Here is a 72,089-nt window from a genome sequence, read left to right as displayed (position 1 = left end):
TTTTTTCAGCAATTGCAGTAAAATGTTTTTTTCTTAGATTTCAATCAGTCATCATTTCTGCTTGGAAATAAAGAAGTTTCCTAATTGGGTAAGCTACTATAAGGGAGGAGATAGAAGAGCCTGGAGATGCACATTCAGTATTTTAGGAGCAGCTCTTTCCCTCTGCCATCAGATTTCTGAATGGTCCATAAACTCATGAACATTACCTCACTAATCCTTTTATCTGTCTGTTTATCTATCCGTCTGTCCATCTTCCTTTCTCTCTATCTATCTCTCTACCTTTCTCTCGATCTCTATCTTTCTCTCTATCTTTCTCTTTATCTCTCTATCTATCTCAATCTGTTTCTATCTATCTACCTTTTCATTTAGTTAGTAACTTGTAGCAGTTTATTTATGTGTAACAGTGCACAGCTGCCACAAAACAACAAATTTAATGACATATGTCAGTAATAATAACCCGGTTCTGATTCTGATTCTGAAGATTCTAGAACTAAATAAAGAGATTTCAAAACAACAATGAAAAATAAACCCAATACTTCTCGAACAAGATTAACAAATAACACAGTGTCCTAAAAGCAAAGGTCAGTGCAAAGCTTCAAGAAACACACAAATATATCTATCACCGCAAGGATGAATCTTGTAAGTCTGGTGCCGTGCTTACATAGAAGAACATCACTTTCCATCTTCTTGTGCATTCACCAGGCTTTTTGTCATTGGTGATAAGGATCCGGCATTGATCTAGCATATATCTGTCACCAGGGGTGCAGCTTCACAGTTAGCAAACAGGGAATCATAAAATTAAGGATCTTTTCCATGTTGGGGGTGAGATGAGCTGACAGCTCTTTAAGCTCTTCCTACCAGTAGGAGGTTTGACAATAGTGGATGGTAGATTTAATTTCATCATTAAAAAAGCAGAGGGGGAAGATTACTTTTTTTTAACTCAATGAGATGTTATGATGTGGAAATGAGTTGAAATTTTAAAAGAGATTTGAATGACTATAAGGATGGAATTTTTGTAGGACCGTGGAGGAAAAGCTGGCAGTGGAACTACCTCATTAACTGAACCAAAAGGAACAAAATGGGTTGAATAGCATCACTGTGTACTGTATTCTGATTCAGAATTATCAGATAACAATAAAGTAAACCTTGCCCTTGCTATTCCCTCTAGCTGAAAAGATCTACAGAAAAGTATACTTTTCAAAAGTTACAGGGTGTTTGATTTCAGTTTTTTTTTTCATTTTAGTTTATTTTAAACATTCTCAAAAGCCTAGTTGAAAAAAATCATTTGCTTTTAACAGATAGAACTCCATACCAGCAATAAATGTCATCATGCTGAACTTACACCTTTATTCTTCTCTAACAAAGTTGCATGTGGCTTTTAAACTACACTTTGAACTACTGGCCAATCCTTTTGTCTGTAGAAAATACTGGCCAATGGTATGATAGTAGACAATGGCAAATTCAAATAAGGTAACAGGGCTCTGAATGCACACACTGTTAGCATTAAGAACTCAGATTTACTTAAAGATACTGAAAGTTCGTGCATCTTTTGGCAAACATCTGATTCTGATTCTCAATATACAAATAAGTACGACCATCAAGTAGGACCAAAAATTACGTTCTAATGATAGATCATCAAACTGAAAGTCTAATTCTGTTCCTCTCTCCACAGTTGCTGCCTGATTTGATGAGCGTTCCAGCAATCGCTATTTTTACTTTTTCCAGCATCTGCCTCTACAAATCTTTTTAATTTTTTTCCCTGGAAATTGTTCAAATTTGAATTTTATTGTAATTAATTATTGAAACATAAAAATATAGTTTCTTTAAGGCATAAAGATTCTGATATCAAAAATATGAGATTAATTAACAGTCCATATGAAAAAATATTGGCACAGATTCAGTCTGTCTACAGCATTCTAATCTCAATCTGGATACCACATTTTAGAGCTAATGAATCTTAGTACCAACGAAAAATGCTTTTCTCAAAGGAAAGAAATGTTTATTTATTCTGGGTATTGTTTTAATGTAGTTTGACTCCCAATTGAAGGTGACATTGTATTTAAATGCCTTACAGCCTGACTTTCATCCACAACCTCATCCACTGACCCAGCAATTACCTATAGTCCCATACTCTTCTGGATCTGCCCCACCACACTATCTCAGTTTTGATCACCCCATCACTAACAGTCACTTTATTCCCAAGCCCTGGAAGCCTTTCTTATTCCCAGCCCATGTTAAGGACTTCTCTTACAAACTCATTGTTGTCCCCATTTCTCTCCATCTGTCTATATGTCATGTTTACTTCAGTAATTCCCTGTGAGGAGTTTGACCACTGTAAATTTCTGCAGATGTGCCCTGGAGAGCATTCTAACTGGTTGCAGCACTGTCTGGTATGGAGGGGCCACTGCACAATATAGGAAAGAAAGCTGCAAAAAGTTGCAAACAGGGCTTGCTCCGTCATGGGCTCTAGCCTCCCCATCTTCAAGGATGTCTTCAAAAGGCGATGCCCCAAAAAAAGCCGGCATCCCTCATTAAGGGCCCCAATCATCCAAGTAATGCCCTCTTTTCATTGCTACCATCAAGAGCCTGAAGACACTCAATGTTTTAGAAACAGCTTCTTACCCACCTCCATCAGATTTCAAAATGGACAATGAACCCATGTATACTATTTCACTATTTTTTTTCTTTATTAGTTCTCATTTTGCACTGCTTAGTTAATTTTATTATATATATTGTATTTTTTGCTGTAATATATACATTTTTATTAAGTATTGCAATGTACTGCTGCCACTAAACAACATATATCATGACATATGCCACTGATATTAAACATGATCCTGTATCTGATTCTAAAAACGCAATGCAGATACACAGGAGCGTGGAATCACAAACACGAGAAAATCTAAAGATGCTGGAAATCCAGGGCAACACACACACAAAGTGCTGGAAGAACTCAGCAGGCCAGGCAATATCTATAGAAAATAATAAACAGTTGACGTTTCTTGCTAAGTCCCTTCATCAGGACTCAATTTGGTGTCCGAGTTTGTCTTAGCTTCTTGGAAATAACTGTGACTTCTCTTGGTTTCTCTCTTAGCTTCACCATTCAATAGCTGGAATGATTGCTAGGGAGCCTGTGAGTTGTCAAGCTCAGGAACAGGCCATCAGTCCACCAATTTCAAGCCAACTATCAGTCACATATTTACACAAATTTAACACTAATTCTCTCCTCATTCCTATTAATCATTCCTAAATTCTACCACTCATCTACATACTAAGGACAGCATACTGTAGTCAATTAATATATTGCAAGGATGCCTACAATTCAAAAAACTTATTTCACGCACTGATATTATAAATTTATTGCTCATATTTATCTAAACCTATGTAACGTCCTGGGAAAGATTTCTCTGCTAATGTAATGGTCTTTCTGTAGAAGCAGTGTTTGGGTTATGGTTAGCGATAACGGGTGCTTTGGAATGTGAGCTGTCTAATGAGGAGAGTGTGTTTTTGTGTTGTGTGCCTGACACTGGTGTGAGCTGGGTCCTTTGTTCAGTGGGAGATGAAGAGAGAAGATGCTGGAGAGAATGAGTCGTAGGATTTGACCCAGTGGGGACCCGTGATTTGATGGAGCAAGGTGCCGGGGTCTACTGAGCATCGGTGAATATGACTTTTGGAAGAGTTGAGCTCCAACTTGTGCACATTTCACTGTTTAATTATAATGGGCCCTTTTTTGTTTTTTTTGTTTCTTTTCTTTACTTTAGTTAAGTTAAGATTCATAAATATAATTCCTTTAATTGCATGCAGTGTCCTGCTTGTTATTTCTTGGCACCGAGTTGTAACAGGATAGCATCCATATCCACACAAACCAGGGTTTGGGTTGGGAGAGCTGTCCCAATCTCACGGATTAGGCAAGACCAGAGTGTGTTTTCCCTGGACTTGGGCAGCCCAAGGAAACCAGGGTGGAGGGGGTGTTCACTTAATTAATTTTAAAAAGTAAATTTTTAAACAAAGGACCAGTTATTGAGTTAAAACAGGTAAGGGTGTCATGATAGGGTAGCTGTTAGCAAAACACTTTGCAGTACCACTGATTGAAAGATCAGGGTTCAATTCCCACTGCTGTCTGTAAGGAGGTTGTAAGTTCTCCCAGTGAGCACATGGATTTCCTCCAGGTGCTTCGGTATCTTCCCACGCTCCAGAAAAATGTATGGGTTAGGATTAGTAAATCGTGGGCATGTTTTATTGGCACTAAAAGCATGGCCACACTTGTAGGCTGACCCCAGCACATCTTTGGGCTGAGTTGCATATTGACCAAAGGAGGGATGATAGAACAAATGAAAACCTTCTTATAGCATCAGACCAAATTAGCTAATTTGGCTTTTAGAAGCACATGATACTATTTTATCCGTGTTACGTGTTGCACACTCCAGAGCTGTTGGACTTGAGCAGGCCTGGGTCTTGTACTAGAGAACCAATACTCTTCTATTCACGGCATGAAGCCATTCAGCTCATTAGGTTCATGCCAGCGCCCAGCAGAACAATATTGTCAATCCATTCTTCTTATTCCCACATAATCCTGCAACTATTCTTTTACATATCTTGATCAATGTCCCTTGGATTTTTCTTCACCATTTACTTCCACTAAGAGGAACTTTTCAGTGACAAGTTAGCAGCGGAATAAAAGATTCTCTCAAAAGAGTTAAGCATTTCACAGCCAGTGAATACTAGATGTCCTCTTAAAATGTTGGTTGTGGGATTAATATTGGCCCTAGGACACCAAGGAGAACTCCTCTCCACTTCATCCTGTTGTGTCTTCTAATAATTTTGATAAAAGGGTGTTAATTAGTGGGCGCTGCCGTGGGAGATCTGTGAGTGACTGGTATGTAATGAGATGGTGACATGAAATAAAATATGGACATAACTGGGGCCTTGAAGCAGCCTTTTGCTAAATAAAGTATTCATGGGGAAGGCAGCTGAGATCAAACATTCAAAGATAAACTAAAATGGAACCAAATGAACAATCCCATGAAAGATTAAACAGGAGAAAAAGAGGGGGAAAATTAACGACCCTACATTATTAACCAATGTGCGCATAATTCACAATATTAGAAGATGATTGGGGCTGAAAGAACAAATTATTTTGGGTTGTTCATTTGTGTCAGGAAGAAAATTGAATGACTATCCTTAAAGAGTAAGAAACATTAAAACAAGGTCACAGTTTCTGTCTTTGCATTCTTAAGCCAGAAAGAAGAATTTGCATAAGTCTTCTCAGCTTAATAAAAAATGCATGGACATTTTGAAAAAAAATGTTGTTTAATTTTGTTGTTGTGCTTAGAATATTGGCTTCTCAATTTTTTACAACACAGTACATACCCTTCAAAGTACACCCAGTGGCCACTTTAATAGGTATAATTGTACACCTGCTCATTAATGCAATATGTAATCGGCCAATCATGTGGCAACAACTCAATGCATAGGAGCATGCAGGCATGGTCACGAGTTTCAGTTGCTGTTCAGAACAAGCATCAGAATGTGGAAGAAGTGTGATCTAAGTGACTAAATGACTGTGGAATGATTGCTGGTGTCAAGCAGGGTGGGCTGAGTTTCTCAGAATCTGCTGATCTCCTAGGATTTTCATGGACAGCAGTCTCAAGGGTTTGCTGAGACTGGTACAAAAAAAACAAAACAAACGTCCAGTAAGTGGCAGTTCTGGTCATGAAAGCGGCGAATTAATGAGACAGGTCAGAGGAGAAAGGCCAGACTGGTGCAAGCTGACTGGAAAGTGACTACAGGCTACGACAGAAGTGTGCAGAAGAGCGTCTCTGTATGCACACCATTCTAGTACCTTGAAGTGAATGGGCTAGAGCAACAGGAGGCCATAATATACATTCACTGGCCACATTTTTAAGTGCAGGGGGTACCTAATAAAGTGGACAAATGAGTAATATTTGTCTGTTCCTGACGCTTTACTTCTGGGCAGGCAACCTGTTGCAAATGCAAGTGATGTCTGGTTCCCGGGAGTGAATATTATATTTCTGTCCCAGCAAGGCAGTAAAATCCTGTCGACATCCTTACACTTACTGCTATGAGTGGAGCCTGCTACTTAGTTATACAAGGGAGGAGCTAGAGGAAGAAGAGTCTCTTTGCTGCAGATTGGCAGTCTTTGGCAATTTGTAAACTAAAGGGCAGGGTCCTGTGTTGCTTAGTTACTGGATGTATTCAAGACTGAGTTAAACAGTACCTTGGACACTAAGGAAATCAAGAAAAGCAGAAAAGGCGGCAGCTGGAGGCTGGCAGCTAAATGCCTGTCCTGGGATGTATATGGGTAGGTGATGGGAGGTAGAAACCGACTTGTTTTGCTGCTGTTGTTTTGTTGTTCTGCCGAGCGTTTTTGGTGCCAGAATGTGTGGTCTCAAAAGCAGGCCTCCCCCAGCAAACTCTCGGGTGCGCTGGATGTCAATGTAAATGACGCATTTCGCTGTATGTTTTGATGTACACGTGGCAGATAGAGTCTTGAATCTTGAGGAACTCTGCAGGTCAGGCAGCATCTACGAATGGTCTCAGCTGGAAGTGTCCTCTGCTATTCCCCTCCATAGGTGCTGCCTGACCTGCTGAGAACCTCAAGATTTCTAGCATCTACAGAATCCATCACAGCATAATGGTGCAGCGGTTAGTGCTGGTTGCTGCCCATCTCGGGTAACCCAGATTCAATCCTGACCTTGGGTGTTGTCGATGTGGAGTTTACAAATTCTCCATGTGACTACAAGTCCTGGGTTTCTTTCCCACATCTGAACCATATACGCACAAACTACTTGGATGCTTTAAACTACTCCTTGCTCCATGCGTAGGTGGGTGACAGGAGAACTGGAGGCGGGGAGGGGAAGACTTGAAGATGGACATGCAATAGAGAATAGGTTACACAGAGGTACATAGGAGAAAGGAAATGAAGGTTATGCTTTGAGAGCCAGGATGGACTTATTGGGCTGAATGGCCTCCTCCTATACCGTAAGGAAATGTGAATATTTGAAATATATAGCTAGGACAGAAGCTCATGCGTGAGGGAGATTATTGTTCATATGCTTCTGTTTATTATCAGAGAATGTATACAATATACAACCTGAAATACTTGTCTTCCCGGACATGCATGAAAAACAGAAGGATCACAAAAGAATAAATGACAGAAAAAACATTAGGACCTCACCCCAAAGCTTCCTCTCCCCCCTCCCCCACGTAAGCAGCAGCAAAGCATCAATGCATCAACCTCCCACCCATCTGGCCAACTCCTAATCCTATATTCTGATATAGAATGGGATGCTATCCTTTTGGAAACCTCCATTGGGCTATCAAAGCAAAGACTTCATGTCATCTAAAAAGTTTCTTCTCCCAAGCAGTTAATCAGATCGATCATTCTAGTTAGACCCTCTCTGTCTATTACCCTAGTCATTGCACTGTGCCGTAAATGCTTTTATAATATTGCAAACACGTGCTGTTGTTTATATATTTATGCACAGTTTATTCCAAAGCAGGAACACAAGAGATTGTGCAGATGCTGGAGATCCAGAGTAACACACACACAGTGCTGGAGGGACTCAGCTGGTCAGGCAGCATCTATGGAGAGGATTAATGAGCCGAAATTTCAGGCTGTGACCTTTCATCATGTCGACTCTTTATTCCTTTCCATATGTGCTGCCTGACCTACTGAGTTCTTCCAGCACTTTGTATAAGTTATTTCGTATCTATACCTTTTACTTTTACTTTAATTCCTTATTCTTTCTAACTGTGCAATGTTGTTTTTTGTTGCATATCATGCCAACACATCACAGCAAACTCCTAACACATGTAAATGTGTATCACAAATAAAGTTGATCATTGATAAGTGGACACTTTAGTGGTTCTTGAACACAAGGAGAGTAGAGGGAATTGATGAAGTTAATAACAGGTTTGACTTGGACACGAGCGGAGAACTTGAGTTGACAGAAAGTCTGGCATTTCTACAACATCTTCCATAGTGTTTCAAAACACTTTGCAGCTTGTGAAGTGGAGCTACTAGTGTGGGAAAAGTAGATGAAGTTCACACACAGCAGGATTTCAATTTGATAATGGCGAAATACTATTTTAGGACTGCTGTTGAAGCAATATTTGTCAGGCCAAGGTATTAGAATGTTTTCTATTGTACATCTTCAAAATAAACCCATTCAACCTCTATTCCTTCTGGAAGGACACACGGGCCTGGGACATAACATTTTGCTGAATTCAGCCAAAAGCAAAAGAAACAAAGCTCCAGCCTGTGGAAAAATAAAATGCTGTGGAACCTGGAAGTCTGAAGGAAAAATAAATGCTGAAAGTGTTTAGCAAGTCAGGAAGCATCTTTAGAGAAAGAAACTGAATTAATACTTCAGGATGATCATTATATATGAGAACTATCTCTCTGGTAAAATATCACAAAGTATCTAGGCCTTTCAATATTCAATAGGTTTCAATGTGATCCCCCTCCTCCTCACCATTTTTTCTAATCTTCAGCGAGTACAGGCCCAGAGCCATCAACCGCCCTTCATACCTTAACCCTTTCACTCCCAGCATCATTCTTGTAAACCTCTTCTGGGCGCTCTCCAATGCCAGCAAATCCTTTCTTAGCTAAGCGGCCCAAATCTGCTCACAATACTCCAGGTGCAGTCTGACCAATGTCTTATAAAGCCTCAGCATTAAATCCCTGCTTTTATATTCTTGTTCTCTTGAAATGAATGCTAACAATGCATTTGCCTTTCTTACTGCTGACTTAACCTGCAAGTTAACCTCTAAGGAGTCCTACACGAGGACTTCCAAGTCCCTTTGCACCTCTATCTTTTGAATTTTCTCCCTGTTTAGAAAATAGTCCATGCCTTTATTCCTTCTATCAAGTGCATGACCATACAATTCCCTACAACACCTCTGCCCCTCCACCTATCTATGTAGAATCCACAAATTTGGTCACAAAGCCATCAATTCCATCATCTGATCATTAAAATATGTGAAAAGTAGTGACCCAAAAAAATTAACTGACCCCTGTGGAACATCACTAGTCACTAACCAGTAAAAGCCCCCTTTATTCCCTCCATTTGCTTCTGACACTCAGCAAATCTCCTCCCCGTGCTAGTATCTTTCCTATAATAGTATGGGATCTTATTTTTTTGAGCAGCCTCATGTGTGGTGCCTTGCCAAAGGTCCTCTGAAAATCCAAGTAAAAACATGCACTGATTCTCCTTTGACTATCTTGTCTGTTATTTCCTCAAAGAAATCCAAAACATTTGTCAGGTAATAGTTTCCTGCTGACTTTGGCCTATTTTATTATATGACTCCAAGTACCTCGAAACCTCATCGTTTATATAGGATGCATCATCTCGCCTACCACAAAAGTCAGGCTAACTGGCCTATGTCTTCTGCCTCCCTCTCTTCCTTCTGAAACTGTGAGTGGCATTTGCAATTTTCCAATCCTCTGGAACCGTTCCAGAATTCACTGATTCTTGGAAGATCACTACAAGTGCCTCATAAATTTCTTCAGCTACCTCTTTCAGAACCTTGGAGTGGAGTCCACCTGACTTATCGACCTTCAGACCTTTCAGCTTCCCAAGCATCTTCTCCTTAGTCATAGCAACTACACTCACTTCTGCCCCTGGCACTTTTTAACTTCAGGCATGCTGCTGGTGACTTCCAAAGTGAATACTTATTCAGTTCATCAACCATTTCTTTGTTTCCACATTACTAACTCTTCAGCATCATTTTCCAGAAGTCTGATGTCAACTCTTGCATCTCTTTTGTTCTTTAAATCTGAAAAAAAAAAATTTTTTTTGGTATCCTCTTTTACATCACCGGCTAGCTTACCTTCAAATTTCACCTTTTCACTCCTTATTTACCATCTTAGCCTAGATTCCGTGCATGTCCTTAGAGAGAAAGGAAGCTACATGTTATCAAACAATAAATTCATCAAATAACATTATTAATTCATCATAGTCAACATCTTGGTGACTATTTATTTAAGAAACATCCAACTATTGAATAAACAACTGCTTCTACCCACAATATCTAGATTGGTTTGTATTTATTTCTGTCGAATTTCACACAGGGAGTCCATTCAGCCTGTGAGTCAATTCCCTCTCTTGTTCTTTTCCTGTAGTCGTGCAACTGAGTTTCTTATGTGTTCGGAGCAGCTCTTCTGCACATCACTGTGATAAGGTGTGTAGTTATTTGAGTTACTCTCTGTCAGCTTGAACCTGTATGGCCATTCCCCTCTGACCACCCTCATTAACGAGGCATTTTCACCCATAGGATTGCCACTCACTGGATGCCATTTTTATTTTGGTTTTTGCACTATTCGCTGTACACTCTAGAGAATGTTGTGTGTGAAATTTCCAGGAGATTTGACATTTTTAAGAAACCACTCCATCTGGCACCAACAATCATTCCATGGTCAAAGTCCACTTAGATTACATTTCTACCCCATTCTGATGTTTGGTCTGAACAACAACTGAACCCTTGATCACGTTGCATGCTTTTATGCATTAAGTTGCTGCCACATGATTGGCTGATCAGATATTTGCATTAGCAAACATGCATAGAGGTGTACCTAACTGAGTGTACAAATCTAATTCTCATTTCTAAAATCTTTATTAAGCTTCACTTCTGAAATGCCACTTTGCTGCCGCTGCTACTGTGTGGTAACCGGAATCTCCGGAGCTGAAGGCCCCGAAATCCTCGGCTTTGTGTGCTTCAGCGGCCGGGGAGAGGTCGAAGGCGCTCAGCAGAGGATGGTGCTCGGGAGGCGGTATCGGAGAGGCTGCTCGGAAGCTCGGAGTTTTCGGACGGATGGACTCAGGGTCGGCTGGGGTCGGCTGCTTCCAAGGTATCGGCAAGTTGACAGTGCCTGGAGGTTTATGGCAGGGAGTTTCTCCCTTTTGCCACCTGCTATCGGGGACTCGGGAGTCAATCGACTCGGGACTTTGAGACTTTTTTTTACTGTGCCCATGGTCTGTTCTTTATCAAATTATGGTATCGTTTTGCACTGCTGTAACTATATATAATAGTTATGTGGTTCTGTCAGTGTTAGTCTTTGGTCTGTCTTGTTTTCTGTGATATCACTCCGGAGAAACAATGTATCATTTCTTAATGCATTTATGCATTTCTAAATGACAATAAGTGAGGACTGAGTGTTCTCATAATCTAAAATCTAAATAATCTTAGGTAAAATGAACCTTATGCAATTGGCCTCTCATTATAAGACCATAAAACATAGGAGCAGAATTAGGCCATTTGGCCCATCAAATCTGCTTCACCATTCAGTCATGGCTGATCCATTTTATCAATGATTTGAGGCTGAACAATTTTATCAATTTGCATGATTCTCCTCCCCTTGATGTTGTCTGCTGCTATCCCTCCTTTAAACAAATGGAATAAAGCTGCATTTACGTTTAAATTCCGAACTTTACCTTTTTTTTAATTCAACAGGACCTACAGTAATATCTTTCTTAAATCTCTCCTAACGATACCGCATTGAGATCTTGCTACGTGTAAAACCTGGAAATGTGTTGTTTCCTTCATTATGGTAATAATCCTTCTGAATGCATTTAGAAGTACATAACTGGCCTCAGCATTCTGGGATGTCATATGAACGAAAGAGCTGACAGGCTGTTTCCCAGGGACACTCACGGAGACAAACATCAAGGGCTGCTGGCTGATCATCATCTTGGTGAACGACTCCCTTTAGTCTGCCAGCACATAGGGATGTCTGTGGGCACATTCCATGCTAAGAGTCATACTGAAGCTTGGTGCAGCCAATGCAAGGAATCGTTGGGGAAGGACCACAGTGTAGAGCTCTTCTGCTACTGGAGAGGGAGGAGCCACGTTGGGTGAGGAAACCCCTCAGTTATTGTAGCAGTATAACAGCCCAGAGGGCCACATGATTAGCAACAGCATCTGATTTTGAGCTTGATCTTGATCTTGTCCATACTGCACCAACCGTCGCCGCTGGGCTATAAACATGCAGGAGCAATGTGTGGCTAAGTGCCTTGCACAAGGACACAACACGCCGCCTCGACCGAGGCTCGAACTCACGACCTTCAGGTAACTAGTCCAATGCCTTAACCACTTGGCCATGCGCATCTGAACACAATAGAACCATACTGAAAGCATTGACTATGAATGTAAGGATGAAAAGGCTTACTCTTGATTCATGGCTTATTCTTGGATTTTTTTTTATTAAGACTAAAGTCTATTTTGATTTTTAAAAAACTGCTCTAAAAAAAAGCAGGCTTTTCTGTCTTCCTTATAGGGGTGCAACAGTGACACAGCTAGTGGAGTCACTGCTACCCAGTGTCAGAGACCTGAGTTCAACCCTGACCTCCAATGTTGCCTTTGTGAAGTTTGCACGCTCCCCCTGTGAACATACAGATTTCCTCCCACATCCCAAAGAAGAGCAAGTTGGAAGTTGTAAGTGTCCCAAGTGATTTGTGGAACCTGCAGGGTCAGTGGTGGAATTGATGAAAATTGGAGCAAAATAGAAAAAGAGCATTAATTTAGGATTAGTGTAAATGTGTGGCTGATTTACAGTGTGGATTCGATGGGCTGAAGATCCTTTTACCTCCTTATGATTCTCATTGACTTACCGGACATGGAAAATGATGAAGTTAGCCTTTACATTTCCCAAGTCATGAGTCGATTGAATGTTTATAAAAATCCAAATCACCATTGACAGTGTTAGCTGATAAACCTTTTAAATTATTCATATCACATTTTCTGTCAACTGTGAATTGTTTATTTTGTAATGCTCTGCTAAAATAATCACAGGAATGCATTAAGCATTCATCCAACAGTCTCATGAATGGCAATTCTGTGAGCATTGCTGCAGTTGTCTGGGACATTATCCACTGAAATGTTTTGATCTGCCAGTACAGAGTGGACAACTACCGGATCTTAGATTTTGTGTCTGATTTGAGTTACAATAGCTGGAACAATTTACCTCAAAAGCCACTCCCTTTATTAAATATTCGTCTAATATTTGTATATCTGTGCTCTTGTAATGCTACTGTGACACTGTAATTTCCTTTGGAATCAATAAATGATCTATCTATCTACCTATCTCTCTAAAGAATGGGAAGGGGACTGATGTGAGAGGGGAATTAATGCTATCTACTAACATCCCTTCTTGGGCAATGCTGGTTGAGCAGAAGATCCCAATATGGTGTCCTCAACCAGCACCGACTCAGAATACAAGGATGTCCCTTTAGAACAGCGATGAGGAGGAATTTCTTTAACCAGAGGATGGTGAACCTGGGGAATTCATTGCAACATGCAGCTGTAGAGGCTAAGTCATTGGGTATATTTAAAGTAGAGGTTGATAGATTCTTGATTAGTCACGGGAGAAAACCGAAGAATGAAGTTGAGTTGGTTAATAAATCAGCCATGATTGAATAGCAGAGCAGACTCGATGGGCTGAGTGGCTGAGTACTGCTCCAATGTCTTGTGGTATCAATTGATAAAAGTTTTTTCTCGTACATGAAGTGAACACCAACCCTGCAGCATATTTTGAGATGTCTAAGGAACTCTAACCCAAGTTGAGGTGCCCATGCAATTGCACCCAAGGCAAGGTTTCCTTATAACGACACCACCAGGGTGAGGTGCTCTTCAAACTCAACTAACAAGTTTTGGTTTTCTTCGAACTCTGTGCTCACAAAATGGTTCAACAATGTGAAAGGGGCCACTTGGTAAGATGAATGAAGCAATTGAAAATATGTTTATAATGTCATCTCTATTTAGTAGAAGTTCTACAGATGTCACATCTCCTAGAACATCATTGAGATAAATGAGCAAAATTCACTCAGTGGTTTTGATTGATAGATAATCATTGTCCAAGACAGTTATGATGATTCCCCCACTCCTCAACAATTGTTTCCAATGATCCACTATGTCAGTCTAAAAGGCAGATGTGGTCTTGCTTTAACATTCCATTAACAAACGATCTCTTACTTTGGGTGATTCCATGTTAATTCAAAATCACTTAATTCAAATTTCTGGATAATTTGCATTGAATTGTAATTACAAAACATCTCCTGCGCTCTTTTAATTCAGCTACTTAATGTAAATAAATGGATTAGCTCAAACGTTTGCAGGCAAAGCAAAACTGCTTCAAGTTGAAAGACCAGCCATGAAGTGTAGAAGGGAAACACTGTCATAAAAACTAATGATAGCTTGCCATCTGGAACTGTGGAATAAATTACATAATTCAAGGTCATTCGTTCTATCTTTCTTGTGATAGTTCTTTGCTGGAGTCAGCCAACTAATATTATTTCTGTCAAACTGACGGGGGCATAGGATCAAGGGTGGACCCAAATACAAGACATCTTGTGAGGTTACTTAGATTTAGTTTATTGTTCGATACCAGGAGAGCAAGGCAGGAGCAGGAAATAGCGAACCTGACAAGGACTCAGGACTACGACTAGGCTGGGGCCAAGGGTCTGGGCTTGGACTCGGAATCGGCTCCCAGAACTAGAGGAGACATGAAGAGGCTAGGGTATGGACTCCAAGCCAGAGACTGGGCAAGGACCCAGTACCTGGGTCTTGCCTCGGGCTCGGACCCCAGAACCAAGCAAGAACGTGGCATGAGCTAGGGAGAGGAGGAACATGGGAGCACAGAGCCTCGGTCTCGGGAGAGCAGGTACATGTAACCATGGACACATACACAGAACACAGAGTCGGGACCGCTCCTTGGGTACAGGACATAGGGCCGGGACTCGCACACAGAACAGAGAGCCAGGACCCCTCCTTGGGTACAGGACATAGGGCCGGGACTCGCACACAGAACAGAGAGCCAGGACCCCTCCTTGGGTACAGGACATAGGGCCGGGACTCACACACAGAACAGAGAGCCGGGACCCCTCCTTGGGTACAGGACGTAGGGCCAGGACTCATGACCCTCCGCGGGGCAACGGCAAGACGGCCTGACTTACTCCACAGAGGCAAGAACAAGACAAGACAAGACACGACTCCCCGCAGGGCAACGGCAAGACAGCCTGACTTACCCCACGGAGGCGAGGACAGGACAGGACAAGACTTGACTCCCCGCGGGGCAACAGCAAGACGGCCTGACTTACCCCACGGAGGCGAAGACAAGACAAGACAAGACCAACACGAATGAACACCAGACAGTACCTATCTAGCTCCAGTGTTGGAACTAGACCGAAGTGCAGGCGAGGGCTGCAGACAAGGGCTAGAGGTGAGAGGGGCAGAGAAGGGATTCAGTCAAGGGGGTAGGACAGGAATCACAGACCACCACGGCCAGGACTTGACTCAGAACTGGGAAGCCACCAGGGCCAGGACTTGATATGGTACTTGAACGCCGCCAGGGCCAGGACTTGACATGGTACTTGAACGCCACCAGGGCTAGGACTTTGAACGCCGCCAGGGCCAGGACTTGACGTGGTACTTGAACGCCGCCGGAGCCAGGACGTGGACGTGGTACTTGGATGCCGCCGGAGCCAGGAGGTGGACGTGGTACTTGGAACCTCCGGCTAGTGCCGAGCTCTCGACTCAGCCAGGGAACAGTAGACAGCGGCTCTTGATTCTCTCCGGCGGGTTAACTGACGGACCCACCTTGATGAGGAAACTTTGCAGGCTCGCTTCGGCGAGGAAACTGGACAGGGTTGCTCCGTGAGGAAAGGCGAATTACCGACACTCGCTTCGGGCGGAGACAAGGCTTGCTTCAGCCAGATGACATTGGCACGTCGTAACTTTGCAGACTTTGCAGACGCTCCCGCACCGAATGGCTGAAAGCCGGAAACTATAAACTACCGGTTCAGCCGAGTGTTAATTGCCTCTAATCACCAAAGTCGAGGGACATGGGAAAACAGGGAATCAACGGTCCGGATCGTAACATAAACAAGCTAAATTTAAAGGGACCCCAACCCGGACCATGACAATTTCCCCTATTCTATCCCCAGTGACCACAAGATCATAAGATCATAAAACATGTGAACAGAATTTGCCCATTCAGCCCATTGAGTCTGCTTTGCCATTTCATCCTGGCTGATTTATTATCCCTCTCCCCATTCTCTTGCTTTCTCCCTATAGCCTTTAACTCTCTTGTTAATCAAGTATCTATCAACCTCTAATTTAAATACCGTGGCATGCAAAAGTTTGGGCACCCCTGGTCGAAATTTCTGTTACTGTGAATAGTTAGGTGAGTAGAAGATGAACTGATCTCCAAAAGTCATAAAGTTAAAGATGAAACATTCTTTTCAACATTTTAAGCAAGATTAGTGTATTATTTTTGTTTTGTAAATTTTAGAGTGAAAAAAAGGAAAGGAGCACCATGCATAAGTTTGGGCACCCCAAGAGATTTGAGCTCTTAGATAACTTTTACCAAGGTCTCAGACCTTAATTAGTTTGTTAGGGCTATGGCTTGTTCACAGTCATCATTAGGAAAGGTCAGGTGATGCAAATTTCAAAGCTTTATAAATACCCTGACTCCTCAAACCTTGTCCCAACAATCAGCAGCCATGGGCTCCTCTGAGCAGCTGCCTAGCACTCTGAACATTGAAATAAATGATGCCCACAAAGCAGGAGAAGGCTAGAGGAAGATAGCAAAGTGTTTACAGGTAGCCATTTCCTCAGTTCGTAATGTAATTAAGAAATAGCAGTTAACAGGACTGGAGGAAGTCAAGTTGAGGTCTGGAAGACCAAGAAAACTTTCTGAGAGAACTGTTCCTAGGATTGCTAGAAAGGCAAATCAAAACCCTCATTTGACTGCAAAAGACCTTCAGGAAGATTTAGCAGATTCTGGAGTGGTGGTGCACTGTTCTACTGTGCAGCGACACCTGCACAAATATGACCTTCGTGGAAGAGTCATCAGAAGAAAACCTTTCCTGCATCCTCCCCACAAAATTCAGTGTCAGAAGTTTGCAAAGGAATATCAAAACAAGCCTGATGCATTTTGGAAACAAGTCCTGTGAACTGATGAAGTTAACATAGACTTTTTGACCACAATGAGCAAAGCTTTGCTTGGAGTAAAAAGGGTGCAAAATTTCATGAAAAGAACCCCTCTCTAACTGTTAAGCACTGGGGTGGATCGATCATGCTTTGGGCTTGTGTTGCAGCCAGTGGCACGGGGAACATTTCACTTGTAGAGAGAAGAATGAATTCAATTAAATACCAGCAAATTCTGGAAGCAAACATCACACCATCTGTAAAACAGCTGCAGATGAAAAGAGGATGGCCTCTACAAAAGGATAATGATCCAAAACACACCTCAAAATCCACAATGGACTATCTCAAGAGGCGCAAGCTGAAGTTTCTGCCATGGCCCTCATAGTCCCCTGACCGAAACATCATCGAAAACCTGCGGATAGACCTCAAAAGAACAGTGCATGCAAGACGGCCCAAGAATCTCACAGAGCTAGAAGCCTTTTGCAAGGAAGAATGGGCAAAAATCCCCCAAACAAGAATTGAAAGACTTAGCTGGTTACAGAAAGCATTTACAAGCTGTGATACTTGCCAAAGGGGGAGTTACTAAGGAGTGACCATGCAGGGTGCCCAAACTTTTGCTTCAGGCCCTTTTCCTTTTTTGTTATTTTGAAACTGTAAAAGATGGAAATAAAAAAAGTAATCTTGCTTAAAATATTGAAGAAATGTGTCATCTTTAACTTCATGCCTGAAATCAGGTCATCTTTTACTCGCTTAGCTATTCACAGTAACAGAAATTTTGACCGGGGTGCCCAAACTTTTGCATGCCATTGTATACCCAATGACTTTGCCTCCACATTTATCTGAGGCAATGATCTCCTCAGATTCACCATCCTCTGAAAAAAGAAATTCCTCTTCATCTCTGTTTAAAAGAGTCATCCTGCAATTCTGAGGCTGTGCACGAGAATATTTTCTTTTTCAGACCTCAATAAAACAGGGTGCTGTTTCATCTGTGAGTTGTTTGCTCTCTGTGCTGTTTTAGAAGATCAGATGTAATGCAGAATGCTCTGTGTTGATGGAATTATGTTGAATGCTCTATGTTGATGGAACAAAGCTAGTAATCAACAATAATTTGTCATTTGTTTCTCTGTTGGTTAGTGATCTATTAACTTACTTCTCTGCTCCAGAGCAGTACTCGACTTGGCAACATCCAAAGTGGAAGGAACTACTTCTGAGACATTCCTGATTTTGAACTCAAATTATGAGACCTTTAATCCAAATTTTGATTTCTTCACACCTTTAGTTTGTTTCTTTTCTCCCTTGCATTTTGCTCTAATTTACTCCTTGATATATTTTACAGAAATGCTAAGTCCCAAGATAGATAGAAACAGGAAAGAGATGTCAGAATAAAAGTGAATTGTTTGCTGTCTGTGCTGTTTTAGAAGATCGGATGTAACACAGAATGCTCTATGTTGATGGAGTAATGTTGAATTCAATTTAACAAAGCAGGTAATCAATAAGTTTGTTATCTATTTCTGTGTTGGTTAGTGAATCTATTAGCTTATTTCTCTACTCCAAAGCAGTACTCTATTTGTGAACTCACCCAAAGTGAAAGGAATTGTTTCTAAGGCCTTTCTGAATATGATCTCACATCATGAGAGCAACACACACAAAATGCTGGAGGAACTCAGCAGGCCAGGCAACAACTATGGAAAAGAGTTCAGTCAATGTTTCGGGCTGAAACCCTTCAGCAGAACTGGAGAGGAAGAGAAGTCAGAGTAAGAAGGAGGAAGGAGAGAAGGAAGAAGTGCAAGGTGGTAGGAGAAGGGGAGGGGGTGAAGTAAAGAGCTGGGAAGTTGACTGGTGAAAGAGATAAAGGGCTGGAGAAGGAGGAATCTGATAGGAGAGGACAGAAGACCATGGAAGAAAGGAAAGGGGGAAGAGCACTAGACAGAGGTGATGGGCAGGTAAGGTGATAAGGTGAGAGTGGAAAACAGGAATGGGGAATAGTGATCACATTATGAGGTCTTTAATCCAATTTCTAATTTCTTCATATCTTTAGTCTATTTCTTTTCACCCTTGCATTTTTCTCTAATTGACTTCTTGATATATTTTACAGAAATGCTAAGTCACAATAAAGACAGAAGCAAGAAAACGGGTCAATCGGTGAAGTCAGAACAGGAAATGGAAGGTATCAATGACTTGCTTCTCCATCCACACAGAATCCACACAGGCGATGTCAAATGAGCACAAACGAAACAGAAATGGGAAGATTTGCACCAATAACTTTAGATTTGAATGTAATATTAATTGCCTGAAATTAAGTCAGAAAAAAAGCAAAAAAAAAATTAGTTTGAGATAAAGAAGCTTCTGAGGTATGTTATGGATCAACAACCCTATGAAAACTTTAGAACATTTTAATCATGATCAAAAACATGAATAACCTGTTTCATTAATTGATTCAATGTAATATAGTTAATGAGAGCGTTTACTTCAAATTTTGAGGTTGTGGAGATAAATTTTCTTTACAAAATAGAGCTGAGATGGTCAGTAAAGCTAAACTGAGAGATGGTTTGGAAAAGTCTTTGGATAATCAAATCCAGGGAACCCCAGACAGACTCTTGGCAACAGATGATTCTACCTGGGTTGGTATCAAGAGCAAAGAAAAATCCATAAGCTAGAAGAGCATAAGTTTAAGATCCAATAAGTGGGACCTCCAACGTAGTAACCATGATACATCTATACGTGGTATTAATTTCCCCTAGTTGTGCACATCAGGTAGGTTCTAAGTTTGTTTGACTACATTGCTACCTAGTCCATTCTTAACTGATCCACCTCAGATGCCTGAATGACCCCTCTATGCCGCAAGCAATTTAACTGCCTCCCTAGCCAAAAGACGTAGGCAGAAATCTTCTCCCCCTTCTCCTGACACAAGTTCTGAAATCCCGCCTTGAGCTCCATTGGGCTTCCTGTCGTGCCAATGGCACTTTCCAGTACTTTCAGGTAATTGACAGCTTTAGCTATGGGGTACTGCAAGCTGATGGCTCTCACAACGTCAGCAGCCCACCCACTCAGACTCTCAACCAATCTCTGTTGCTTTACATCATCAGAGCACTGAACCTCATCTAACAACTGAGAGGTCTGCTCTGCCTAAGTCTCATACTCCTCTTCCCCTTTAGGGGTGGGCTTCGTTCCTGAGAATAGGCAGAGCCTATGATAGCTCGGACTTTGAGCCTGGGCATTTTTCCATTTATTCACTAGAGAGGTAAGAGTGGATACTAACTCAGAATTCTCACTCTTTCCTGGGGGACGGGGACTAATTAGACGTTCCAAATCTGACAACTCCTTCCCTTCATTCTTCAGAAACGATAGAACCCTGTCTCTGAAATCTCTGCCCCCAGCTACGGGAAACTCCACTTGTGATTCGGCCCATTCAGATACTGTTACATCAGTGCTAGTCTGCATTAAAATGAGAGCTACACCCACCAATTGATCAAACCTCCACCCCACAATTGCAACTTTAACAGTACTTAACAAGTGAATTAACAATTATCCGGAGTACGAATATCTACTCCACTGGTTCAATGCTCAGGGTAATCACACAGCATCCAACGAAATCAATCCTGAACAATACCCCAACAATTGTAACCCTCAGGTTTGGCTAGTGGTTTAATCTAGGGGAAGACAGCCTCTGGCCCGGCCAAACTTGAGAAATCTTGTTTGGATGGATGCTGCATGATGCGTTCCTCTGTTACAAATCAGTACCATGAAATATCAAACAACACACAATATGCAATTAAACAATTAAGCTTTATGATTCTTAATTTGACTATAGGGTTGGTGAAGATAACAAAAAAGAAGAAGGGCCCATTCTCATGAGACAGTCTAATGCGCAATGTTGGAGCTCATGGTTTTCCCGTCTGTTCTTTCTCCATCGATTTTTCCCAGCGCCGTCAACTCCCGACCCTATTCCAAGTCCACACTGTCCTGCAGTCTACGACTTCCCCGTTCTGGCATCTTCCCTCTCCATCTTCCACCAAATAAAAGACCGCAAAACCTTCTTTCCGGCACACGAGAAAGAAAAACACTCTCATTGGATGGTGCACATTCCAAAGCCCCCATTATCTCTAGTCATAACCCAGACACTGCAGCTACAGAGAAACCATTACATTAGCGGTGAAACATTACAGAGAGGCCATTACATTAGCAATGAAACCTTACAGAGCATTACATAATAATGGACCAATAATAATTCCAATTCATACAGATTGATGATTGTCTAGGATGAAGATCCTGGACATTGCCACAGCTGTTTGAACAATTTTAGGCCCTTACTGAAGAAGATAATTGTGCTCCATTACTGATTGACATTAATAAAGGGACACAATGGTGCTGATTTTAAAGAAATCATCACAACTTTCACTGAAGGATGAAATGCAGCTCCTAGTCCTCAGTAACACCAATCAGGGAGCTGTGTTGACATACACTCAGTGGCCACTTTATTAGGTACACCTGTACACCTGCTCATTAAAGCAAATATTGAATCAGTGAATCATGTGGCAACAACTCAATGCATAAGAGCATGCAGAAAGGGTCAAGAGATTCAGTTGCTGTTCAGACCAATCATTAAAATGGAGAATTGTGATCTAAGTGACTTTGACCATGCAATGACTGTAGGTATCAGACAAGGTGGTTTGAGTATCTCAGAAACTGCTGATTTCCTGAGGTTTTTACGCACAACGGACTCTAGGCTTTACAGAGAATGCTGAGAAAAACAAAATTCATCCAGTGAGTGGCAGTTCTGTGAGCGAAAATGCCCTGTTAATGAGAGAGATCAGAGAAGGATGGCCAGAGTGATTCAAGCTGACTAGAAGGCAACGGTAACTCCAATAACCATGCGTTACAAATGTGATGCGCTGAAGAGTATCTCTGAATGCACAACACGTCGAATCTTGAAGTAGGTGAGCTACAGCAGCAGAACACCATGAATGAACACTTTGTTGTCATTTTTTTAGGCACAGGAGGTACTTAGCAAAATGGCCACCGACTGTATCGCGGTACATGTGACAATAATAAACCAATACTAATTCGAATTTATACAAATTGATGTTGTCCAGGATCAAGATCAAGATCCTGGACATAGCCACAACTGTTTGAAAAAGTTTAGAGCCCATACTGAAGGGGAAAATTGTGCTCTATTCCTGATTGACATCAATAAAGAGACACAAAGGTGAACACTTTATAAAAATTATTGCAACTTCCACCTCAGTGCAGAAATACAACTTCTAGTCCTGTTTATGTAACATCAGTCAAGGAGCTGAGCTGACATATAAAATCAAAACGAGCCTGAATACACAGAATAAATGCCAGATTCTTTGTGATGTCTCTGAATGTGATCTAATTATGTTGTTAGGGTTAGATGCAACGGAGTGGGAGGAATGTGATTGTGGAACATTAACAGTTGCAGATACAAGCAATTTTCTGTTTTTTGTGCAATGAATTTTCAACAATACGTTGAATCAGGAAAATTGGTCCCAATGGAGACGCAAGAGACTGCAGATACTGGAATGTGGAGCAACAAACAATCAAATTAGTCCAAATATTGAACATAAACCTATCATCAATGTTCCCTACCTCTTTCACCTCCAGAAGCACTGAAGATTTTGTAATCACCATCTTCATAAGGAGGAGATAAAACTGGGAAATCACGTTATGTAGCCATGGAAACATGGAACACTAGGAGGCACATTAGGCCATTTATTTATCATTTTGAGTCTTATCTGCCATTCTCCAAGAGCAAAGCTGATCTATAATCCTAATTCATATTACTAACCTTTGCCCCAATTTCTTCAGTTGACAGAAGTCTACTCAATCTAAGATTTAATGATGGTTATTGCTACTTGCAGAAGAAAATACTGAATTGCTGCTACTTTCTATGTGTTGAAGTGTTTCCTGAATTCATTGCTGAAATGTCTGGCTCTAATTTTTAAGCTGTGACTAATCTTAGACCTCTCAATCAGCAGAAATGTTTTCCTTTTATCATATTAGATTGCCTTTGATAAAAATGTACATTTTAATCAAATTTACAGTAAACTTTCATGTTGTAACATAACCCTTGATCTTTTTGGCAAATCAATGCTTTACAGCCTCCTTGTTTGTGTAGCTCATGGACTTCCAGGCATTGTATTATCAGAGTTTTTGTATAGCTATAGGATAACTTCATGCCCTATTGTTCCCTTAGATATTATAAGTCAGCATTTCATTAGCCTTCATTTTCTGTGCCTGTCCATGACACATTAATGGTACGTGGATCTCCAATTCTTTGCTTTTTCACCATTTCAATGTACTGCTGCCCTTGTTACCAGCAGAGTAACAAGTCACCTGCCAGTCATTTCCAACTCATCACCTGTAGCCTATTTAAACCCAGGTCTCATCCACAATCCACGTTCACTCATTCAAGCACCATAGCCCGACTCACTCAATCTGTCCTCCTCCACATCCCGGTGTCTCTATACACAAAGGAGGCTCTAGTGCAGCAGGCAACTTTCTGGACTCTGTGCATACAGCTGAGACTCCCTACTGAGCCTATCTCTCACCCCCCTCTGCACCACAACCATTGACGGATGTCCCTTGTGGGGGGAGGGGTCTGGGATGATCAGAGTGCCCACACGACCCGTGCAGTGAGCATTGGACAGCTTCGTGAATCCATCCAATTCCTCCTTATCCACTCACCCAACCGTCCTCTCTTCCTGGGTCACCCTCGGCTCTCCACTCATGACCCTCCTTTCGGCTGGCCATCTGGTTCACTGCTGAGCTGGGGACCCACCTGCCAGATCACCCAACTGCAGCCTCAGGTGACTTCATCCCATAAATTCATGAAGATGGTGGAAAATTGTGACCTCACCAAACTTCCACAGGAAGGCCATGACCTTGCCACTGCCTTCAGTAAAAGGGAAGTCAGCACTCTGCTGCCTAGCAGACCACACCACTCTGTGATTGACTTTCTCCTGGGCACCACCCCTCTAAGGACGTTTATTCTCCCTCTCCCCTACTGAGATCCAAGCCATGAATGATTATATTGCCAAAGTGCTACAGCAAAGTTTCATTTGATCATACCAATGGAGATGCAGCTCTCCATCCTTGGAAGAAGAAGATTACCACTAAGATCCGTTATCCTCTCTCCTTGATGGATAGCTCATTTGAAACACTCCAAGGGGGCTCCAAATCTTCAACAAGCTGCATTTACAGGGCGCGTACAACCTGCTCCACATCCACCAGAGGACTGACTGGAGGAGAGCGATCATAACACACACTGTCCACTGCAAATACTTGGTGAAGCCTTTCAGAATTTTCAATAGCCTGGATCTTTTCCAAGACTTCAATCTTTATGTCAGAGAGAGTTTCTCCCTTCTGCCGCCTGCTATCGGGGACTATCGGGAGTTGATCAGAACTTTAAGACTTATTTTTACTGTTCCCACAGTCTGCTCTTTATCAAATTATGGTATTGCTTTGCACTGCTGCAACTATATGTTATAATTAAGTGGTCTTGTCAGTGTTAGTCTTTGGTTTGTTTTGTTTTTTTTTGTGATATCACTCTGGAGGAACATTGTATCATTTCTTAATGCATACATGCATTTCTAAATGACAATAAACGAGGGCTGAGTGTCCTCACAATCTAAAAAATCACAAAATCCTCCAAGACCTGCTACAGAGCTATGTGTTTGTCTGCCTTGGCAACATTATCATCTTCTCCAAGGATCCCAATACCACATCTGTCGTGTCCATTTGGTCGTTCGGTGCTTCCTCAGAAACCAACTGTACTGCAAGTTAGAGAAATTCCAGCTCCCCACCCCAGTCATTTCCTTCCTTGTTTATGATCTTTCACCACAAGGCATAACCACAGACCCAGAAAAAGTGCACGTCGTAATTGAATGGTCCGACTACCCTCCCTCAAACAGCTACAGCACTTCTTGGGCTTTTTCAATTTCTACCACCGTTCACGAAATGTTCCCTCACCAAATCACCTACCTCACAGACCATGCTTTCAAGGAGCTCAAGACATGCTTCGTTACTGCTTCCATTCTCTGCCATCCAAACCCCTCTGGACCTTACGTGGTAGAGGTGGACGCTTGTGATGTGTGCACCGTGGCCGTCCTCTACCAGTGAGGAGTGGGCAGGAGGACACACCATTGTGCCCAGGGGTACAGTGCTGCTGGAGCTCACCAGAGCACTGCGCCAGCACCTCTGTAAAAAAAAGTCAAAATAAACAAGCAGGGAATTTAACAGCAGCCACATATTAAATAGAGGGAATTTTGTGGAAACGGGGGCTGGGGAGAGTGGGTGGTGGCTGGTCGGCAAAATACCACTAATAACATTAGGATATTTGATCGTTTTTGGTGATATCCTGGAGCTGTGACTGCTTTTTGTTTAGGCATTTGTGAAATTCCTCCTTGCTCGACCCGTTGTCCTAGGAAGCTGGGAAATACACAAGTGTGAGCATTTTTCCGCACTTTCCAATGGGTACCATTGGATACAGGTAGGAGCTATATTAAGCAAGGAATGAACATCGAAACCTAAGGTTAGAAGCCAGAAATAATGAATGAAAAATTCACTGCTCGCTTATCTTCAGCCTGATTTAGATGAAATATTCAAGGTAATCATCCAAAATCCTCTTCTACACCTGGATAAATTTAGTTTTTTTTTACAAGCCTAATGGAAAAAAAAACATTTCTAGGCTATAAGCTAGTTTTACGTCATTTCAACTATCATTAATAGCGGATCAACCCCTTGGCCGAGCTCCACCAACTATAGTTGATTGGAAGAGGCTTTTTTCCTCTTTGTGTTGATAGGAAAAAGAGTAACTTAGTGAGGCAATGAATGAGACAAAACACATTTCCAAACCTCCCAAATGGTTGCTCTCCTCCCCTGTTAACAGTTGTCACTTCCAAAATACAGTATTTTTTATTCGTATAGATACGATAATAATTTATGTAAAGATTCAAGCTTTTTAACTTTTTATATATTTAAAGACTAAACAGGATCTGTATTGGTCTAACCATGTAATACCCGACTTGTGAGGATATTGTGAGTATCGACACTCACAGATACACTTCCTGTCCAACCATTTCCGCGAGAGAAACAGTACGAGGTAGAGTTGCCAACCTACTGCTTTTGATACTAATATTCAGCAATATTCATGGCTTTAGCAATAGTTCATTAGACATTCTTTTTTCATACTTGATTACCTGGTTCCAATTTAAGTGGTTAAAAGTGTAAAAAGCTTATTTGCTTTATTTCTATTATTTTTATACCTGCTTAGGAACACAGCTAAGCGCTGTGGGCCCTGCTGTCTGCTCTGACTCAGTTGTATTAGTAAGGCTACATCTGTGGTGGTTCGTGGATTACTCGCTAATACAAAAGTAAATTTTTCTCACTAACAACCTTATGGCTTCTAAGCAAACAACGTTAACTTCTTTCTTTCGTAAACAAGCTGAGAAGTGTAACAAGAATAACGTACAAGAGACTGATAACAGTAAAAGTGACAAAAGCTGTGTTTCGCCTGATTCTAGTTCAAGTTTTCTAATCAGGTCCAAATGCAGTTCTGAAAGTAATGGTCCTTCAAAATCAGGCTTGTATCCTTGTTTAGATGTTTGGACTGAAGTGAACATGAAATGAGCAGGTACACAAATTGGGTGTAACATCTATATAAAGAGAGGATATAAGAAATGGCAAGCATTTTGTCAGCTCCGGCACCTAAAAAATTAGCCCTGCACCACTGATTGTGTCTTCTTCTCACTCAAGTTCAACTCTACACAGCACCATTATGGAGTAGGAGAAAGGGAGCCACTTGCCATCAAGAGGGCCTTTGAGGGATGGAGATGGTGGCTAATGGTAAATACCGAGTCCTTCCTGATCTGTACTGACCACCAGAACCTCATACCATTCAACAGAGCCACCAACTCAACCCACGCCAGTCTCGCTGAGCCCTGTTCTTTGAATAATTCAACTTCACCATCTCATACGGACCCAGCTCCAAGAACACTAACACAGACACTCTGACTCGACGATTGGACCCTTAGCCCATCATTCCGTCCTCACAGATCCTTGCTGCGGTTGTCTGGGATCGTGACAGGCCCTGCAGCACAAGCCTGCTCCATCCAACCCGCCGGACAACCACATGTACATGATGGCAGCTATGCGCTCTGAGGCACTCCAGTGGGCGCAATCCTCATCCCTCTCCAGCAATCCAGGCGCACGATAGACTCTGGATTTTCTGCAACGCCAGTTCTGGTGGCCCACCATGACTGCAGATGTACTTCAGATCATCATTGGCTGCCCTCAACATGCCCAGTCAAATTTCTCTAACCAGCTGCCCTCCGGGCTCCTGCAGGCCCTACCAGTCCCTCGACACCCATGGTCCTACATCACCATGGATTTCCTCAAGGGTTTGCAACTTTCCAGTGGGTCCATGGTAATCCTGATAGTGATGGACCAATTCTCCAAGATGACCCACTTCATTGCCCTCTCTAAACTTCCAGCAGCCACTGAGATGGTGGAAATGCTTCTCCAAGATATAGTTCACCTTCACAGTTTTCATCAGGACATTGTGTCAGTCAGGGCCCACAATTTGACACCCGATCCTCACAATCCTTCTCCACCACACCTCAGAGTGTTTGCTCTCTGGCTGCCATCTGCAGACCACTGTCAGTCAGAACAAGCCGACCAGATAATGGAGAACCTTCTGCAATGCTTCATTCCTTTTCTCTCACCACCCCCCCCCCCCACCACCCCCAGAACATGTTCTCTTCTCATTGCTACCATCAAGGAGGAAGTACAAAAGCCTAAAGATACACACACTCAATATTTCAGGAGCAGCTTCTTCCCCTCCACCATCATATTTCTGAAAGTACAATTTACCTCACTATTTTTTGCTCTCTCTTTGTACTACTTCTTTTTAAAATATATTTCTTATTGTAAATTATAGTTTTTTATTATTATGTATTACAGTGTACTGCTGCTGCAATACCATAAATTTTTCCAACATATGCAGTGATATTAAACTTGATTCTGATTAAATATTTTATTTAAGAAGGAATACCCTTGCAAGGGAGGTCCTTCTAACAATTTTCATTAGGTCAATTCCTGGAAAGTTCTGAAAATGTGAAAAGCACTCTATAAATGGAAAACTGTTCTTTGTGTGCCTGTGAACTTGAGAGCTTGCGGTATTACCTCACACTTCAAATCCTGTCAGGCGCAACTGGAGAAATGAGAAGGGCTTATCTCACTGGACAACAGCCAGGAGATTATTTTTGTTTTGTACCTTCACAGAGAGTCACAGATCTACAATTTATTATGAAAACCTTTGACCCACACTCTGCATCTTGTCCAAGACTGAGGTAATGCTATAAATGATAGTTCCTGTCAAGGGACTTCCATAGACAATGATCAGGCACATCCAGGAAGATGCAAAGGAAGTCTCTATCAATAAAATAGGGTATGAGGTCATCAACATTTCTCCTCATACATACTGCAATGTTATTGATTTCTTTCCAGAGGTTCCATGACATTGAACAAGGAACTTCTGATACATTAGTTCATAAGTAGAGTTATCTGATGGAACCTGACCCACACGTACGTGAATATAGTACAGTTGAGATGCATTTGAACTCATTATCTTAATGTTAGTACTTCAACTTGACCAGTCCCGTCTGGAGGCTCATCAGCATGGCAAGGATTGAACTCTGGGTTTCTCCTTCTCCTTGTGTGGAGACCAGCATTGCCTTGAGCTTTAAAATTATATCCTCCTTTTCCAAAAACACTTGTAGCATCCTCTGAAACCTCCTTGCCATCCGCTCTTGCACAATTCAATCTATCCTGCGACACGATGATGGGAATTATTCGGAGTATGCAAGCTCTGGCCTAATTAGTGTTCCAATAATTTGCCCCTTTTCTGCCGTCACCTACTGTTCCTGTTGCCATTTTCCAGTTTATTCAACTAATTGTTATTTAATAGTTCAGAACTTCAGCTAGCTCTGCTTTCCACTGAACAGTTGACCACTGATGCTTGGGCATGTCATCTTTTTGAATATATTTCTCATCAGCTTTCACATTTCTAATCTCAGAAAAACCAAAGTTCATGTAATGTATCAAGCATTCTTTATTCCTCTTTCCCCTACGTGCTCTTATACATTTGGCCGATTGAGTGTAAACTTCCCCTGGACTTGCAGTGCAATCGGCTAAGGCATGCTGATCATAAATAGGTTTTCTACCTATTTAACCTGTTTCTAACCTAACAACCTCACTAAATCCGTCAATAATCTAAACAGCTCAGTTACACTACTTCCTCAAACTTACAACTAAGACAATCTCAGGACATTGGAGTCTTAAGGTCATAACACACTACTGTACAGAAACAGGCCCTTCAGCGCACTTAGTCTGTGCCGAACTACTATTCTGCCTAGTCCCATCAATCAGACCATAGCCTTCCATACCACTCCAATCCAATTGTTAACATCGAACCTGCAACCAGCATTTCCACTGTCAGCTTATTCCATGCACTTAACACCCTCATTTCATTTCACCTTTCACCCTTAACATATGACCTTCTATCTCTAACCTCACCTAACCTACGTGGAATAAGTCTGCTTGCACCTACCCTATCAATACGCCGCAAAACTCTCCTCATTCTCTGAAACTTTGGGGAAAAAAAGTCCTGAACTATTCACGCTTTCCCTATAGCTCAGATCTTCAAGTACTAGCAACTTCCTTATAAATTCCCTCTGCGTTATTTCAATCTTATTGATATCTGGAGTAACAAACGATCTGCTGGAGGAACCTAATGGATCAAGCAGCATCTGTGGGTGGAAAGGAATCACTGACGTTGGGGGTTGAGATTGTGTATCAGATCTCAGAATGGAGATCAGTACAAAGAGAAGAAGGGGTTGGGTGAGACAGGAGGATGGAGGAGAGATGGAGGGCTGGGGAGGCTGTTCTACTTCCCTCAACATTGAAGAATTGTGTCCCGCAAATACTCCCACCCTTCCCCTTCCCGCCACCAGAACTGTAGATTGACATCAGCAGCCTGCCAGTGTGGAAAATAAATAGAAAAGTTCAAAAAAATGCTCTAGATTTCCAGCATCTGCAGAATCTCCTGTGTTTAGATACATTCATGTCAACAAACCAGACAATTATTGGTTTCAAGTCCCACTCATGTAGCTTGGTAGCTAACATAAAACTAAAGAAGTAATGAAATCATGAAGTTATAGAGACATAAATAAGAGAAACAAACCCTTAGAACTACTCAGATGGATCCTACAGAACATTTAGCACCCACCTACATTAACCCCACTTACCAATACCTGGTTCACTGCCTACTCTGCCCTGGCAATTCATGTTCTTAGATGTTGTACAAATTTCTTCTTCCACCATCCATTCAGGCAGTGCATTCTAGACTTCAACCATCCTCTGAGTGAAAAGAAAACATATTCCCCGCATTTCCTCTAAACACCTTACCCCTCACCTGAACAATAATACCTGTTCTTAGACACCTCTGCTATGGGGAAAGGTTTCTTACTCTCTGCCTTCTCTATTCCTATGATGACTTTGTACTCATCTATCATGGTGCCTTAGTGTCCGATTTGCCAAGGAAAACTTGCTCAGCCTATATGAGTTTCTCCTCTTATCCGAAGAACTCCATCCTAGACAATCCCATCTACATCCTCTTCAGAGCAATTACATCCTTCCTAAAATGTGGGGCACAGCAATGCATGCTATATTCCAGTGGTGACCTAAACAAAGGTTCACAAGTTTGCATTAAGACCTTTGCACTCTTCTGTTCTATGCTCCAGAAAAAGAGTTCAGATAAATTGGAAAAGAAGTGTTCGCATTTGAAAATTAGAGATAAGTTCAAGTAGGTGTGGATGAAAGTTGACAAGCAATGCGGTCAGTGAAGTTTATGGGGAAGAAGGCAGGATAATAGGGTTGAGAGAGATAATAAATCAGTCGTGATGGAATGATGGAGTAGACTCAATGGGCTGAATGGCCTAATTCTGCTCCTATGTCTTACGGGTTTGGGTGATGGTGAGCCCATTGGAAAGCAAAGGTTGAGAATGTTCTCCCAGTGATTGTCTTCCGAAAGGGATAGTAAGGGGGTGGGGCTTAGGAGACGATGGCGCCTAACAGCGACTCCTTTGCTTGAGTCTTTGGAAACAGTTCTATTTCTATCTTTAATATCTGTATTTTTCCCTTTCAGGGTTCTTTTGAAGACCTTGACCTGGAATTACACGTTGGCTTTGGTTCTTTGTGGGAATGAGACCCACTCTTGGGATCTCACAACTGGCCCCGCTATTCAATATACCAAGGGCGCTGCCTAGAAAACTAGCGCGCCTTCAGGGTTCTGGGATTTCGTGGCTCTGGAGGTGGGTGGACTCAAGGTGGTTGCGAAGAAAAAGAATTTCAGGATGTATATTGTGTACATTTCTCTAACATTAAATATACCTTTGAAACCTTTGAAACAGGGATATTCAGAATAATGGTCATATTCAAAAGGTAGGCACAAGGATTAGCTTTTACTCAACAGCCAGTCTTTAAATATAACGACATTAACCAATGATTCATCACAGCACTGCTCGTATGTTTTTGCCATACAAATTGGCTGCCACGCTTACTGAAATAACAACAGAGGCTGCACTTCAAAGGGATTCTTTATGTGAGAAGAGCTTTGGGACATATCTGAGCGAATGTGATAAAACTATATAAATGTAAGTTATTCCTTTCTTATTCTTGTAATCTACAATTCTGTGCTTCATCAGATATACAAACATACCATAAATTATTTGTGCAGACGTGAATGGAGAACTCAGAAGGCATCATGAGGATTATGGTACACTTAATTCCCTAGAGAGAAGTTTAATTAAAACGTGTATTTTAAATTTTGGAATAAACCCAAAGTATCCCTATGATGTATTAAAAATGTTTTCAATGAAAATAGTGCTGGCAAACTGCAGCAACCCACTTATATGTTAAAGAAAGTCAGTTAATGGGAAGTACCGATCGTAACAGAAGTTGACACAGTTGTGTCCAATAAGCACTCGAGCTGCTGCTCTGATGACTTTTACTTCAGGCTACCTGAAACCTTCTGCTTAGATAAAACTTTCAACTTAAGAGGACACCCTGGAGGATGTCAGCTACCATGTGCTTGCTCAAGTCAGGACAGTCTTCCAGTTGAACAATCACCATCCACAGTACATTACAACAGGTTAGTGTATGGTTGCCATGTTAGTTGATGAAGATTGTTATGAGCTTGTGCATCTAATGAGATTTGCACTGAGTGTTGTGCCTACTCAGTTTATAAGATAAATTGTTTAATTAAGGTTAGTTTATTAAATTAAGTGTAAAATTAATCTTAAAAACTTCCAAACATACTGTTTTAAATCTGAGTTGCACAGATGAGAAACATCTAATGCCTATTGGTCTCACTGTTGGGAAGTTGTAGAACATAGAACATAGAATAGTACAGCACAGTACAGGCCCTTTGGCCCACATTCTTGTGCCAACGCTCAAACCCTGCCTCCCATATAACCTCCCACCTTAAATTCCTCCATATACCTGTCTAGTAGTCTCTTAAACTTCACTAGTGTATCTGCCTCCACCACTGACTCAGGCAGTGCATTCCACGCACCAACCACTCTCTGAGTAAAAAACCTTCCTCTAGTATCCTCCTTGAACTTTCCACCCCTTACCTTAAAGCCATGTCCCCTTGTATTGAGCAGTGGTGCCCTCAGGAAGAGGCACTGGCTATCCACTCTATCTATTCCTCATAATATCTTGTATACCTCTATCATGTCTCCTCTCACCCTCCTTCTCTCCAAAGAGTAAAGCCCTAACTCCCTTAATCTCTGATCATAATCCATACCCTCTAAACCAGGCAGCATCCTGGTATTTCTCCTCTGTACCATTTCCAATGCTTCCACATCCTTCCTATAGTGAAGCGACTAGAACTGGACACAGTACTCCAAGTGTGACCCAACCAGAGTTTTCTAGAGCTGCATCATTACCTCGCAACTCTTAAACTCTATCCCTCGACTTATGAAAGCTAACACCCCATAAGCTTTCTTAACTACCACATCTACCTGTGAGGCAACTTTCAGGGATCTGTAGACGTGTAACCCCAGCTCTGCTCCTCCACACTATCAGGTATCCAGCCATTTACTTTGTACTCTGCTTTGGAGTTTGTCCTTCCAAAGTGTACCACCTCACACTTCTCCGGGTTGAACTTCATCTGCACCAACCTTTGTGTCGTCTGCAAACTTGCCAACCCACCCTTCTACCCCCACATCCAGGTCGTTAATAAAAATCACGAAAAGTAGAGGTCTCAGAACCTATCCTTGTGGGACACCACTAGTCATAATCCTCCAATCCGAATGTACTCCCTCCACCACAACCCTCTGCCTTCTACAGGCAAGCCAATTCTGAATCCACCTGGCCAAACTTCCCTGGATCCCATGCCTTCTGACTTTCTAAATAAGCCTACCGTGTGGAACCTTGTCAAATGCCTAACTAAAATCCTTATAGATCACATCTACTGCACTACCCTCAGCTATATGCCTGGTCACCTCCTCAAAGAATTCTATCAGGCTTGTTAGACACAATCTGCCCTTCACAAAGCCATGCTGACTGTTCCTGATCAGACCATGATTCTCTAAATGCCCATAGATCTTCCCACCTTTATCTAAGAATCCTTTCCAACAGCTTTCCCACCACAGACGTAAGACTCACTGGTCTATAATTACCCGGACTATCCCTACTACCTTTTTTGAACAAGGGGACAATGTTCGCCTCCCTCCAATCCTCCGGTACCATTCCTGTAGACAACGAGGACATAAAGATCCAAACCAGAGGCTCAGCAATCTCTTTCCTCACCTCGTGGAGAAGTCTGGGGAATATTCCATCAGGCCCGGGGACGTATCCATCCTAATATATTTTAATAACTCCAACACCTCCTCTCCCTTAATATCAACATGCTCCAGAACATCAACCTCACTCATATTGTCCTCACCATCATCAAGTTCCCTCTCATTGGTGAATACCAAAGAGAAGTAGTCATTGAGGACCTCGCTCACTTCCACAGCCTCCAGGCACATCTTCCCACCTTTATCTCTAATCGGTCCTACTTTCACTCCTGTCATCCTTTTGTTCTTCACATAATTGAAGAATGCCTTGGGGTTTTCCTTTACCCTACTCACCGAGGCCTTCCCATGCCCCCTTCTTGCTCTTCTCAGCCCCTTCTTAAGCTCCTTTCTTACTACCCTATATTCCTCAATAGACCCCTCTGATCCTTGCTTCCTAAACCTCATGTATGCTGCCTTCTTCCACCTGACTAGATTTTCCACCTCACTTGTCACCCATGGTTCCTTCACCCTACCATTCTTTATCTTCCTCACCGGAACAAATTTATCCCTAACATCCTGCAAGAGATCTCTAAACATTGACCACATGTCAATAGTACATTTCCCTGCAAAAACATCATCCCAATTCTCACTCACAAGTTCTAGCCTTATAGCCTCATAATTTGCCCTTTCCCAATTAAAAATTTTCCTGTCCTCTCTGATTCTATCCTTTTCCATGATAATGCTGAAGGCCAGGGAGTGGTGGTCACTGTTCCCCAGACGCTCACCCACTGAGAGATCTGTGACCTGACCCAGTTTGTTACCTAGTACCATATCTAGTATGGCATTCCCCCTAGTTGGCATGCCCACATACTGTGACAGGAATCCGTCGTGGACACACTTAACAAACTCTGCCCCATCTAAACCCTTGGAACTAATCAGGTGCCAATCAATATTAGGGAAATTAAAGTCACCCATGATAACAACCTTGTTATTTTTGCACCTTTCTAAAATCTGCCTCCCAATCTGCTCCTCGGTATCTTTGCTGCTACCAGAGGGCCTATAGAATACCCCCAGTAGAGTAACTGCTCCCTTCCTGTTCCTGACTTCCACCCATACTGACTCAAAAGAGGGTCCTGCTACATTACCCACCCTTTCTGTAGCTGTAATAGTATCCCTGACCAGTAATGCCACCCCTCCTCCCCTCCACCCCCCATCCCTTTTAAATGACTGAAATCCAGGAATATTGACGATCCATTCCTGCCCTGGTGCCAGCCAAGTCTCTGTAATGGCCACTACATCATAATTCCATGTATGTATCCAAGCCCTCAGTTCATCATCTTTGTTCCTGATGCTTCTTGCATTGAAGTACACACATTTCAGCCCTTCTACCTTCCTACCTTTACACCCTTTCTTCTGCTTCTCTTTTCTCAAAGCCCCTCTGTATGTTAGATCTGGCTTTACTCCATGCGCTTCTTTCACTGCTCTATCGGTCTGGGTCCCAGCCCCCTTGCAAATTAGTTTAAACCCTCCTGAACCATGCCAGCGAACCTACCTGCACGGATATTTCTCCCCCTCGAGTTCAGGGGCAACCCATCCAATCTGTACCGGTCCCACCTTCCTCAGATGAAATCCCAATGATCCAAAAATCTAAAACCCTGTCCCCTGCATCAACTCCTCAGCCACTCATTCAACTGCCATCTCCTCCAATTCTTACCATCACTGTCACGTAGCACTGGCAGCAATCCTGAGAACGTCACCCTTGAGGTCCTGTTCTTCAGCCTTCTGCCTAGTTCCCGAAACTCACACTTCAGGACCTCATCCCTCTTCCTGCCTATGTCATTGGTGCCAACATGTACCATGACTTCTGGTTGCTTTCCCTCTCGTACCAGGATGTCGTGCACCCAGTCAGAGATATCCTGGACCCTGGCACCCGGGAGGCATCAAACTATGCGGGTGTCCTTCTCACGTCCACAAAATCTTCTGTCTGCTCCCCTGACTATGGAGTTTCCAATGATGACAGCTCTCCTCTTCTCTGTCCCACCCTTCTGCACCACAGGGTTAGATTCAGTGCCAGAGGCCCTGCCACCGTGGTTCACACCTGGTCAGTTGTCCCAGCCAACAGTATCCAGGATGGTAAACTTATTATTCAGGGGAATGGCTACAGGGGTGCTCTGCACTACCTGTCTGCTCACCTTCACTTTCCCCCCTCTGACTGTCACCCAACGACCTGCTTCTGGCAGCCTACGTGTGACTACCTCCCTGTAGCTCTCATCTATGACTGCCTCATTCTCCCTTACGAGTCGAAGGTCATCCAGCTGCTGCTCCAGATTCCTTACACGGTCTTCCAGATCGCCCAGCCACATGCATTTCTGGCAGATGTGACTCTGCAGGAGAGGGGATTTTGCCCACGCCTGCCACATCTCACATGTTTGTGATGTCTCAGCCAACATTTAACCGTCATCCAATACAATCATAAATGGATTAAGTTATCGGCCTTTTCATTTATCTGATTATGAATATTGATGCAAACTAACAGGGACTATACTTTACCGAGTAATTAGAAGTTTGAGAGATATCGTGGGATGCATCAAGGCATTACATAATAGACAGCAATGATACATTAAACTCTTCTAATATGTTAACTATTGTTTTTCAATGATTTGAAGTCCCTTTGGTCTAGTAAATTGATACTTCTTAATGAGACTGTTGCTAAATTGAATCTCCACAATCATTGTTCTTAGTGGAGGGGATCCAATAATATTATCCTTCTAAAGGGCCTTCCTCATTATGCCATCTTCTCTTTCTTTTCTGCCTCTCCCACTTTCTTTCTTCTCTTCTTCCCATCCTTCTTTCCTCCTCTCTCCTCCTTTCCTCCTTTCTTTCTATTTTCGTGTCAACTGTCTTCTCTCTCCTCTCTTCTCTCTCCCTCTATTCTCTCACCCTAACTTTTCCCTTTTCCTCTTGTCCCATTATGCAGCTCTTCCATACAATCGGAATCGCACAAGAAGTGACATTATAATCGTCTAATTCATACTCCTTGCAAACACACATTATCACGCTAATCAATTTGCCAGACAGCAGGTCACACCTGACGTGAATTCACAATTCACACAATAAATTAGTACCTGTAGTGGTGAAGTAAACAGTGATAAAGAGTCAATGAATTATTTTAAAAAATACTCCTGACTATAACCCAAGGAATTCTGCAGATGCTGGAAATTCAAGCAACACACATCAAAGTTGCTGGTGAATGCAGCAGGCCAGGCAGCATCTCTAGGAAGAGGTACAGTTGACGTTTTGGGCCGAGACCTTTCATCAGGACTAACTGAAGGAAGAGTGAGTAAGGGATTTGAAAGTTGGAGGCGGAGGGGGAGATCCAAAATGATAGGAGAAGACAGGAGGGGGAGGGATGGAGCCAAGAGCTGGACAGGTGATAGGCAAAAGGGATATGAGAGGATCATGGGACAGGAGGCCCAGGGAGAAGGAAAGGGGGGAGGGGGGGAAAAACCCAGAGGATGGGTAAGGGGTATAGTGAGAAGGACAGAGGGAGAAAAAGGAGAGAGAGAGAAGGAATATGTGTATATAAATAAATAACGGATGGGGTACGAGGGGGAGGTGGGGCATTAGCAGAAGTTAGAGAAGTCAATGTTCATGCCATCAGGTTGGAGGCTACCCAGACGGAATATAAGGTGTTGTTCCTCCAACCTGAGTGTGGCTTCATCTTTACAGTAGAGGAGGTTGTAGATAGACATATCAGAATGGGAATGGGATGTGGAATTAAAATGTGTGGCCATTGGGAGATCCTGCTTTCTCTGGCGGACAGAGCGTAGGTGACTTCATTAACTTTGCCTCCAACTTTCACCCTGCCCTCAAGTTTACCTGGTCCACTTCCGACACATCCCTCTCCTTTCTAGATCTTTCTGTCTATCTCTGGAGACAGCTTATCTACTGATGTCTACTATAAGCCTACTGACTCTCACAGCTATCTGGACTATTCCTCTTCTCACCTTGTCTCTTGCAAAAACACCATCCCCTTCTCGCAATTCCTCCGTCTCCTCCGCATCTGCTCTCAGGATGAGGCTTTACATTCCAGGACAAGGGAGATGTCGTCCTTTTTTAAAGAAAGGGGCTTCCCTTCCTCCACCATCAACTCTGCTCTCAAACACATCTCCCCCATTTCACGCACATCTGCTCTCACTCCATCCTCCCGCCACCCCACTAGGAATAGGGTTCCCCTGGTCCTCACCTACCACCCCACCAGCCTCCGGGTCCAACATATTATTCTCCGTAAATTCCACCACCTCCAACGGGATCCCACCACTAAGCACATCTTTCCCTCCCCCCCCCCCGCTTTCCGCAGGGATCACTCCCTACGTGACTCCCTTGTCCATTCATCCCCCCCAACCCTCCCCACTGATCTCCCTCCTGGCACTTATCCTTGTAAGCGGAACAAGTGCTACACATGCCCTTACACTTCCTCCCTTACCACCATTCAGAGCCCCAGACAGTTCTTCCAGGTGAGGCGACTCTGTCCCTCTGACCATACCCCTTGCCCATCCTCTGGGTTTCTCTCCCCCTCCCCCCTTTTCCTTCTCCCTGGGCCTCCTGTCCCATGATCCTCTCATATCCCTTTTGCCAATCACCTGTCCAGCTCTTGGCTCCATCCCTCCCCCTCCTGTTTTCTCCTATCATTTTGGATCTCCCCCTGCCCCTCCCACTTTCAAATCTCTTACTAGCTCTTCTTTCAGCTAGTCCTGACGAAGGGTCTCAGCCCGAAACATCGACTGTACCTCTTCCTAGAGTGTTTCCTGACTATAACGCCTTGGTTTCCAACACATTTTACCACACCACTCAGTTTAAATGCTGCCCTGTCTCTAAGTGACCATTGCAGAGCGCACAGGAGATGGAAATGGCTGGAAGAAATGCTCATCTGCCAAACATGGGAGCAACATGCACCTCATTTTACATCTGGATAGCCTCTAACCTGTAGCATGAAGAATGATTTCTCGGCCTCCCCCCACCCCACCATCTCTCTTTTTCCATTCTCCATTCTGTCTCCCCCTTACCCTTCCTCTGTTCCTCACCTGCCCATCACCTTACTCCAGTTCTCCTCTGCCTTCTTTTCTTCCATGTTCTACTGTCCTATCATTTCCAGCATTTGTAAAATCTATTCTATGTATTATTAGCACAATAACTTTGTTTGCTGTTGCTCACTGCTTCATACACCACCCTCTCAATATAGTGTTACAACACACTGCTCACTTTAACTGCACTTCTCACCATCTCCATGGCAAACTCACTGTGTGACGGAGAGCTACCTCAGGGATTCCATTGCATTATCATTTGGGAGCAAAAAAAAACTGAATGAGTTCCATTACTTTAAATCTGTGAGTATTTCCATACCAAAGCTTGTGTTGCTGAGTGTAGGCCACAGAGTGGAATTGGAAATGTCACTCTTATGCCCCCCTCCCAATGAAGGAACCCCACCATCCAAACCATGCTCTCTTCTCGCTGCTGCCATTGGGAAGAAGGTCCAGGAGCTTTCGGTCCCACACCATGTTCAGGAGCAGTTACTACCCTTCAACCATCAGGTTCCAGAACTGGCATGGATAACTTCATTCACCTCAGAAGTGAACTGATTCCACAACCTGTGGGCCCAATTTCAAGGACACTACAACTCATTTATTTATTTATTGTATTTGCGCAGTTTGTCTTCTTTTGTACATTGGCTGTTTGTCAGTCTTTGTTTCCGCGTAGCTTTTCATTGATTCTATTGTTTTCTCTTTGTTCTTCTGTGAATGCCTGCAAGGAAATGAATCTCAGGGTAGAATCTGGTGATGTATACATACGTTGATAATAACTTTACTTTGGATTTTGATAAATAGTTAAAAGGAAATCTCATTTCAGGTAACAGCATTGTCCTAACAATGGGACGGAGTAGAATCCCCAGCAGTGATTTATATTTCATGGAGCTAGATTTAATACCAATTGTAGTTGCATTCCAAAGAATTTATTACACTCTGAGCTCCTGATCCAGCTGACATCTACATCTTCTTCTTTCATCCTTGCTTGTCAATTTCAATAGCTTATCGAGTTAATGCATCAGATATCAGTAGTTCTTTGTGTCAAACTGCCATCTCCTTCACTGCACCTGATATCAGATGGTAGAGAGTTAGCTTTCAGCCAGAGTGTCTGTTGACTACTATTTACGACCCACTCAACCAAACCATGAATAATAACTGAATAATTTGAATGCAAAGAGTTATAGAGCACTACAGCAGAGGAACAGGCCATTTGGCCCACCTAGTCTATGCTAATCTGGTCTTCTGCTTAATTCCATTTACATGCACCCAGCTCATAGACCCCCCTCCCCACCATATACCTAACCAAGCTTCACTTAAATGATACAATTGAGCCTGCATTTACCAATCCACTGGCAGCTCGGTCAACACACTCAACATCCTCTGAGTTTCTAAGCTAGTTCTTTGAAAGAGAGATCCAATTAACAACATGCTTTTTCTGCAAATTTGTTTTCATTAATAGTTATATATCCAATTAAAATATGTCAGTCACTATTGAATCTGATTTTTTGCAGAGGATTCCAAGTTATAATGGCACATTGTGCTATTCCATCAACATTTCATATCTGGACAGTTTTTTTTCTTTTTGGACTGAATCTTTACAAGTATGTCAAGATTGAGCAGAGTCATTGGGAAGCATCCAGGGATAGAGACCAGTGCTAGGATTTTGCTTTTTGTGATATATGTTAATGACTCATAGTTTGGCATGGTCTACATGGACCAAAAGGCCTGTTTCTCTGCTGTACAGCTCAATGAGAACATGACTTGGATGCGAATGGCGGGACGTAAACGGTTGGTTTGTGAATGACACAGAAATTAGTGGTTTTGTGGCTATGGATGAAGATTGTCTAAGGTTACATAGAACATAGAACATAGAACACAGAATAGTACAGCACAGTACAGGCCCTTCGGCCCACAATGTTGTGCCGACCCTCAAACCCTGCCTCCAATATAAACCCCCACCTTAAATTCCTCCATATACCTGTCTAGTAGTCTCTTAAACTTCACTAGTGTATCTACCTCCACCATTGACTCAGGCAGTGCATTCCATGCACCAACCACTCTCTGAGTAAAAAACCTTCCTCTAATATCCCCCTTGAACTTCCCACCCCTTACCTTAAAGCCATGTCCTCTTGTATTGAGCAGTGGTGCCCTAGGGAAGAGGTGCTGGCTATCCACTCTATCTATTCCTCTTATTATCTTGTACACCTCTATCATGTCCCCTCTCATCCTCCTTCTCTCCAAAGAGTAAAGCCCTAGCTCCCTTAATCTCTGATCATAATGCATACTCTCTAAACTAGGCAGCATCCTGGTAAATCTCCTCTGTACCCTTTCCATTGCTTCCACATCCTTCCAATATTGAGGTGACCAGAACTGGACACAGTACTCCAAGTATGGCCCAACCAGAGTTTTATAGAGCTGCATCATTACATCGCGACGCTTAAACTCTATCCCTCAACTTATGACAGCTAACACCCCATAAGCTTTCTTAACTACTCTATCCACCTGTGAGGCAACTTTCAGGGATCTGTGGACATGTACCCCGAGATCCCTCTGCTCCTCCACACTACCAAGTATTTGCCATTTACTTTGTACTCTGCCTTGGAGTTTGCCCTTCCAAAGTATACCACCTCACACTTCTCCGGGTTGAACTCCATCTGCCACTTCTCAGCCCACTTCTGCATCCTATCAATGTCTCTCTGCAATCTTTGACAATCCTCTACACTATCTACAACACCACCAACCTTTGTGCCGTCTGCAAACTTGCCAACCCACCCTTCTACCCCCACATCCAGGTCGTTAATAAAAATCACGAAATGTAGAGGTCCTAGAACAGATCCTTGTAGGACACCACGAGTCACAATCCTCCAATCTGAATGTACTCCCTCCACCACCACCCTCTGCCTTCTGCAGGCAAGCCAATTCTAAATCCACCTGACCAAACTTCTCTGGATCCCATGCCTTCTGACTTTCTGAATAAGCCTACTGTGTGGACCCTTGTCAAATGCCTTACTAAAATCCATATAGATCACGTCCACTGCATTACCCTCATCTATATGCCTGGTCACCTCCTCAAAGAACTCTATCAGGCTTGTTAGACACGATCTGCCCTTCACAAAGCCATGCTGACGGTCCCTGATCAGACAATGATTCTCTAAATGCCCATAGATCCTATCCCTAAGAATCTTTTCCAACAGCTTTCCCACCATGGATGTAAGGCTCACTGGTCTATAATTACCCGGACTATCCCTACTACCTTTTTTGAACAAGGGGACAACATTTGCCTCCCTCCAATCCTCTGGTACCATTCCCGTGTTCAACGAGGACATAAAGATCCTAGCCAGAGGCTCAGCAATCTCTTCTCTCGCCTCGTGGAGCAGCCTGGGGAATATTCTGTCAGGCCCCAGGGACTTATCCATCCTAATGTATTTTAACAACTCCAACACCTCCTCTCCCTTAATATCAACATGCTCCAGAACATCAACCTCACTCATATTGTCCTTACCATTATCAAGTTCCCTCTCATTGGTGAATACCGAAGAGAAGTATTCATTGAGGACCTCGCTCACTTCCACAGCCTCCAGACACATCTTCCCACCTTTATCTCTAATCAGTCCTACCTTCACTCCTGTCATCCTTTTTTTCTTCACATAATTGAAGAATGCCTTGGGGTTTTCCTTTACCCTACTCACCAAGGCCTTTTCATGCCCCCTTCTTGCTCTTCTCAGCCCCTTCTTAAGTTCCTTTCTTGCTTCCCTATATTCCTCAATAGACCCATCTGATCCCTGCTTCCTAATCCTCATGTATGCTGCCTTCTTCCACCTGACTAGGTTTTCCACCTCACTTGTCACCCATGGTTCCTTCACCCTACCATTTTTTATCTTCCTCACCGGGACAAATTTATCCCTAACATCCGGCAAGAGATCTCTAAACATCGACCACATGTCCATAGTACATTTCCCTGCAAAAACATCATCCCAATTCACACCCACAAGTTCTAGCCTTATAGCCTCATAATTTGCCCTTCCCCAATTAAAAATTTTCCTGTCCTCTCTGATTCTATCCTTTTCCATGATAATGCTAAAGGTCAGGGAGCGGTGGTCACTGTCCCCCAGATGCTCACCTACTGAGAGATCTGTGACCTGACCCAGTTCGTTACCTAGTACTAGATCTAGTATGGCATTCCCCCGAGTCGGCCTGTCCACATACTGTGACAGGAATCCATCCTGGACACACTTAACAAACTCTGCCCCATCTAAACCCTTGGAACTAATCAGGTGCCAATCAATATTAGGGAAGTTAAAGTCACCCATGATAACAACCCTGTTATTTTTGCACTTTTCCAAAATCTGCCTCTCAATCTGCTCCTCCGTATCTCTGCTGCTACCAGGGGGCCTATAGAATATCCCCAATAGAGTAACTGCTCCCTTCCTGTTCCTGACTTCCACCCATACTGACTCAGAGGATCTTGCTACATTACCCACCCTTTCTGTAGCTGTAATAGTATCCCTGACCAGCAATGCCACCTCTCCTCCCCTTTTTCCGCCCTCTCTATCCCTTTTAAAGCACTGAAATCCAGGAATATTGAGAATCCATTCCTGCCCTGGTGCCGGCCAAGTCTCTGTAATGGCCACTACATCATAATTCCATGTATGTATCCAAGCTCTCAGTTCATCACCTTTGTTCCTGATGTTTCTTGCATTGAGGTACACACATTTCAGCCCTTTACCTTACTGTCTTTACACCATTTATTCTGCTTCTCTTTCCTCAAACCCTCTCTATATGTTAGATTTGGCTTTACTCCATGCACTTCTTTCACTGCTCTATCGGTCTGGGTCCCAGCCCCCTTGCAAATTAGTTTAAACCCTCCTGAACCATGCTAGCAAATCTACCTGTAAGGATATTGCTCCCCCTCGAGTTCAGGTGCAACCCATCCAATCTGTACAGTTCCCACCTTCCCCAGAAGAGATCCCAATGATCCAAAAATCTAAAAACCCCGCTCCCTGCACCAACTCCTCAGCCACGCATTCAACTGCCATCTCCTCCAATTCTTACCATCACTGTCACGTAGCACTGGCAGCAATCCTGAGAAAGTCACCCTTGAGGTCCTGTTTTCCAGCCTTCTGCCTAGTTCCCGAAACTCACACTTCAGGACCTCATCCCTCTTCCTGCCTATGTCGGTGGTCCCAACATGTATCACGACTTCTGGTTGCTTTCCCTCTCGTACCAGGGTGTCGTGCACTCGGTCAGAGAAAATCCCGGACCCTGGCACCCGGGAGGCAACAAACCATGCGGGTGTCCTTCTCACGTCCACAAAATCTCCTGTCTGCTCCCCTGACTATAGAGTCTCCAATGACAACATCTCTCCTCTTCTCCGTCCCACTGTTACAGCAGGATATAGATCAGATAGAAGACTGGATGGAGTGTTGGCAGTTGGAATTTAATAACATCAAGTGTCAGACATATAGAGTAAATGACAGGGTACTAAAGAATGTTACTGGGCAGAAGGACATTGAGTCCATAGCTCCCGTGGAAGTGACAACACAGGTAGATAGGGGAGTGAAGAAGGGATATAGTATGCTTGCCTTCATAGGCCAGGGCATGGAATGTAAGAGTTGAAACATTATGGTGTAACTTTACAAACACTGATAAGAACTCAATTAAAGTATTCTGTACACGAGAGATTCTGCTGATGCTGGAAATCCAGAGCAGCACACACAAAATTCTGGAGAAACTCAGTAGGTCAGGCAGATTCATGGAAGTGAATGAACAGTCCTGTCTTGGGTCGAGATTGTCCATCAGGTCCTGGTGAAGGGTCTTAGCCGGAAACATCGGAAAGCATGACATGCTGAGATTCTTCAGCACTTTGTGTGTGTTGTTCTGGAATATTATGTACAGTTCTGGTCGACACACTGCAGGAAGGATATGATTAAACTGGACTGACAACAAAGGTGATTCATGAATCCCCTGGTTTAGGAAATTTTAGTTCTGAGTTTTTTTTGTGAAAATAACACTGATCTTTTAGCTATTCACTCCCCCTGTGACCTCTGACCCTTTATGTTCTGTAAAGGGTTGAAGAGGTAGATAACAGGTACTTTGAAAAATCCTCTTCAAAAATATGCAACTTGGGATTTGGCGCTAAGCGGTCAAAGGTACAAATAATCCTTCTTTGATCTTTGATGACATCAACTCTTCTTAAAATTGAAGATAGCATTACCATTTCTGAAAACCTTTTAAAAGCTATCAAACATGGGATGATATAGTGTTTTTTTTAATTTTGGTCTAGTTGCCAGTTTGTGAACCTAAGGAATAATGGGTAAGAGTTAGCTGTGAGGTCCCTTACCTATCCATCTTACAATAGCCAAGGCCTTATTAATCCCACCATCTTTTTCCTGGTAACCCCTTCTCACCTAGGCATCAACTGGATGTCTCACCTAGTTGATGCTGAGATACATCCTAGGGTGCGCTGGGACACATCATCAATGACGTAGTCTGGGATCTTTGGGTGTTTTGGGTCTTTCATAATCAGACACTCTCATCCAGGTAATCCAGCCAGAGTTGATCAGACCCTAGCTTGTGTTCCAGCAGCATTGGTCCACAGGTCACAGCTCTTGATCTATAGCCTTCTGGAGGCCTGCTCTGTAACCTCTGTGATGATCCTGATTGCTCTTTTCTTTGCAGGACCCGTAATGCCAAGGAGAGAGTAGGTTCTGCAAAAACTCTACACCCCACCTCTATAGAACTTGCAGTCTGGGCAGTTTTAAGTGAATGCAAAAGTTTTTGAAAGAAAAAAAAACATTTCTATGGGAGTAGAAAGCATTGAAGTCAAACAGCTTCATATTAGAAAATCAAGGCAGTCATGTGGGAATTATTTCCCAGGAAACAAGGCAGCAAATCAGTCAACTACAAAAGCAGATGTTGACTCATCATTCCTCATTTAAACTGACATGACTCAGTACCAAGATTGAAAACCTGCAATCATCTCAGGTTGCTTGGTTGCCACTGTCATTACTCAGATTATACACAATGTTTCTCCCCCTTTTTTCATGATGAATTGATTTCTGCAGTCTTTACTTCCTTCTCATTGTACGTAGGCTCCAAGAAGAGATCGGGATTTGAACTCTGGTCCCTGCCTTCTGGGATGACGCCTGATGGAATCATGATTGGTGCTCGCTGAAAGAGGTGGCACAGTTCCTTCACTCTCAGCATATTCTCCATAATTTGATAACAGCTTCAACAAACATTGCTGAGGCAGATAAAATGGTAAATTGGTGTATTATTGTCCTATGGATTGGGGTAGAAAGATCACAGAATCTTTCTAGGTGGCAGCTAGTCACTTCCTACTATAGTCTGAAGAGTTACCAATCCACCTGATAGACAGAACCCACTCCTTTGTGAGGACACCAGATTGACTCCACAAAAGCTAGAGGCTCCCTTGTTTTCCCATGAAGCCTTTCTCACTTCCATGGCAACCATATTCGTTGTAGCTGTTGCCTGCCAGCCTGCCTTGGAGCAGTGCCATTAAAAGCTAAAGTAGTCCTCTGGTTGGTACAGAGTGCATTGTTAAAGAGGAGTAAGACAAATTGGACTATCTCAGACCATAAGACCATAAGATATAGGATGGGCATGTTTGTCAGCATGGACAAGCTGGGCTGAAGTCTGGTTTCTATGCTGTATGGCTCTATGATTCAGTGAGTCCATTCAGTTAAGTGTGGTCCCATCAGAAGTGGTGAAGATCCTGAGATTGGATACTAATCATTTACATTCCCATACTTTCTAAAGTGTTATTGGCAAATTTCATATCATTTTTCAGCGTGTCCTAATCAGGCTTTAGAACTAAAGACAGCACTAGTTTCACACTCCAGAAAGGGTGAAACCAATCTCTTGGTCAAGCTAAAGTTCTGTTATTAATTAGCAAGAAGCTGTTTGATGTAGAATTTCTCACTGTTGTTTCACTAATGGCTATTAAAGAAAAGAAACTGGGCTGGTTTGTATATAAATCCAATCTCACACTAAAACTGCTGGACAAACTCAGCAGCTCAGGCAGCATCTGTGGTAGGAAATGGACAGTTGACATTTTGGGTTGATGTTTCAAGTCTCAACCCGCAACTTCAATTGTCCATTTCTCGATGTAGATGCTGCCTGACCCATTGACTTCCTCAAGCAGTTTTTTTTTGCCCTAGATTCTAGCATCTGCAGTCTCTTTTGTCTCTAATCATGCACTAATGTGGTTAAAAATAAACTCTCCCTCTGAAGTAAGGCATTCAGCTTTATAAGAATAACAAGGAATGGGCGTTAATACCAACCTAAACAATTTAGCCTACATCCCAAGATCACTAGTCATTGACCTAAAATATTAGCCATGTTTCTCTTTTCAGAGATGTTGACTGACCTGCTGACCGTTTCCAGCATGTTTACTTTATTTCTCGTTTCCAGTATCGCCAAAATCTTGTGTTTTAAAGATCCAGAAATATGAGTTCAAATCTCTCTCTGCAACCAAGGGGAATTCAGAAGTAGCTAATTAGATGAATCTGGCATATAAACCCATGTAAAGTCAGCAATGTGCCCACAAGTGCATTGTCATTAAAACCTACCAGGTACATTTGATTCCTTTAGGAACCCAAATGAGCCATTTTAATCTGTTGTAGCCTACATGTAACTTCACACTTGATGTCTTTAACCCTTAACTTCCCTCTAAAATGGCTTCTCTCCAAAATAATCTTAGTGTATGAAAAGCTCATGACTGTAATGGTTAAAGGAGATGGCTGATCGCTGAGATCATCTAGATGGGTGATAAAAGATGGATTTTCCTATAACATTAAGATCCCATGAATGATTTTTAAAAAATCTGGTTGACTTTTTCACAAGTTGCCACAGAGTAATTTGTTCTGTATGCTCGACTCAAGCCAAAGCTCATGGATGAAAGTGATCTGAAGTGGCCTTGTGTGCCACCTAGTGCCTATGTAAAGGGATAACAATTAAGAAGCCATTAGAGCCACATGGACAGTATCAGTCGAAGTTAATCCGAAAAGCAGGTGACAGATTTTTATTGATTCACAGTCCTTTCTTTCCCCTTCTCCCCATCCCTGAACATATTCACATTGTATTTGCTGAATCGTTGAATGATTCTGCAGAAGTGAGATGGTTTGGCCTGTGGAACCTCTGTTCCACTCTCCCTCAGTATGCTATGATTTTTCACCAAGAAATTATTCATTTTCTTTAGTAAGTATCACTTTCAAACAATCCATTCTAACATCAAAACTTGCTGGGTAAAGTCAGTTTCTCTGGCTCCGTACCCAAAGTCCTCAAAATCCATGTTTTCTGGTGACTGATGCTATTGCCACTGAAAAAGTGTTCTCTTTATTCCCTCCATCAAATCCTTTCATAATTTTGAATGCATCCAACAAAAACCCTCTTAACTACCTCCTCCTGATTGAGAAACAGTCAGGATTATTGTCTTCTCCGTGTATCTGAAGTCCCTCATCCAAGAGACCACATCGGTGATATTTTTAAAAGCTTAAAGCATTCAGTCCAAACATCACAATCTAAAATCTACTTCTGAGGTAAGGGCATTACCTAAATCAAAATTCTCTGCTTTGCTCTCCAACAGTACTGCCTATCCTGCTGAGTAATCCCAGCACTTTGATTCAGATCCAGATTCAGATTCAGATTGATTTATTTATCACACGTAGATCGAGACATACAGGTAAATGTATCATTTGTGTCAACAACCTACACAACCTAATGATAAGCTAAGGGCAGCCCGCAAGTGTTGTCATACATCCCAGCGCCAACACTTGGTGTCTAATCACAGATTTTCAGCGGTATTTTGCATTTGGTTATAATCAACAGAATCTGTTTGAAGCAATCCACTTCTGCCTTTACTCATTTTTTTCTGCACTCAACATTGGGCCATATGGTGCTGCATATTGCATTAGGAGTTAATAATATTCACAGGAAGACAAATATTGGTGGCAGTGTTCTAACAGGTTTGATATTGCCTTTAGCACTGTCTCCAGGCAGTAGGACAACGACATCAAAACTCTGATTTTTGAATTTGTGGGTGATGCCAGATTCGGGAACAGGAAGAATGGAAGAAAGCAAAGGTGCATTTCAACTTCCTATTCACATTTTTATTTTGTATTTGGGGATACAGCATGTTTACAGGCTATTTCTGCTCAACAAGATTGCGCCACCTCATCACACCATGTGAAAAATTAACATACTAGCCCTTACAGCTTTGGAATGTGGAGGAAACCAAAGCACCCAGAGGAAACCTACACAGTCATGGGGAGAACATGCAAACTCTTTACGGGAAGTGGTGGAATTGAACCTGGGTCACTGGTGCTGAAATAGTGTTAAATTGTTGCACTACCATGCTGCCCCAAAGTTTAAGACCACCAGCATGGAGATGCTGGGATTGAACCTGGGGCCTCACTTATAGAAAGCATTATGCTCATCCCCACTTCCATGCGATAAATATATCTGAATCTGGATCTGAAGGCAAGAGTGGGCGTCTAGGGGTTCATGTTAAGAGCACCAGCAGGATTGAAAGGTGGACTCCACCGTATCAGGGTCAGTGATTAGCAACTAGCCAGCAAAGGGTTTAAAAGCCAGGAGTCTGCAAGGAGGGAAATAGCTTTGCATTTGGTTGAAATGACTCTCGTTGTTTCCAGCTGACTGTTACCAGAGCTTGCAATGTCAACAGCAAGCCAGAGATGACATTTGAAAGATAATTAAAGCCACCTTCAGGTAGTAGGTGAGTGGCAGGCAGAACAGAGTCAGGCCATCACAGTTAGATACATAGATGTTTTTCTCTGCTCCAATCCTTAGCAGCTGGGGCATTTCTTTCTGTGGCCAGTGTCACCAAACCTTCTCTCTATTGACTTATTGTAGATTTGATTGTCTGTGCAACTGAGAAACTCACATATATAGTTATAGAGCTAACAGATTTGCCCTGCTTGCTTCATCCACTTTCTGATTATCGCTGGCACTTACCCATTTACCATGACCCCCATGGCAGTAGAGGATGGTGAATGGAGTGATCAGGGTCCAGCAAGAGGGGCGTGCAGTGTGGATTGGCAGTATATTCAATATCATAAGACATGGAAGCATAATAGGCCATTCAGCTCACCAAGTCTGCTCTGCTATTCCATTATAGCTGATTTATTATCCCTCCCAACCACATTCTACTGCCTTCTCGTAACCTTTGGTGCCACAACTAAACAAGAACCTATCAACCTCCACTTTAAATGCATCCAGTGACTTGAAATCCACAGCCGTCTGTGACAATGAATTCCACAGTTTCACCGCCTTCTGACTAAAGAAATTCCTTCTCATCGCTGTTCTAAAGAGACATCCTTGTATTCTGAGGCTGTTCCCTCCCCCATTCTTGGAAATATCCTCTCCATGTCTACTGTCTCTAGGCATTTCAATATTAACTGAGATCCCCCCTCATTCTTCTATGCTCCAGTGAGTATAGCCCAGAGGAATCATATGATCTTCATACATTAACCACTTCATTCCCAGAATCATTCTCATGAACCTCCTCTGGACCCTCTCCAATGCCAGCACATCTTTTCTTAGATAAGGGGCCCAAAAATCATCTAATGCTTGAATCACATGTATTACAGAACATTAGAGAATGGTTTTCAGAGCCAAAATCCATCTCAGCCAATCAGTTTCCTATGAAACTCATCCAATGTTTTTGTCCAAATATCCAGCACCATTGTCCTTGTATCCCATGGAGTTCACACACACGTGGAGAAATCTCAATATTTCTGCTCTCCATGCCGTTCGAAGGCATGACAAACATCAGAAAGAACTCAAAAAGAAAAATTTACTGGAATGAAATCAACTCTGGATTTTCTGATTTTATCTAGAATGTCTGAGTCTCTGCAGGAAACATTTGTAGAAGTGCAATGGGGAAGTACTTATTTTACACAGAGAGTCGCTGGGATCTGGAATGCACGACCTAGAGGCAGATCCAATTCTTTGCTCTAAAGGGAGATGGATAAGTATCCGAAAGGAATTTTCCGAGATTATGACAAGCCAGTGGTATGGTGGGATCGCCCTTGCATAGAGTCATTACTGATTCAATGGACCAAGTGGCTTTCTTCCATTCTGTGACAGTTCGGATATTGTGGTGATTTATGAAACGGAGCTCAGAGAAAACCAAAAGGCTGCTGCACATTTAGGGCAGAGGTCCATAGATTCTTGCTTAGTCAGGGAATGAAGGGATACGGGGAGAAGGCAGGAGATTGGGGCTGAGAGGAAAATTGGATCAGCCATAATGAAATGGTGGAGCAGACTCACTGGGCCAAATGACCTAATTCTGCTCCTATCTCTCATGGGGAGGGGAGGAGAAGACGGCAGCACGACGCAGCGCGGCGGCCGCTCTGGAATGATATCGTATTTGTAAGTAGGTTGCCGTGCACAGTCCTGATTTGATGGAGACAGACGTGAGAAACACGGAGGAACATCTGAAGACACTTCTGAAATGCTCACTTCGCTGCCGCTGCTACTGTGCGATTGAGAATCTCCGGAGGGGAAGGCCCCAAATCCTTAGCTTTGCCTATTGTCTGTTGCTGGAGCCAGGGTCGAAGCGCTCGGCAGAGATGGTGCTCGGTGCTCGGTGTCAGATGGCTGGTCGGAGGCTCGAAGTTTTCGGACGGACTCAAGAGTCGGCTGTGGTCGGGTGCTTCCAGGGTGCTGCATCAGCAAGTTTGCGGCGCTGGAAGCTCATGGCAGGGAGAGTTGTTCTTCCTTCTACCATCTGCGTGAGATGATGGGACTCTTGAGAGATCTTGAGACATTTTTTACCGTGCCCATGGTCTGTTCTTTATCAAATTACGGTATTGCTTTGCACTGTTGTAACTATATGTTATAATTATGTGGTTTTTGTCAGTTTTTTTTAGTCTTGGTTTGTCTTGTGTTTCTGTGATATTTTTCTGGAGGAACATTGTATCATTTCTTAATGCACGCATACCAGAAATGACAATAAAAGAGGACTGTGTGTCCTCATAATCCAATAATCTAATAATGGTCTTCTGCTTGCATTTAGCCAGTATACATCTAATCCTTTCTTATCCATGCACTGGTCCAAATGACTTCTAAATGTTATGATTATAACATCTACCACTTCCTCTGGCAGTTCATTTCATACAGGTATCACCCTGTGTTTGGAGACATTTGCCCCTCAGGTGACTTTTAGATCTTTCCCCACTCACTTTAAACCTATCTGCTCAAGATGACTTCCTGGTGAAAACATGTAACTTACAGCCTGGAAAGTCTCCAGTTCAGCTAAATGTAACTTGTACCTGTTGTGGATTAGTACTAAGTGAACAGACAGGGCCGTGTTTTATGTTTTAAAAAAATCAATTACAGTCACCTGGCTTGGATTTCAAAGATTATGGAAGGAGTTAACAGGGAGATGTACTTAAATGTGCTCTATAGTACTGTGCAAAAGTCTTAGGCACATATATATAGGTAGCAGCATCTATAGGAAGATGCTGCCTGGCCTGCTGCGTTCACCAGCAACTTTGATGTAAGCTTGAATTTCCAGCATCTGCAGAATTCCTGTTGTTTATATATAGGTAGGGTACCTCAGGCTTTTGTTCAGTACTGTATGTTATGTCTTTCCAGTCACCAAATAGCATTTAATATTACTGAGCGAATTACAAAGCTAAGTACTCTTATTTCTGTTTCCCAATCACCTTCTTATTTTAACCAATATAGAGTACTGTACAAATATATATAGCACATATATATGGCACCCTAGCTATATATGCAGTAAGTGCCTAAGACTTTGCTCAGTACATTACTTGAGAGCAATACCGAAACAAATAGCTGTGAGGTTAACATGAATCCTACAGCAAAATCATTAGCGATTTCTTTAGCCGAAAAGTGGTTGAAATGTGAAAGTGAAGCCTGTTCCCTCTTGTATTAGCTGAGAATACTTTTAGAACCATTTAAGAGGAATCTGGATAAGATTATGATAGAGTTAAATGAAGAGAGGTGGAAATCATAAACTTAAGAGAATCTGAAGATGCTGGAAATCTTAAGGAACACACACAAAATGCTGGAGGAACACAGCAGGTCAGGCAGAATCTGTGGAGAGGAATGTTTATTCCTCTCCACAGATACTGCCTGACCTGCCATGTTCCTCCAGCATTTTGTGTGTGCTCCTTAAGATTTCCAGCATCTTCAGATTCTCTTAAGTTTATGATTTCCACCTCTCTTCACTTAACAGTCACGGCCTGAAATGTTGACTCTTTATTCCTCTCCATAGTTGCTGCCGAACCTGCTGAATTCCTCCAGCATTTTGTGAAGAGAAGTGGAAAGAGTTTTACATGAACAGTCAGTATAGACCCATTGGGCAAATGAGCCTATTCCAGGATCAATTACACTTTGCATTATTTTATGATATGTAATACTTGATAGCGTCATCTTCACCTTGAAATTTAATTTCGCAATCTTTCTCCTTCAGCATTTTGCAAGTGTGAAACTGATGTAATGCATATTTCTGAGCGAAACGCAATACCAACCATCCCCAGGTCATTGTGCATCATTCTGGATCATTCTGGAAACCGGGCTGACAGTTCCAAACATGAGTCACTTGTGTGGGCCATTGACGTAATTTCTACCTCAGGGATGACTGAGGTGAAGTCACTTCTTGTGCACTGCTCCTTTTGGCAGATTGTACCACAATATTCTCAGCAAGAATATCATTAGGAACACTTGATCTTGACAACTTAGTTTCGGACTAGGTAGACTGTCATGTAAACTAATTACTCACTTTCGCTGTTCAGCTCCCCTTCTTCACTTGGCAAGAATCCTATCCTCTATCACCTCACCCTGACTAATATACTTGGATTTTACATTTATTTTGATAGATTATGGGATACAGAAGATTTATTTTTTATTTACAGCTACGGAACAGTAACAGGTTCTTCCGACCCAATGAGCCAGCGCCACCCAACTACACACATGTGACCAGTTAACCTACTAACCTCTATGACTTTGGAATGTGGGAGGGCATTGAGGTACCTGGAGGAAACCCATGCAGCCACGGGGGGAGCGTACAAACTCCTTACCGACAGTGGCGGAATTGCACCTGGGTCTCTGGTTCTGTAATTGGGCTACATTAATGGCTATGCTACCGTGTTGGCCCGAATGTGGTTTATCTGGGGAAGTAGGAGGAATGATCGGCCACAGTCTCATAGTATAAGTTTGAGTGATCACTTGGCCCTTTGTTCATTCTGTTTCTAACTGTCCATCCTTGATTTGTTCATCTAGCTTGGAACAACGGTGTGACCAGGTAGATCACCTTCCGGAGAGCAATGCGGTAAGCACATTGATTTGCGATTGTATTTACCTATCCACCAGACCAGCTAAAAATGGCATGTTACTTCCGTTAAGAGCATATGAGCAGATCAGTTTGAGTTTTCTTTCAACAACACACCAGCAGCTTCATGGTTTCTTAAAATGATGTCAGTCTTTTCTCCTGAGAGTTTAACAAATTCTACAGCACTGTATATTGGTTAAAATAGGCGGTTGGGAAGCAGAAATAAGAGTGCTTAGCTTTGTATTCACTCAGTGGTATTATGTGTTGTTTGGTAACTGGAAAGACATACAGTACTGTCCAAAAGTCGTAGGCAGACTAGCTATATATATGTGCCTAAGACCTTTGCACAGTACTGCAGATTTTGCTTTCTCAGACTATCATGATGGAATGACATATTAGTTGGTGTATTGTTGTTTCCAGTAACATGAACTTCCATACTGCTGTTCTTGATGAAGGTAGACCCAGAACCGTAATCCAGTCAGTGGACCACAGAGTGGCCTTGGTGAGACCACACCTGGAGTATTGTGTGCAGTTTTGGTCCCCTAATCTGAGGAAAGACATCCTTGCCATAGAGGGAGTACAAAGAAGGTTCACCAGATTGATTCCTGGGATGGCAGGACTTTCATATGAAGAAAGACTGGATGAACTGGGCTTGTACTCGTTGGAATTTAGAAGATTGAGGGGGGATCTGATTGAAACGTATAAAATCCTAAAGGCATTGGACAGGCTAGATGCAGGAAGATTGTTCCCAATGTTGGGGAAGTCCAGAACAAGGGGTCACAGTTTGAGGATAAAGGGGAAGCCTTTTAGGACCGAGATTAGGAAAAACTTCTTCACACAGAGAGTGGTGAATCTGTGGAATTCTCTGCCACAGGAAACAGTTGAGGCCAGTTCATTGGCTATATTTAAGAGGGAGTTAGATATGGCCCTTGTGGCTACGGGGATCAGGGGGTATGGAGGGAAGGCTGGGGCGGGGTTCTGAGTTGGATGATCAGCCATGATCATAATAAATGGCGGTGCAGGCTCGAAGGGCCGAATGGCTTACTCCTGCACCTATTTTCTATGTTTCTATGTTTCTATCAGTGTCCACAGTGATCAGTTAAGTATGGAGCCAGGAAAAGCTGGAGGTAGACACACTCCTCAACAGTGAATGAAGTGTCCCTTAACAAACATTGATAAACGCAAATGTAATCTGTGTAATGATGATATTTTTTCTGTCTGTTAATATCAGTATAGTATACGTGGCCATGGTATATTCACAAACATTGATAAACGCAAATGTAATCTGTGTAATGATGATATTTTTTCTGTCTGTTAATATCAGTATAGTATACGTGGCCATGGTATATTCTACTGTATACGCCAGTTGGAAAGTATCCCACTCATATATACAAACAATGACCACTTTATTTGGTACTATACCTCCTGTATCTAATAAAGTAGCCACAGGGTGTATGTCCATGGTCCTCTGCTGCTGTAGCCCATTCACTTCAAGGTATGAAGTATTGTGGTTCAGACCTGCTCTTCTGCACTGTTGAACACATGGTTATTTGAGTTACTGCCACCTCCTGTCAGTTTGAGCCAGTCTGTCCACTCTCCCCTGACCTATATTAACAAGACATATCCGTCTACAGAACTGCCACTAACTGTATTTTTCATTTTTTTGTTTTTCGCATCATCCTCTGTAAACTCTAGAGGCAGTTGTGAGTGAAAATCCCGGGAGATCAGCAGTGTCTGAGATACTCAACCACCCCACCTGGCATCAACAGTCAAAGTCACTTAGATCACGTTTCTTCCCCGTTCTTATGTTTGGTCTGAACAACAACTAAACCTCCTGCCCACGTCTGCAGGCTTTTAAGCATTGAGTTGCTGCCACGTGATTGGTTAGTTAGATATTTGCATTAACAAGTAGGTGTACAGATGTACCTAATAAAGTGGCCATTGCATGTATATATATGGTGTTCTATTCTCCAGAATAAATTTGATCGTTTTTCTCACTATTACTCTATTTTATAAAGGATGTGCTATTTCCTGCAGCCAAATGAACATATTCTATTCTAACTTTAATATGTATAATGAATAGAACAATATGTAAGAGCACATCATTGCCTGGAGTCGATAAGCAATGTATTGTTTCTCTTGTATTATTCAAGGAAATAAAATCCCCTATCACTTCATTTCATCAGTATAGAGGTAGTGAGGGATAAGAATAAAAGAGCAGTTCTCTGGAAGCCCATGCCTGGTACATTAACTCTCCCAACAGTGCGTCTGATAAATAATTGCCTCTTTGAGTGGCTTGGAGTTTTCACCCTTGCTTGGTGGATTAATCCAAACGTTTATCACATTATATATAATGGATTTTTTTTAAGCACAAAAGGTTATTCTTCCTGTTGGCTAGGCACAATAAAAAGGGGATTATTATTTTTTTTAATCTAGTATTAGCTTGCTTTGTACACACCCTTGTACTGGTGACGTGGCAGCGGCTGGGTGTTTAGTGCAAGGTGAAATGTTACATTGAGACCACAGCAAATGGCAGTGGGTTGGATAGGTAGGTAGTATTTATAATTTAAATTATGGAAGTAGTTTCCAGAGACCTAGAAGAATGCAGACCACACAACACACAATAGGCAACACGCAATGCCAAATTACAAAATGCAGAATACATAATGCACAATACAGAATACACCATACAGAATGCAGAACATCGAATACAAAATACTGAACAAAGAATGCAGAATATATGTCAAACTGAGAACAGTACAGCACAGGAATGAGACCTTCAACCCACAATGACTGTGCAGACGATGAAACCAAATTAAACTAATCTAAAGACATGAATTCAAGTCCCGATTGAAATTCAAGTAATTAAATAGAAAGAATCTGGAAGTTACAGTAAAAGGAACAAAATCATTCTGTACTGTTGTGAGAACCCAGCTAGTTAACTTGCATTCAGGAGAGGAGATGTACTGCGCTAATCTGACTCACACATGACCTCAGAACAGCAGCAGAGCTCAGACCCTTAGTTGTTCAGCTCAACAAGCCAGTCAGGTCAAGGTTATGTGTTGACATATCACGTACTGTATAAAAAGAAATTTAAAATGAAAACTGTGGAAGCTTGTTTTCAAAAGAGCACGATGTAAGTTGAAGGAGGGGTAGGCCACTCGGTCCCTCAAACCTAACCTCACCATTCATTATGATTACGACTGTTCTGTCCCAGGCCTCAGCTGATTTTCAGTGCCAATTCCTCACTCCTCATTCTCAATGGCTCACCCTCAGGCTGAGTTTCCTACACTATCTATTCCTACATCGGCTTTTGCTGTCTGGTTCGGTGCAGCATCACCTCACAATATGCAAAAGCTAAAGCGAACTGTCAGATCAGCAGAGAACGTCACTGGGTGTAGTCTACCATCACTGCGAAACTTGTATGTGCCCAGAACAAAGAGGCGGACAGGACAAAGCATTGCAGACACTACCATCCAACAAACTCATGCTCAATGTCAGCAAGGCTAATGAGCTGATTATTGACTTTAGGAGGAGGAATCCAAAGATCTGTGAAGCAATCCTCAGTTTTAAATTTTAACTTCCTCAGTGTTACCATTTCAAAGAGCATGTCCTGGGCCCAGCATGTAAGTGCAATTATGAAAAAAGCACTGGAGCATCTTTACTTCCTTAGGAGTTTGCAGAGATCCGGCATGACATTAAAAACTTTGACAAACTTGTATAGATGTGCAGTGCAGAGTATATTGACTGGCTACATCACAGCCTGGTATGGAAAATCTTGAACGGCAAATCTTACAAAAAGTAGTGGACATGGCCCAGTCCATCACCATTGAGCACATCTACACTGACCAAAATGAGTCCTTAGATCGGAACCCCAGAGTAGGCCCAAGGCCTCAATATCAGTTCATCATATTAGTAGGTACAGAGCACAGCAGCCGAGGCAGTTTTCAAATTATTTGTGCCATGGCGGGAGAGCGAGCAAAATTGTCTCTCACCTCTGATTTGACACCCTGTCGTTCCAGTCTATCTGAGCTGGCATTTCAATTGTCCAAACTGCGTGCCGTGCCTCGCATTTGGACCTGGGCTCGGCTGCAGTAAAAGGCTCACCTGCTCGATTCAATAAATGTGGAAGGAATGCTAAAGGATCCGGTACACTGTAATGACATAGAAAGCAAGTGAACAGTTCAGACTATTGTTAATTGGTAACTAGTTTATTATTGTCACACGTACCAACACATAGCAAAAAACTTTGCCTTGCATGTCATCCATACAGGTCATTTCGCAACATAAGTCCATAGGTGGATATGGCCCAGTCCATCACGGGTAAAGCCTTCCCAAACGTTGAGCGCTTCAACATGAAACGCTTCATAGGAAAGCAGCATCAATCATCAGGGACCCCTGCCACCCAGGTCATGCTCTCTACTGGCTGTTGCCATCAGGAAGAAGGTACAGGATCCTCAGAACTCACATCACCAGGTTCAGGAACAATTATTACCCCTCAACCACCAGGCTTTTGAACCAAAGGATATAAATCCACTCAACTTCACTTGCCCCATTACTGAACTGTTCCCACAACCTATGGGCTCACTTTCAAGGACTCTTCAGCTCATGTTCTCAATATTTATTGCTTCTTTATTTATTATTATTATTTCTTTCTTTTTGTGTTTGCACGGTTCATTGTCTTTGGCACTCTCGTTGAATGCCCAAGTTGACGTGATCTTTCATTGATTCTGTTATTGTTATTATTCTATTATGGATTCATTGAGTATGCTCACAAGAAAATAAATCTCAGCATTGTATATAGTGACATATATTTACTTAGATAGTAAATTTATTTAAACTTTGAACTGTCTTTTCCCAGAGTTCCCTTCTGGAAAGTGCTCTAGGGCTACGAAAACAAAGATTTTACATCACCTTCAAAGCTTCTTCCCCCAGACAATTAATCTGATCAACCATTCTAGTTAACCCCCAGACACCTCAATCACTGTACTGCACTGTAGATTCTATATCTACACTTTAACCTCTAGCTTTATTTTTTATATAATCCTTCATTATAAAACAGCTTTGAAAAGTACTTCAACAGTTACCAGCTCCACTGAGAGATTCTGGGGTTGTGTAAGGGACTATATGAATACAAGCACTTACTTTTTTTTATTAAGATGAGCAATATTGATGCTGTGGACTAAAGACAAGCCAGCATTTAGTAAATAGGCCGAACAGCAAATGTTTCCAGGAATGAATGAGCCAAGGAATCTCCAAAACTGACTCACAGACAAAGGAAAATCTGTAGGTGCTGGAAATCCGAGCAACACACACAAAATGCTAGAGGAACTCAGCAGGCCAGGCAGCATCTATGGAAAAAAAACTTTATTTCCATACATGCTGCCTGGCCTGCTGAGTTCCTCCAGCATTTTGTGTGTGTTGTCCAAAACTGACTGAAGTTTTGGGGATATCAGGTGGCTTGAGGACGGTAGATTGCCATCCTTGCATCTCCTCCCAAAGCCACACCTATGCACCTGACATTGGGTCGCTAGTGTGACTAGCCAAATTGTGAAAGATCCCAAGGTTAGCTCAATTAAAGTTTATGGGCTTGTTACTCAGTTCTTTTTGGTTTCATCCAGCAAAGAGCATGATTCAGGCCTCAGTTGCAATTGCACTGAATGACAACACCTCTGGAAAGTTAACAATCCCCCCAGTATTGGAGAATATGCCAACTTAAAAGTCCCTGGAATAGGTTTTAAACCTACAGTCTTTTAACTCAGTTCCTCAACGTCTGACACCTTGAGGAAACCTTAAAGTCTCATCACATCACTCTGAATTTGATATTTCACAAACTGTAGTGTAACCTGCATTAGAAACATAGTTTGTAGTAAAGGCAAGCAGCCTTTGATTACTTAACTCACAAGAAGAATGAAGGGAGATCTTATTAAAACCTATCAAATATTGAAAGGCCGAGATGCACTGGACATGGAGAAGTTGTTCCCTATACTGGGGGAGTGTAGGACCAGAAGGCACAGCTTCAGAATACAAGGATGTCCCTCGAGAACAGAGATGAGGAGGAATTTCTTGAGCCAGTGGATAGTGAATCTGTGGAATTCATTGCAATGGATTGCTATGGAGGCCAAATCATTGGGTATATTTAAACTGGAGGCTGATAAGTTCTTGATTAGTAAGAGTGTCAAAAGTTACGGGAAGAAGCAGGAGGATGGGGTTAAGAGGGGTAATAAGTCAGCCATGATGGGCTGAATGGACTAATTTTTCTCCTATGTCTCATGCACTTACAACTGGAGCAGTGATGTCTAAACTCGTTTAAAGATATACAAAAGCAAGTGCTGCAATTGTTGAATCCTGACATCTTGTTACCTTGAGGCTTTCATTGACCGGTTGTTGAATAATTGATGCTCTCTGTTTGTTTACAGAATTGTACACCAGAATAATGGAACCTTTACATCCCATGAACAGTGACGCATTGCAACTTCCAACCCAATACTGAAAAATGTCTTCAGCAGTTTGCTTACCTTGTTGAATATCTGCTCATTTTAACAATGTTCCAGGAATATTTACCTCACCTTCAGGTGCTTAGACCCTAAAATCTGGAATTCATTACTGCAGCCTCTACACTGTTCTCCTCCTTGCTCTTTAAAGCTTAGCTCTAGATCAAGCCTTGTTGTCCATGTCCCTGTTATGTTTTGTAACTTCAAAACATTAAATTAATGCAAAGGAAAACAAGAGGGTTGACAAAAGCGAGTCCGACTTTGTCTTTCGCTTCAAGCGAGGCGCACACAGGACACATGGTAGCATGATAATGTATGCACTCACGTATTTTTCCATATAACCCGTAATGAATTATTTAAACAAAACAAGAATGCTTAGTCAAACTATATATATATATATATATATACACAAGATTAAGACACACAGATTGCTGGAGGAACTCAGCATTTATGGAAATGAATAAACTGTCGACGTTTCGGGCCCAGTCCCTTCTTCAAATATTACTGAAATATTAAATACACCACATTAATGCTAATTGCTTACTGAATATGCTTTCGGGAGCTGATGGGAACATTCTAGCGCCATTATATGAATACAAGTTGTTGTTCAACAGGCAAACCTCATGAGTTAATTGATAAGGGGGAGCAAGGTACACAGTCACTGTTCTGAAAGTGGATATAAGGGTGCTTTATAGGTGTAGGAGTTTGGTGTGTTTTTCACTGAGTTCGATTATTCATCAATTACATAGACCACAATAGTTCTATTAATATTCTACTTCTACTCCTCTCTGATACGCCTAGTGTATTATTTTGTTGTTTGTTGTGTTCTGTGTTTTTCTGCTGAGCATTGAGGGGAAGCTATGTTGGCTGTGGAATATGTGGGTGACACTTGAGAGATGCCCCCAGCATACCCTCGGGTATGTTGGTTTTATTAACACAAATGGCACATTTAACTTTCTGTCCAGATGTACCCGTGATAAATAAACTTGAATCTTGAACCTTTATTGTTGTTATGGACGTTGATGCACAGGATATAAATGCCATGAAAATTAGCCTTTTGCATCGCAGTACATCACAAGCTGAGGACAAACAAGTTAACATAAATTAAAATAATTATTTTTTAATCTGTGAAACTGGCACCCAATCAAATGAAAACATTCCTTTAAGGGAGATCACTGAAAACATTCCTAAGCGAATCCTTTGGGATTTGGGCCGGGTTGCTCAGCTTGATTCACTGGTGAATTTCTTACCTCCCAGCCACAACTTTATGAGTTCAAACTGCAGCATTAATTGACTAATGTGATATTGTGTTATTATTCATTCCACACACAATATCCAACTGCATGAACCTTCCTTGGGATAAGAGTGAAAATTTGAGCAGGGTTGAACTAACAGATACTGCAGATGGGGGGAGATATTAAAATAATAAAGAAAAAAGGCAACGATGTATCATGACCCTAGAGGCTCCCATAGCACTTTAAAGTTAATAAAGTACTTTTGAAGTGAAATTAAATTGTAAAATAGGAAAGCACCAAGTTGTTCACAGTAAGGTTCTACAATCTCCAACATGATAATGGCCAGATGATCAGTTTTAACGACCTTCAGTAAGAGATAAATATTGTCCCAGTCATGAGATAATCCCCTGTTCATCTTTATAATATCGTCAAGGGACTTCTCGTGTTTATGTACTTATTTAGAACAGTAAACATGCTTTTTTGATATTCAAGGGGCTGAACACCGACTCCATCCAACACCTCACACCAGGAAGTTGGCTTCAGAAACACGTGAGGCAAAACAAATCTGCCCCTCAATAATGGGTGAAAAAAACACATAATGGTAAACAAGATGTTGCCTAGCAATGGTTGCTAAGGGATAGGGAAAAAAAACCTCTAATTGCACACTGAGGGACACTTAGATTTCTGCATTATTAAATGGAAACTGGAGAAAACTAAGAACATCTTTCTGGTCATTTTTAATGGGTATTGTGTGAGATACAACGGCAGGAGTGAAGAGTGGGTTTGAGGGAGAGTGCAAACATCTCATCATTTCTAATTTCATTATAAGCTGCTATTGATTTTTTCCCTGAATTAATTACATTTCCACCACACTCCTGCAGCTACTTTTCTCTAAATCAATCACTGAATTTAGTGTCAGTTTGTTTTTCCTCTCTCGATCTTGCCTGTGTTCCTTGCTTGTTACAACCTTGTATTCCTTTCTCAGTAAATTGTTCTGTCTTCCTGTACGTTGAACGAGATTTATTTCAACAGTTAATGTGCGTTTTAATAGGTTTGTGATATGTAGCCGGGGCTTGGCAGATGATGGCACAGCTGCCATGCATAGTCCATTCAAAAAATGCTCTCCATATCTGTTGCCTTAACTCCTTTCTTAACTGGGGAAGTATGAATGGCGAGCCCATTAACTCTGTCCTGACCATGAAACTGGCTCCATAACATTGCAGTCATAGCTTTGACTTCTGTTAATAGCTGTCACCATTCTGCACTGAGCACAAGGTAATAATCATATTAATTACATGAATGATAATACATAAGATTAACTTCCCCAGTACACGTATACTAATTCACTGATTAACACCATCTACTACTGTACTTTTAACACATATTATCTCACTGCATTTAGACTACAGAGAAAATTAAAGTCAGCTGCACATTGATTCATCTCATTTCCAATTTTATATTTCCTTTTATAAATACATTTTAAAATCCTGGAGATGGACGGGGTTCTTCAGGGATGTGGAGAAAAGGCAAAATGTAAACAGTGGAGCGGAGTTAAATACATCAGGTTTGCGCAGTAAGCTCACAAAAATATCGCCCTTTGTCTATCACTGTATCTTCAGTCTCCACCAGATATGAAACCACCTTTACTTAGCCGAGGTTTAAAAGCAGACTTCCATATACAGCGGCCATCGTTGTAGCGGCCATCGTCGGAGTGGACTGAGTCAGAGTGGGACAGCTTTGGCTCAAAGAGGCTTCGGTGAGAACAGGCAGAGGCCAGGGTAGGTTCCGGTAAGTTTTTTGTTCAGATTGTTTAGTGCAGTGAGAATGCCAGGCAGGATGTTGGAATGCTCCTCTTGCAGGATGTGGGAAGTCAGGGAGCCCTCCGGTGTCCCTGACAACGACACCTACAAGAAGTGCATCCAGCTGCAACTCCGGACAAACCGCGTTAGGGAACTGGAGCAGGAGCTGGATGACCTCCGGATCATTCGGGAGAATGAGGAGATTATAGATTGTAGCTACAGGGAGGTAGTTACGCCAAAGGAGCAGAGGACAGGAAATTGGGTCACTGTCAGGCGAGGGAAGAGGAAAGGGCAGGCAGAGCAGGGTTCCCCTGTGGCCATTCCCCTCAACAACAAGTATACCGCATTGGATACTGTTGGGAGGGATGACTTACCTGGGACAAGCTGCAGTAGCCGGATCTCTGGCACTGAGTCTGGCTCTGCAGTGCAGAAGGGAGGGTGGAAAAAGAGGAGAGCGGTAGTGATAGGGGATTCGATAGTTAGAGGTGCAGATAGGAGGTTCTGTGGTCATGACAGAGAATCCAGGATGGTTTGTTGCCTCCCGGGTGCCAGGGTCAAGGATTTCTCTGATCGATTGCATGACATTCTGAAGTGGGAGGGTGGCCAGCCAGATGTCGTGGTGCACATCGGTACCAATGACATAGCAAGGAAGAGTGAGGAGGTCCTGGAGAGTGAGTATAGAGAGCTTGGTAGGAAGTTGAAAAGCAGGACCTCAAAGGTGGTAATCTCAGGATTGCTACCTGTGCTACATGCCAGTGAGGGTAGGAATAGGATGCTCTGGAGGATGAACAAGTGGCTGAGGAACTGGTGTAGGGGGCAGGGTTTCAGATTTCAGGATTATTGGGACCTCTTCTGGGGCGGGTGGGACCTGTACAAGAGAGATGGGTTACACTTGAACTACAGGGGGACCATATCCTTTCAGGGAGGTTTGTTAGTGCTATTGGGGAGGCTTTAAACTAGATTTGCAGGGGGATGGGAACCAGAGTGCCAGAGCTGACAGTGTGGCTGGGGTGAAAATAAATGTTGTTAAAAGTTCAAGTAAATCCGCTGATAGAAAGGTTGTGAGTGGTGGTAAAAATCTTCTGAGGTGTATATATTTCAATGCTAGTATTGCGGGGAAGGCGGATGAGTTGAGGGCGTGGATTGACACGTGGAATTATGACGTTGTAGCAATTAGTGAAACTTGGCTACAGGAGGGGCAGGAATGGCAGTTTAATATTCCAGGGTTCCAATGTTTCAGATGTGATCGAGGCAGAGGAATGAAAGGTGGGGGAGTAGCATTGCTTGTCAGGGAAAATGTTACAGCAGTGCTCAGGCCGGACAGATTAGAGGGCTTGTCTACTGAGTCCTTATGGGTGGAGCTGAGAAACAGGAAAGGTATGGCCACATTAGTGGGATTGTATTACGACCACCCAATAGTCAACGAGACTTGGAAGAGCAAATCTGCAGAGAGATAGTAGGCAACTGCAGGAAACATAAAGTTGTGGTGGTAGGGGATTTTAATTTTCCATACATTGATTGGGACTCCCATACTGTTAGGGGTCTAGATGGTTTAGAGTTTGTAAAATGTGTTCAGGAATGCTTTCTAAATCAATATATAGGGGGACCAACTAGAGGGGATGCAATATTGGATCTCCTGTTAGGAAACGAGTTAGGACAAGTGACGGAAGTCTGTGTAGGGGAGCGCTTTGGTTCCAGTGATCATAACACCATTAGTTTCAATTTGATCATGGACAAGGATAGATCTGGTCCTAGGGTTGAGGTTCTGAACTGGAAGAAGGCCAAATTTGAAGAAATGAGAAAGGATCTAAAAAGCGTGGACTGGGACAGATTGTTCTCTGGCAAAGATGTGATTGGTAGGTGGGAAGCCTTCAAAGGGGAAATTTTGAGAGTGCAGAGTTTGTATGTTCCTGTCAGGATTAAAGGCAAATTGAATAGGAATAAGGAAACTTGGTTCTCAAGGGATATTGCAACTCTGATAAAGAAGAAGAGGGAGTTGTATGAAATGTATAGGAAACAGGGAGTAAATCAGGTGCTTGAGGAGTATAAGAAGTGCAAGAAAATACTTAAGAAAGTAATCAGGAGGGCTAAAAGAAGACACAAGGTTGCCTTGGCAGTCAAAGTGAAGGATAATCCAAAGAGCTTTTACAGGTATATTAAGATCAAAAGGATTGTAAGGGATAAAATTGGTCCTCTTGATGATCAGAGTGGTCGGCTATGTGCGGAACCAAAGGAAATGGGGGAGATCTTAAATAGGTTTTTTTGCATCTGTATTTACTAAGGAAACTAGCATGAAGTCTATGGAATTGAGGGAATCAAGTAGTGAGATCATGGAAACTGTACAGATTGAAAAGGAGGAGGTGCTTGCTGACTTGAGGAAAATTAACGTGGATAAATCCCCAGGACCTGACGGGGTGTTCCCTCGGACCTTGAAGGAGACTAGTATTGAAATTGCAGGGGCCCTGGCTGAAATATTTAAAATGTCGCTGTCTACAGGTGAGGTGCCGGAGGATTGGAGAGTGGCTCATGTTGTTCCGTTGTTTAAAAAAGGATCGAAAAGTAATCCAGGAAATTATAGGCTGGTGAGTTTAACATCGGTAGTAGGTAAGTTATTGGAGGGAGTACTAAGAGACAGAATCTACAAGCATTTGGATAGACAGGGACTTATTAGGGAGAGTCAACATGGCTTTGTGCCTGGTAGGTCATGTTTGACCAATCTATTGGAGTTTTTCGAGGAGGTTACCAGGAAAGTGGATGAAGGGAAGGCAGTGGATATTGTCTACATGGATTTCACTAAGGCCTTTGACAAGGTCCCGCATGGGAGGTTAGTTAGGAAAATTCAGTCGCTAGGTATACATGGAGAGGTGGTAAATTGGATTAGACATTGGCTCGATGGAAGAAGCCAGAGAGTGGTGGTAGAGAATTGCTTCTCGGAGTGGAGGCCTGTGACTAGTGGTGTGCCACAGGGATCAGTGCTGGGTCCATTGTTATTTGTCATCTATATCAATGATCTGGATGATAATGTGGTAAATTGGATCAGCAAATTTGCTGATGATACAAAGATTGGAGGTGTAGTAGACAGTGAGGAAGGTTTTCAGAGCCTACAGAGGGACTTGGACCAGCTGGAAAAATGGGCTGAAAAATGGCAGATGGAGTTTAATACAGACAAGTGTGAGGTATTGCACGTTGGAAGGACAAACCAAGGTAGAACATACAGGGTTAATGGTAAGGCACTGAGGAGTGCAGTAGAATAGAGGGATCTGGGAATACAGATACAAAATTCCCTAAAAGTGGCGTCACAAGTAAATAGGGTCGTAAAGAGAGCTTTTGGTACATTGGCCTTTATTAATCAAAGTATTGAGTATACGAGCTGGAATGTTATGATGAGGTTGTATAAGGCATTGGTGAGGCCGAATCTGGAGTATTGTGTTCAGTTTTGGTCACCAAATTACAGGAAGGATATAAATAAGGTTGAAAGAGTGCAGAGAAGGTTTACAAGGATGTTGCCAGGACTTGAGAAACTCAGTTACAGAGAAAGGTTGAATAGGTTAGGACTTTATTCCCTGGAGCGTAGAAGAATGAGGGGAGATTTGATAGAGGTATATAAAATTATGATGGGTATAGATAGAGTGAATGCAAGCAGGCTTTTTCCACTGAGGCAAGGGGAGAAAAAAACCAGAGGACATGGGTTAAGGGTGAGAGGGGACAAGTTTAAAGGGAACATTAGGGGGGGCTTCTTCACACACAGAGTGGTGGGAGTATTGAATGAGCTGCCAGACGAGGTGGTAAATGCAGGTTCTTTATTAACATTTAAGAATAAATTGGACAGATACATGGATGGGAGGTGTATGGAGGAATATGGTCCGTGTGCACGTCAGTGGGACTAGGCAGAAAATGGTTCGGCACAGCCAAGAAGGGCCAAAAGGCCTGTTTCTGTGCTGTAGTTTCTATGGTTTCTATTGAGATTTTTGAACAGCCTTGATGGGCTGTGAAAGACCTTCTGCTGCTCATCTTTTCTTTTCTATTCTGATTCTTTCACCTTTTCAAGGAGAAGCCTGTTCCACCATTCAATAAGAACATAGTTGCTTTTCTCTCAATACGTTATTCCTGCACCCTTCTCATCTCTTGGTGCATCTTTCTCTGGCAATTTCAGTATCTCCCTCTCAAGTATTAAGATTAGCTTGAGTTACCACATGTACATTGAAATATCAAAACAACTAGTGATGTGTACTGTTGGAATCAACTATAAACATAATCTGAGATGTCCTGGAGGTCAGCCTATAAGTGTTGCCACACTTCCGGAGTCAACATACAATGCCAACAACCTACTAATCCTACCTCGTGTGTCTTTGGAATGTGGGAAGAAACTAGAGCTCACAGAAGAAACCCACGCAGTCACGGGGAGAACATACTAACACCATACAGACAGCAACAGGAATTGAATACTGATCTTACAGCTGGCAATTCAAAGCATTAAACTGATCTCTTTGCTACTGTGGGTATCCAATGACGACCTCCATCCCCCTCCAGGCAGAGAATTCCAGAGGTTCATCACCCCCTGAAGTGAAGGAATTCCCCTCATCTCAGAAGCAGATGTCTAAACATGCATCCTGAGACCATCACTCCCTGTTCTAAGCCTTCCAGGCTGAAGGAACATTTATCCCACAACCAGTCTGTCCTACTCAATCAGAGGTTTTTCTTTCCATAAGACCATAAGACCAAAAGATATAGGAACAGAATTAGGCCATTTGGCCCATCGAGTCTGCTCCACCATTTCATCATGGCTGATCCATTTCCCTCTCAGCTCCAATCTCCTGCCTTCTGCCTGTATCATATCATGCCTGACTAATCAAGAATTTATCAGCCTCCACCTTAAATATACCCAATGACTTGTCCTCCACAGCTGCCTGTGGCAACGAATTCCACAGATTCACCACCATCTGGCTAAACAAATTCCTCTTCATTGCCATTCTAAATGGAAGTTCCTCTATTCTAAGACTCCCCCACCATAGGAAACATCCTCTACACATCCACTCTATTGAGGCCTTTCAATGTTCGATAGGTATGCATGAGATCCCCCCTCATTCTTCTGAATTCCAGTGAGAGCATGCCCAGAGCCATTAAATGCTTCTCGTATAACAAGGATTCCCAGAATTATTTTTGCGAACCTCCTTTGAACCCTCTCCAATGTCAGCATATCCTTTCTTGAATAGGGACCTAAAACTACTCATAATACTTTCCATTTTGATAAGATCTAAATTCATGTGAATCTAATCCCATCATCCCAGGAACTGGTCTGATGAACTTTTGCTGCACTCTCTTTGTGTAAAGTAAATCCCGTCATAGGAATGAGACTACTCTGCAAACAATGTATCTCACCAAGGCCTTGGCTGGTAAGATATCCTTGACCCTCAAAACCCCTGCAATAAAAGCTAACATATTTTTGCCTTCTTAACTGTTTCTTTCTTGCACACTTCGCTTTCAGTGCCTGGTGTACAAAGAATTCAAGGCCCTTTCTTCTCCATAGCCTTTTTCCTATCTATCACAATCAAATAATCTGCTTTTATAAAACACAAGAGGTTCTGCTGATGTTAGAAATCCAGAGCAACAAACACAAATTGCTGGAGGAACTTAACGAGTTCAGAACAACAATTGGCATTTCAGGGCAAGATCCTTCATCAGGATGGGAAAGGAAGATAGAAGAAGTGAGAATAAGAAGTTGGGAGGAGGAGGAGTACAATCTAGCAGGTGATAGGTGAAACTTGGTGAGTGGGAACGTAGGCGTGCGGTGGAGAGGCGGATGAACTGAGAAGCTGGGAGGTGATGAGTGGAAGAGGTAAGGGTTTGAAGAAGATGGAATCGGATAGGAGAGTAGTGTGGACCATATGAGAAAAGGAAGAAGGAGGGGCACCAGAAGGTAGGGGTGAAGAGTAGAGAAGGGGAAGAGGTGATCCAGAATGGAGAATGGAAAAAGATTTTTTTAACCAAAATGAATAAAACGTATTAATTTACCTGGCTAATTTTGGGGAAAGCAATCTGGAAATGTCCTTGTAGCCCATTTCCAAGACTAATTTAACCTAGTGCATCGATGTCCCTGACCACCGTTGGTGGAGACCAGCTCAGCCTGTGACAATTGAAGCCCCTAATAAAAAGAGAAAGTGGGAAAAACTCCACACAGACACTACCGGAGGTCAGGATCAGACCAGGGTCCCTGGTACTGTAAGGCAGCAGCTGTACCAACTATGCTTGCAATACCACCCTGTATCTTGTTCTCTTGTGCCCTATTCCCATCATGCTTTCGTCTTATTGTGGGCATGGGAGACTAACTTAGGGCATTTTGCTCAGCATAGAATGAGATGAGCTGAAGGGCCTGTGTTGCATTACCCTGTATCTCTATGGTGTTCATTTGAGCTACCATTGCAACTTGCTGTTCTTATTCTCTTGCCACAGATTACCATCATAACGGATTTCTACTCAAAAACTCATCCATCAGTCAACGATCCCAAACATCTCCACATATAACTGATTCCACAGAAATCTAGTCTCTGGAGCTCTGTGGCATAATCTGTGACTCTGTTTTTGCAGAATATGCCATGTATACGCTCTAGCTTCTTCATTACTTACAGAACACTTATAATCAATTGTTCAAGGTGACTGTTGGACACCAGGTACATAATGGTTACTCTTCCCTATTGCCATGCCCGGAAAGTGTACATACTTTGAACTACACAAGGTGTAATTTCAATGCAATAACATTATATAATGGTAATTTCACATAACAATACATCACTGCGGCCCTGGTGAGTCACTTTAAAGCGCTTCTTTTTCTTTGTTTCCATCTGCTTACCGACTAAATTCTTTTTTTTGGAATAACATAGAAGATAGTAGCAAAATTAGGCCATTTAGCCATTGAGTCCACTCCCCCGTTCCATCAGGGCTGATTTATTTTCCTTCTCAACTCCATTCTCCTGATTTCTCCCTGTAACCTTCAATGCCCTTACTAATCAAGAACCCTATCAACTTCCACTTTAAATATACCTGTAATTAATTCCACCCATTCACCTCTCTCTGGCTAAAGAATTTGTTCCTCATTTCTGTTTTAAGGATACATCCTTCTATTTTGAGGCTTTGCCCTCTGCTCCTAGTCCCCCCCCCCCCCACTATTGGAATCATCCTCTCAATATCCACTCTGTCTCTGCCTTTCAATGTTCGACAGGTTTCAGTGTGATCATTCCTCATTCTTCTAAACTCCAATGAGTACAGGCCCAAAGCCATCAAAAGGTCCACATATGTTAACCCATTCATCCCCAGGATCATTCTTGGGAAACCCCTCTGGACCCTTTCCAATGCCAGCATGTCCATTCCCAGGAATGGACTCAAAACTGCTCACAATACTCCAAATGTAGTCTGACCAAGGCATTATGAAGCCTCAACATGACATCTTTGATGGATTGAAAAATGATGTAGGGTGCCTATAAAAAGTATTCACCCCTTCCCCAGAACTTTTCATGTTTTATTGTTTTACAACATTGAATCACAGTAGATTTAATTTGGCTTCTTTTGATACTGATCAACAGAAAAAGACTCATGTCAAATTGAAAACAGATATCTACAAAGTGATTTAAATTGATTACAAATATAAAACACAAAATAAATGATTGCATAAGTATTCACCCCCCTTTAATATGACACACCAAATCATTTCTGCTGCAGCCAATTGGTTTTAGACGTCACATAATTATTTAAATGGAGATCTGTTTATGGAGACATGTGTGCAGTTAAGGTGTTTCAATTGATTGTAGTAAAAATACACCTGTATCTAAAATGTCTAACTGCTGGTAAGTCAGTATCCTGGCAAAATCTACACCATGATGATCAAAGAACACTCCAACCAACTCCAAGAAAAGGTTATTGAAATGCACAGGTCAAGAGACGGATACAAGAAAATTCCCAGGTTACTGAATATCCCTTAGAGTACAGTTAAGTCAATCATCAAGAAATGGAAATAATATGGCACAGCTGTAAAACGACCTAGAGCAGGCTGTCCTCAAAAACTGAGTGACTGTGCAAGAAGGGGACTAGTGAGGGAGACCGTCAAGAGACCTATGATGGCTCTGGAGGACTTACAAGCTTCAGTGGCTGAGATGAGAGAGACCGCACATGCAACAACTATTGTCTTGGTGCTTCACGAGTCACATCTTTATGGGAGAGTGGCAAAGAGAAAGCCACTGTTGAAAAAACTCACATGAAATCTTGGCTAGAGTTTGCCAGAAGGCATGTGGGAGACTCTGAAGTCAGCTGAAAGAAGGTTTCTATGGTCTG

General features: G+C 42.4%; 1 long non-coding RNA gene across 1 annotated transcript; it reads left to right on the top strand.

Moving 5' to 3' along the window:
- Positions 1 to 31,606: 31,606 nt before the first annotated feature.
- On the top strand, positions 31,607 to 60,761 carry LOC134355910 (uncharacterized). Its single transcript, XR_010020215.1, has 4 exons — positions 31,607 to 31,682; positions 45,988 to 46,156; positions 54,191 to 54,239; positions 60,659 to 60,761. It is a non-coding gene; the product is annotated as an uncharacterized LOC134355910 (long non-coding RNA).
- The last annotated feature ends 11,328 nt before the right edge of the window (positions 60,762 to 72,089 follow it).

Source organism: Mobula hypostoma, chromosome 13 (genome assembly GCF_963921235.1).
Source record: "Mobula hypostoma chromosome 13, sMobHyp1.1, whole genome shotgun sequence".
Taxonomy (NCBI): domain Eukaryota; kingdom Metazoa; phylum Chordata; class Chondrichthyes; order Myliobatiformes; family Myliobatidae; genus Mobula; species Mobula hypostoma.
The sequence above is the reverse complement of the archived record's forward strand: the minus strand, read 5'-3'. Positions and strand labels throughout refer to the sequence as shown.